The sequence below is a fragment of the Anopheles stephensi genome, chromosome 2 (assembly GCF_013141755.1).
Source record: "Anopheles stephensi strain Indian chromosome 2, UCI_ANSTEP_V1.0, whole genome shotgun sequence".
NCBI lineage: Eukaryota > Metazoa > Arthropoda > Insecta > Diptera > Culicidae > Anopheles > Anopheles stephensi.
The window spans coordinates 93,631,463-93,700,728 of NC_050202.1; the positions used below are offsets into that span (position 1 = coordinate 93,631,463).

Sequence of the window (69,266 nt, forward strand, 5' to 3'; positions counted from 1 at the left end):
GCTCTCGCCGACCACCTTCGTACCCAATGCCTGCGAGGTCGAGCTCACCCCGTCAAGACTATCGGGATGCGGAATCAAAGGATAAAACCGTTTTCAGTGGCGAAACGGTAGATGAGACTCATGTAGACGAGGTCTTTGGTCGCCAACAAGTAGGATCTTGTGGTTTCAAACTCCACACACGACCACAGAAGCTAATCCACATCGAAAAAATACGTCACTGCAGCCACACACCTTCGTTTGAGCCAGAGTTATAAGTTCTAGATGAGTCACATAATTCGTGACATCATGCGTATGAATGCCCGGTCTAGAGAGACCACCAAACCAAGTCCGCAGGGACACTTGCGTAGAGAGTCTGAGTTTGTCCGTCTCCCGCATGCTCTTCTAGGGAGGCAGGAAAAGTTGTTGTGGAAAACGAAGGAACTCTTGGGCTGAGATTGGACGGTCTTAAAATGCGCGTTGTTGGAAACCTGTTTCGGCCAGTGAGTCTGCTTTCTCATTGCCGAGAATTCTACAATGGGAGGGGACCCGAATTAGCGAAATCATGAATGCGTTGTCAAACATTGAGCCAAGTAATTCAATGATTTTGATTGTAAGGATATTCCGATTGCTTACAGCTCTTGGGGATCTTCTAATCCGAAGATCTCGCTGCTGTCATCGATAGTGCATAGATGTATGAAAAATATGAAAAATGCCTCGGAGCACTCGCTAAAACACCGAAGTCGGTGCCTTTCTTAGAGGATGACCCATTAGTGTAACACTAGCTTATTCTAAATGGCCATACTTATCGCTGAAAATGCCCGAAACAACCATCGGGCGAAGATCATTTGGTATGATCTTAATTTCCTTGCACAACGATGAATCTGTTGTTACCTGTAGGTCTCAGGAAGGGTAGCATAGTTTAATTCATGTGGAGCGCCAGGATGCACATTTTTTTTAAGAAGCGCTTTTAAAATTTCTACGATGCTGAAGAATGAACTAGGAGGCGGAACGACAACATTTCATTTCAGCATAGGCATCGCTCCGGTCATCACTTCTAGGGACATAGTGTGTGTTGATTTCATGTTTCCTAGTCTAAGACAACGGTACTGTATTCTCTCTAGTTGGAGGATATGCATGTTGGGTGCCAAATGGAAGCATTTCAAATACGTTATGTACAGTTAATGAAGAAGTATGGTGAAATGGTGCTTACGTTTTATTATAGATAAATCAATCGACTGAAAATAACACAAAACAAAAACAAACAAATGTTTATTTACTATTTTTGCGAAAACGACTTTTCTCGTTTCTTTTCGAGTTAATGAAGGAATGCAAACTTTCCCTTCAGTGAACTTTTATTAAAAATTCTCACATCTTAGCTAGGTGATCGGAATAATAATTTTAATACCATTTCATACTTTTTCTAAAATCGTGAACGTATATTGTACCGCATATATCACATGTTTCGCAAGAACGTGAGCATTGTACGATTATGGTTTGGAAGCACATGCGCATTGTACCAGTAAATACGCACAACGAAATATTGAATCATGCTTGCTGTCACATAAAATCTTTATTCTCCATAGTTAGTGCCTTGCTGACATTAACATTCCGCACTTGACGCGCAGTGATCGAAAAGGTAACTATGGGGATTTTGTGAGCTAATAATCAGACGATTAGAAATCGTTTAGGTACGAATGGCAAATGATTGTAAAACAATTATCTCTATCAAAAACAGTTCAGTGCTAAATACATTGTGTATGAGCAATTGTGAGTGTGTGTGCGTGTATGTGTAAGTAAATGAATGGAAATTGGTACGAAAAGTGGTTCTGCAACAATTCATTCATGTTTTATAACAATACATTTGCTTCCTTCGCTATGGTACGAACCATTGTCTGTGAAGTATAGTTCTTTTTAATTCGCAAATAAACATCGTCAGAAAACCAAAGGAATAAGCAAACAATGAAAAGTCTCAAAGAATCCGTATTGATTAGTGCCATTTCGTGTGTATGTGTGTTGATGTTTATCATGGCGAAAAGGCTTGGAACTTGGCAGTGTTTTCTACAAAGCATAGACAACAAATTAAAAAAGTACCTGTTATACAGTACTTTTTGTGAAAACTTAGCGAAACAATGTGATAAGTAATTTCGACCATTTTTTCTTCTAGTATTGTTATTTTTTTAAACATAAAGGACCGTCCGGCCGTATTGCTTAAAAACTAGATTATAAAAAATACTGCAATTCACGTCGGTTTGGAGACATTTCCTTCTCCAAAACGTGAAAGAGCACTTTATGCCGGATGTGCTCGGCCTTTTATTATTGTATTTAGCAACATAACTTTATTTAGAGAGATATGTACATGTACATTGTGTATCCATGGAAGTGAGTGGTACGGAGAAGAAAGAAGTAAAGGGAATTTAATTTTTTATTTGTTTTAATTCCACTTTGAATAAATTATTGCACTAGTTACGTCAAAGTCTCTCTTTGCTGCAAAACAAGGTTTTTCAAACAAGCCCTCAGTAAGCGCACGCATAAGTTTCATAGTAGTAAGATGAAACTGCAAAAGACTTTGTAAATTGTTCCATTCATGGAATTTTCGATCATGATAATAAAATGTTGACTTAAATAAAATGAAATTTCGTAAATTGTAAAGCTCAGTTGTTAATTTAAAGATTTTTATGATTCAAAACAGACGGCCTAGCCGGATTGCTAAGAAAAACTAATTAATGGTCAAGGAGAATTTTACTATTTACAAGTCGAAGCAACAGAGAGGAACAAATTCTTCCAATTACAAAGGAAAGAAGAAACATGTCGTCAGTTTTATCAAAATAAGTCTATACTTTGTTTAATCAAAAGGAATATTACATTGAGCATTTCACCCATCGCATGATTGACAATGTAAGCAATAATGAACAAACATAATCAATCAATCAACCTCATTTAATTAAATTATCAAAAGAATACACTGAATCACTTGACAAACCATGTAGCGTTGTCGCAACGCTAACGAATCTATTACAGTAATTTATTGTGTCAATAAAAAACAACGAACAAACACTTCCTTCAGTTTACTTCGGTTAGTTATAATCAAAAACAAACATTTTTTTTGGAACGCTTAACACGCTGCTTAACAGCAAACATGCTTCGAAATGATACTGTCTTCTGTACTGGCGTTTCTTATGACTTCAAATTCTTATAGCAGGAAAACCTATCTCATCTATGGAGCTCAAACGAAATAACATCGGGACGGAATGTACCACAGGACTTCCCTGCATAGATGATATAATTTGTTTTGTTACAAAAAAAAAAAACACTTTTTGTTCATGACTTTGTGTTGTTTCAGTGTTGCTTATAGAGCAACCACATTCTTATAATAAGCCACAAGAACGAATGTGATAAAAGTTCATGATTTTACCTTTACGCTTCCTTTTAACAAACCATTTACTATAATGAACGATGCGTAACGTAACTTCCGAACTAGTAATCACAACATCTCATAAGAAGCAATCAATTACTCACAATTAATAATTTTCTTTTTTATACGAAATAACAACAATTATTATAAAAACATACTAAATAATATGCCGAACTAGTTTGTATCGATATACTTTCGACAATCGTCAGTAAAAAAATGTTCGGATATATTTGATCAAATATGATAATACGGCGCAGGCCGTCATACTTAGCTTTTAAATAAATACATTTGATCAAATAGTTTAAAAGAACATTTTCAAAATTATGTTTGTTAAATTGAAAACACATCAAAATATAGAATACAAAATAGCTGAAATAGCAACATAAAAGCAATGCAAACTTTTATTAGTTGAATATGTTCAAAAGCGTTATTACTGTAGGGATTATACAGTTTTTCTTTGATTTTTCTTGTCGTAGAAAATGGAAACCCTGTACACTGGGCACATCCACGGATTTCCACCCTCAGCAAACATATCATATGGATCGTTAAACACTGCATGGGGCTCACAGGGAGGTCTAATTGCTCTGGGAGTAGTTTTGGGAAGCTCTGTAAGCTTAGTCGGGTTGGCATTTGCATTTATCACGTACAGGTAAGTGTTGTTTTATTTACTACTTTTTCGAAATCATCAGATATTATGTATTCAGATATATCTCATGTTAGAAAGTTTGCCAAAAAGAGTTTGCTAGCAAAGAATTATCTTATGCTATCTTTTAGCGATTGTCGAATCTAGTAATTTTCGAGTATGAAAAACAAAACATTTTTTCAATAATGCATGGTTGCTTTACAGCTCCTTGCACTCTTTTGTCAATATTTTCATTGGAGAATTATACAATGAAATTGATGAGAGCTACAGTATCAAACTCTGCTCGATGATTACGCCATCCACATTTGTCATATAAATAACCGCAACTGAGTGATTAATTTTACTTTAACGCATCGTGTATCGATTGAATGTTTCCTCCTTTTCAATATTGTAATTATCATATTATTCTACATCTTCTCTTAAGTTCCCTAGGTACTCTAAAGATTTTAACATTTATATTAAAAAATAATGAGATCGAAAATTGATAACACTATACATATCACGGCAATATTTGTAATTAATATATCATAGTTATGCTCAATATCATTAAAAGTTGACAACCAGGCTAAACGTTTTAAAATTTCAATTTATCTAGCTTATTTTCAGATTTAAAATCATTGGCAGGAACAACACTTTTAAGTCTTCTAGCATCACTCTTCATGAGCCAATTAATCTTTGTTATTGGTGTAGGAGGAGTGCAGGTAGGTTACAGCTCCTCTGCAGTCTGTGAATTTAAAAATATTACAGTAAGAGATTGTGGTTTACGTGTCCTACAAATAATTCGCCACATCAATTCATCTTCAGGACTCTGAGCTCTGTTTATCACTGTCACTGGCCCTACTGTTCATGAAGCTGGCATCTCTCTGTTGGCTGTGTTGCTGCTGTCATCATGCTCTTGTATTATTTCGCTCAAACACGAATCTTTCTTCGCACCGTGAAGCAACCATGGGCAAAACATTAATTAGCTATAGGTAAATACGCGGTTAACATTTTTTTACAAGAATACGAAGTATTGTTTGGATAGCCTTTTAATCGTTTATTGGTGTTATCGCATCATTCACAGTATCATTTCTTGGGGATATCCACTGATCATGCTCGGTGTTGCAGCTGCCTTCAAATATAAGGAGCGAGAGTTGAAAACTAACGGTTACACACACGTACAAGTTATTGCACAAATAGTACAAGAATTGAATGGTGATAATCATTGCTGGTATGTTGCATTCTTTAAATAAAAACAAATATCAGTTCTCTACAATTTATTTTCTCCATCTACTAGGTTAATGGAGGGATCGGCATACATTTGGGGATTTCTGGTGCCGGCGATTGTACTACTCTTTTCCGGATTTTACCTTGCCTGCCAGGGCGAAGAAGTTATCAAAATTGCAGCAGCACTGCAAGTTGACTCGCGTGCAAAAAATAAATTAGTCAAAAAACGTGGTTTACAAATAGGATTATTTTTCAAGGTATCCAGTCGGACTTTCATTTCATTGTTACCATAGTAAACTAATGGGGCCCAATTTAATGTATATGTTTTCTTGTCAACCATGTTCCAGATTTTAATCGTTTTGTCATCCGTGGTAGCTCTTGGTGCTATTGCATCAATTTGGAATGTAATGGAGCTATGGTCGGTGTACAGCATTGCTCAGGGAATACAGGTGAGTTATTGGGCTCACATAATTATCACGAAACAGAAATTATAAGAGGTACATTGCTCACGTTATATGTTATGTAGCAATATGTGTTAGCTTAACAATATTATAATACGACAATGATAAAACTGATCAACAAATTGCAGGGTCTCGTGGTAGCATTACTAGTCTCTTGCAACTGTAAAGTTTTGAAGCTATATTCAGCACCTAAAACTCACAAATCGCGCCGTGGAATTTACCGCAACCTAAAGGACGGTGATGGTGGCAGGTATGGAATCCTTTCCATATCCAACCCTAACTACGAGGAAACAGTACATATCGCTAATGTTCCCGAGGAAAGTCCATCTAGCCTTACCAAGATGTCCTATAAGGAAGGTTATTTTGTAGATCGCATGGACAGTTCTGCTGCACCAGCCGCACTGGATCACGCTTTTAATGGTGAATTATCTACTGCACTCTCGATTGATGAGGTATCGAAAACACCGCTGCCAGTTTCAGTGTAGATGAATGTGCAATACATCTTATTGTTATAAGTTTTATGTTAAAACAATACCATGGAATGCAGATGCAATCTGCTTGCTAGGTTGGACAATAAGTTCTTGGTAGAATAAAGAATACTGCAACTGGAAGGATAAACGCTTCAATAAATCCAATTCGCAATTGGTATAAACCTATCCATATCAAAACCATGGAATTAATGAAATATCAAATAACTCGCCGTCCAAACATAATCAGCAAATTTTCCTAATCAAGCAATGAGGTGGAAATGGGAAAATTAAATATCTTTCTTAACAACTAAGAGTGTGAATTATTATTTAATCCGACACAACACATACATTTATCACTAAACTGACAAACAAAATGTGTATGTTATGTATTCCGGAGGTGGACCAGTAGTATAGGCGGTTTCTTCGTCGATGTTCATAAGAGAGAATCGGTTATCGAATCCCGTCCCAACCGCTTCCCCGTACGATTAACTATGCCAGGACAAGGACTCTCGAGGTTTAGAGTCAAAGAAGAAGCTGAAAACCTACACGTTTGTTTGTTTCAATGCTGTTATGATTTGTTTTTACAAATTGGCGTTACATGTGGTACAACACATTTTTTGTGCTAACGAAATGTACATAATAACAGAAGCTTTAGCAAACTCAAACACTAATTATTTATTTTTAGTTTTATGTTTCTCATAAATGCACGAGATCAAGTTGAACAGCATGTCCTAAGTCAAACAATGCATTTACAAACTGATATAATGTAATAATTATGTCTAATTGTTTCGTAACATGATTTAATATAATTCAAACACTAACCAGATTGTTGTGATACTTGCACAATAAACACAGTACAATAAGATTTTGAAACGTTTTAGAAGATATTTGATAAAACCCGTACAAAGGCATTATTTATGGTGCGAAGTGTTTGGATCTATTAAAACGAACAGTAAACAAAATGATATAAAAAGGAAGAAACAGTAAATAACTACAACGTCCAACATAGTTTACTCAGTCATGATCGTTTGACCATACATGTAATTGAATTACAATGTTCTTGCAACAGAAAATAATATTCAACGTGTTTTGCCCATTTAAGAAAAATAACAAAGTTTTCACAGCAATGGGAGTATGCATTTTTTTATTTACCAAATCAATATTTTTAGTCTACACACTTCTTTGGATATTTTGTATCGTCACTATCATTCCAACAATTCTATAATAACTCTGAAAAAGTATTGTTAGTGTATTGCATTTTTATAGCCTTATGTGAACTGCGTTTCGACAAGGATAAAAAATTAGCATTAGGATCATGTATATGCAGTAATAACATCTATTTAAGACCATATCAAATCCAGCGAAATCATCATATCCTGCAGAATATCTTTAGGCAATAGTAGAGTTGTATCTTTGTAGTCTCTAATATTTTAAACATTATATTGTTAGAAATCTTAAGCGTTTAAAACGGGATAAGAAAACTATTTAAGTTATGTGTATGTGAGTGTGTCTGTTTGTATAACCGATCGATTTAATAAAAATGCAAACAACAACTTATCAAAAACCCATTTTTGTAATCTGTTCCCTTATAAAAATTCTACCCATTTTTGTTTTTTTTTTTGTTTGTAAACGATAAGTGTAAACGATACGTTATTTTATTTTTTTCAATATACTTGTTATTTGTGCAGTACAACATCAAGATATTTGAAACATCATTGTATTTGACATAATGATGAGATTTTCTCTATCAAAGAACTTTGTACATAAATTTAATCAAATTACGAAACATTATCATTACTTACTTACTTATCAGGCGCTACAACCGCTTTGCGGTCTTGGCCTGCTTCAACAATCCTCGATACCGCTCAGGGTTCAGCGCCGTCGTCTGCCAATCCGTTATCCCGGCCGTTCTGGCGGACGCATCAACGCCATCACTCCATCTCAATTTCTCATTCTCAATCTCCTACCACGCCTCCTCTGTCCGTGTGGACGGCCTAAAAGGACTTTACGGGCTGGGTCGTCCGGTGTCATTCTCATGGCGTGACCAGCCCACCGGAGCCTGGCGAGTCTAATGCGCTGTACGATAGTGAGATCATCGTACAGCTCGTAGAGCTCGTCGTTGTAGCGGCTCCTCCATTGTCCTTCCATTATCATACATAAATCTTATTTGAAGATCGTGAAATGATAATTGGTATGAATTGTAAACATTGCTACTAACTTCCTAGCTTAGAAAATGTTAGAATGACGGAAGTATTGTAATAGAAATGAGAATCTTTATTAAACATTTAAACACTGCAAAATGCAGTTGCAAAGTATCCAAACTAATGCATCGATGATTAGTTTTTCGCTGACTTTAGCTTGATTAGGTATGTATAGTTCACGCATCCTTCGCTCTCAAGGGGGGGGGGGGGGGGGTGACGCGCCCTTCTGGGATCACGCGCCACGAGAACGCGTACAACCCAGTGCGTGCAGTGTTTGGTATTCGACCCAGATTTGGTATTTGAGCTCAGTTAGTCTTGCCCTGCCATATCTGGCGTTCTGAATCAAATTTACCATAACTCATGTTCTAACAAATTTTTGTCAATAAGAATATGAGATTGTGAAGGACAATTTTACTTTTTAAACGAACACCGGAATGAATCGCTTATAAGAAAATTGGAAAAATTGAAATTCGTTTAATATTAAATTTCATTTCAATAAGTTTTTTCACTGGATTGAAATATTTCAAGTGTAAGATTCTTGGTGTTCAGTGGCGTTCAAGTGTACCGTGTGTAAAAAAGAAAAGGTTCAAACTCTCTTTCCTCTTGTCTTTCTCTCCCTCTCTTTCTTTCCTTTCGAATCCAACACGCACACTCACTCAAACTCCAATGTTCCCGACACGGAAATACGCACACACTCTTAGTTTTAGTTTTGCTATAGGCGGCGGATTAAAATTGCTTGAGCATCCCATAACGCGACGGCGTCATTTAAAAAAATAGAATAATACGTGTTTACGTAGAATAAAATACTGCTTTGTAATAACTATTATACGTTGTTAAGACGCTTGCCTTTGCGATAGTTCGGTGTCAAGGTTGGTGAGTCTTGTTTAGAAATACATATTTGATCTGATTGCAATAGATAAGCATGAAAATGTAGTTCAGAAATCTTGACGGATCTCTATTCGGCACGATTGCTACGTCAAACGGAATAGTTGTTGATAAAATTCTACCATTTTAATTAACGTGTCTGTCCATAATTGCAACGTTGCAGTAACAAAATGAGCAAAAGACGTCGGACGAGCTCATTCCAAGATGACGAAAACAGCGAAGAGGATGCTTCCCCCGAACAAAGCCCCGTGCCAGCAACAACAAGGAAAAAGAAGAGGCTTGATCCGGTTAGTGATGTACTGCCGTAATGTGGTCATTGCTAGAGTACATTTAAATTACATTTCCTTAGACATTCTAAAAAAAAGGATTTTTGAGAAGCTTACAGAGATGGTTTTTGCTTGTTTTGCAGATGGAATTATGTCAACATATTTACGATTCAATTAGAACATTCAAAAAAGAGGATGGCACTACACTTTGTGACACATTTATTCGAGCACCCAAGCGTCGCCAAGAACCATCGTACTATGAAGTAGTAATGAATCCGATTGATTTATTGAAAGTTCAACAGAAACTGAAGACAGATTCATATGAGGATGTGGAAGATTTAACCGCCGATATTGAACTGATTGTAAACAATGCAAAAGCCTTTTATAAGCCCGATTCTACCGAATATCAAGACGCTTGCAAGCTGTTGGATGTGTTTAATACTAACAAAAAACGTGTTTTAGAAAATCAAATAGAAGAAGGATGCTTGGAAATGAAGCCCAGAAAAATCACACGTCCACGAAAATCGCTCACAATCGAAGAAGATGAATTCGACGAAGGTTCAGATTTCGACCCGTACGAGGAACTATTTGCAATCGTCATGACGGCAGCGGATCCTTTGGATAACCATGACTTGCATCACATGTTTCAGCTGTTACCATCGAAAAAACTCTATCCTGGTTACTATGACATTATCGATCACCCGATAGATTTGAAACTGATTGCTACAAAAATTCAAACCAGTGCCTACTCAAACCTCAATGAAATGGAAAAGGATTTGTTGCAAATGACGAAAAACGCATGCACCTTCAATGAGCCCGGATCGCAAATTTACAAGGATGCAAAAATGCTGAAGAAAATATTTATGGCACGCAAAGCGGAAATAGAATCAGGACGGTATAGAAAACCACTCACCAAACGTCCTAGGCTTGCGTCTAGTGCGATGGTGGCAGCGTTGAAAGAAGAAATAGAAAGCTCCGACGATGATTTTGACGATTCCATGGAAACCGAAGGTGATGGTCCGCTTTGGCAACTGTTTGACCAACTGTACAACACTGCTAATACTAATGGTAAGTCGAAGTACCACTAAACTCCAATTATTGTTGTTGAAATCTCCGGGATGAAAACTATTGTTAAAGCTTCAATTTTTATAAGATTGTAACCCCATTTCTTTTTTTTTTGCTGTACGTGTATTTATTTTATTTCATGTTTTGAATCATTGCATCTTGGATTTGCCCTTTTGTTTGTGTTCGTTCCTTTACATATACCATTTGTCGAATGAATTCACATAGATCCCAATGCCTTAGGTGCGCCTTTGGGTGAATCTCTGTGGAAACTGCCGAATAAACGATTTCATCCAGAATACTACAACCTGATCAAGAAGCCGATTTCCATGGCTCAAATAAGAAACAAGCTGAAAAAAGGAATCTATACTCATATCACCGATATGACCGCCGACTTATATTTGATGCTGGATAATGCGAAAAAAGCAAACGCTCCAAACACAAAAACTCACAAGGTAAGTTGTGCTGCAAAATAAAACTGCATCGTAAAATTTAACTATTAACTGTACTTTGTCTATAATGTTCTGCTCTACGTGTTTCAGGATGCACTGAAAATGCAGAAAATTCTCAACCAAAAGTTGATCGATTCCGGAGATTTAGAAGAAAGCGATGAAGAAGTGGATGAAGAAGATACGGATTCGTCAACCCACACATCATCACGAAAAAAGGCTCGCGCAGCCAGGGACAGCAAAAGTATTGGTTCTCCTTTACACCACAGCTCCATAAGTAATGTAGTCGTTTCAAAATCCAACCGCGTATTGCCGGCAACTTCGTTAAAAAAGAAGCTGTTATCGCTACATGAATTCCTTGTCGGTTTTACGTATGATGATCATCAACCTATGGCCCTGTTCATGGAAAAGCCTTCGAAAAAGTTGTATCCGGATTACTATCAAGTTATTCAGCATCCGATTGACATGGCGACAATAGAAAACAACATAAAAGCCGACCGTTATAACACAATCGATGATATTGTGGGCGATTATCGGTTGATGTTTTCAAACTGTCGTAAGTATAACGAAGAAGGATCGATGATCTACGAAGACGCCAACATCTTGGAAAAGGCATTAAATGAAAAATTAAAGGAATTCTCCGGCATAAGCAAAAAACTCAACCTTACAGGCAAAATGTAAGTAGCTAAAAAACGTTCTTTTGCAACTTAACAGTACTATTCCCGTTTGACAGTGCCAAACCAGTCCGCAAAAGTAACACCACTCCACTTGAAGTAAAACTAAAGCAAATGTACGACACGATAAGGGAATACAGAGAACCAAAACAAAATCGGCAATTATCGTACATATTTATGAAATTACCTTCAAAAAGCGTAAGACTAGCTTTTGCTGCTTGACATATTTGCCCCTTGCACTTGGTTGTCAATAATAATTTTCTTGCCATTTTAGGAATATCCGGACTATTATGATATCATCAAAGATCCGATCGATATTGAAAAAATCGAAAAAAAGTTACGACAGCAGGTTTATGAAAGCGTCGATGATATGGCTGCAGATTTTATGCTAATGTTTGAAAACGCTTGCAAGTACAATGAACCTGATTCTCAAATTTACAAGGATGCTCTATGTCTGCAACAATTGCTCATACAGACAAAACAAGCTTTGCGAAGTGAAGAAACTGTACCGAATGTTCAGCAAGCGGTACAGGAGCTTTTGTTGTCACTCTTTACTACATTTTACAACTATCAAGATGAAGAAGGTCGATGCTATTCGGATTCGTTGGCAGAATTAGTCGAGTACGATGAATGTGACGGCAATAGGTAAGGAAGAGCTAAAAAAACTGTTTCAAATAAGAGTAAACTTATTAAATCATTTCCATCTCAGAGTGAGAGCGATTTCCTTGGATCTCATCAAACGTCGCCTAGACAAGGGTTTGTACAAGCGTTTGGACACATTTCAAGAAGATATTTTTAGCTGCCTTGAACGTGCCCGTCGACTCAGCCGTACCGATTCACAAGTGTTTGAAGACTCAATTGAATTGCAATCATTTTTCATAAAAAAACGTGACGAATTGTGTCAGAATGGTAATGTGCTTGAATCGCCCGCACTGAGCTACAACACAATGCACTTAAGCGCAGCGGTAGAATCTCTACGGCAATCCAAATTGTTGCAGGAAGAGGAAGCTGACACAGACAATGATGCAGTGGTAAGTAGGATCGATACGTTTAATTTCATTATTCACTACGTACATAATTATCCTCTTTTATTGACCTATCAGCAAGCATCTCAAGGCGAAAGTATGACGATTGATCAAAAAGTGTTTTCACCCGGAGACTTTGTATATATCGATTTACCCGAAAACAAAAGTATGTATCTTTTTCCTCTATACAGCAATTGTGCAAACTTTTGTTTACTTGCACTATCTATACATTCTAATTTATGATTATATACTTTCCAGTTCCTGGCATTATGTACATTGAGCGTCTATGGACAACTGCCGATAACATTAAAATGATGAACGGCCTAATACTTCTCCGGCCTCATGAAACGTTCCACGTGCAGACAAGGAAGTTCATGGAACAGGAATTATTTAAAAGCGATCAACATGTCCAAATCCCTTTATCCAAAGCGTTAAACAAATGCTTTGTAATGCACGTTCGAGATTATGTGAAACTAATGCCTGAAAATTTCGCCAGCAAAGATGTGTTTGTGTGCGAATCGCGGTACAGTTCTAAAGCAAGATCATTTAAGAAGCTCAAAACGTGGAATCTAATACGCGCCAATGATCCGGTAAAATTAATTCCTCGAGAAGCTACGCTCGAAGTGAAGCGTGTTATGTCTGTTTTTAAAGAGCGGGTAGAAAAGCACAAGGAAGAACTTTCGGAATTACAGCTGCAGGAGGCAATGCTAGAAAAAGAGAAGCCTAACGTGGTTATTTATATGAACGGAGTAGAAGATGGTAATGTGTACTATGAGCAGTACAACACTGTTTGTGGTGGTGTAGTAAAAACAGGCGATTACGTCTACGTAGCTACAGAATCTGGCAAGCAATCGATTTCACAAATTACATCCATTTGGGAAACGAAAGAGTAAGTACAAATACTTTTTATTTTATCTTTATGTATATTCAATGTTGTAATAATTTCGGTTTTTCCTAACACCATTTTAGTGGAAAAGTTTTGTTCCGAGGTCCGTGGCTTTTAACTCCGCCCGAAGTTCCTGGTACTATTAGTAGGTTATTTTATCGACAAGAAGTACTGCTTTCAACTATTCAAGAAACTACTTCAGCTGTGGCAATTGTTGGCCGGTGTGCTGTGCTCGATCAAAATGAATATATCACTAGTAAGTATTATCGTTTTATTCTGAAAAAAAAATAAATTAAATGCTGTCATCTGGTTTATAGCAAACAGCCTATGATAATGTTTGTATAAAATTTTATAAACCTTACACACAAAGTTCCTGTCCTACGATTACCGGCGGCGCTACCGCTTCGGCCTCCGGACCGCCCGGATGCCTGTCATACCTCGCTCAATAGTTGTTGAAAGCTTTGCATGTTCGTCAGATGATGTAAGCTTGATTTTAGTTGTTCAGCTTACACGGAAATAATTTTCATTGTTGGTAAAACAAAACAAGAAGATGTTCGGTGTAATCACGGACGTGCAAATATGCACTAGAGAGCTGTTGATGTAAAATAAAGGAAAAAGGGAATACGACGACTCGTTTCCAGTTTTCCGAATCTTTTTCCAGTAATGGTTCTTGGAATGAATTTTGAAAAATTGTTTGGTAATAATGGCATTGCCATTTTTTTTATCCAAACACGGAAAACTATGGGAAAATACAAATTTCTGTAACTGCTGTTAAAGATTAAAAGTGGACATCCCAAACATTAAAAGAAACTGACGATATTTTCAAAATGATTTAATGCTTAAAACAATTGATTAACAATTAATTTGCTTTTAAACTACGCCATTTCTAGGGAGGCCAACAGAAATCGCGGAAGCTGATGTATACATGTGCGAATCAATATTTGACGAATTTAAAAAACAAATTCGAAAAATAGTAGCTCCTTCCGGATTGCGTAAATTTACACATAGTCAAATGGTTACAACAGACGAAGTGTATCATTTCCGTCGTCCAATAAATCCACCCAAGGTATGTGCGAGCTATAAGGTAATGAAATGTTACATGTACTGATTTTTACGGATATTTCTAGGTCACCTGTGGCGAAATTGCAGCCGTGCAGGAGAGCAAATCCACATCGAATGATTTTATGGTATGGTATTTGTCTAATCATACAATTTGACGGTCTTAAGTAGTTTGATGCATTTATTTTGTATGAACTGCAACTTACTAACCTTTAAAAAAGTAATTAGTTTAACTAATACGAAGTAGTGTAAAAATATCAAGGCTAATGGGTATTATACTTGAATGTCTGCAATTCATTAACATTATCAATTGAATTATGCTTAAAATCTACAAAAATGGTATATTATTCGTCAATATTGATTGAATTTGACGTAACATTTAACAAAAAAAAATATTGGGCATAAACTATTATAGTAATACATAACACAACCTTAGGGCAAAAGTAGGACAAAACACGCACGAGCACAAAGTGTTACTAATGTCAGTTAAAAAAGAAGCAGAAATTTTGGAGGAGCAAATAACATAACTATAACACAAATGTAAAAATATTTAAATGCTGGTGTTGACAAGATGCTACAAATCATCACATACTGTGCTGTTATGCCTCACCTGAATCTTACAGGATATGAAGGATGACTTTGGCATCATCGATGATTCAATCGATGGGCCTCCGTCGATTGGGTCGGACACAATCTCTACGGCTTCGCCACATCCAACACATTCGACCAACACCAGCACACCGTCGATGAGCAGCAAAAAAACATCCAAACCAGGCAAGAAGCTCGTAACGGGATACATACTGTATTCTAGCGAACACCGGAAGACTATATGTGCCAGCAATCCGGAAGCAACGTTCGGTGACGTATCGCGCATAGTCGGAAACGAATGGCGCAACTTGAGCGAACAGGAAAAGGCTGTTTGGGAGCAGCGCGCGATTAAGATCAATGAGGAAAGTGCGGCCAAACACGCCGCTGAAATGGGAGAATCAAGTTGTCCGAGCCCAGCAAACTTCAAAACCGACGGTCCAATCGTACAGGACATCGTGCCGAATCATGTATGGTGCTTTTGTTTCTCTGCTCTTATTTTCATTTCCATGTTCATAGTCGTGCTCTAGAATCTTCAGATGTGCAAAAATTACTTTGCTAAACATTGAATAAGCAGTTCAAGTTGAGTACACCACCGTGCCCATCGTGAGCGTTCTTTGCGTTGTTTTTTTTTTGTAATGATAAATGTAGCTTTTGGACCATAATGTTGTTTGGATTCTGGCAGTCGCATTTTCTCAACATTTCTTTTCCTTTCTGTTTTTATTTCTTGTTTTCAAACGCTTTACTTCAACAATAGGCCTACGAATGCTGCTGGGATAAATGTGACTTTCAATTTGAAGACCCTGTCGAATGTTTGGAGCACTGTATTGGAGAAGGTTCGGGATGTGTGTACAAGACGTTCATTGCTTCGGCAGATCAAGAATTTATTTGCATCTGGCGTAACTGTGTACGACTCCGTCGAAATATGCCACCGTTTCCAACCGTTGCTCGATTGGTGAAGCACGTTAAAGAGGTGCACCTTACAAAAGGCGTAAGCAAGTTAGTTCAACCTCAGGACCGTAGCAAAAATTACGTTATTTCGAAGCGTCCAGCAACGGGCATACACATCGTAAATAATGCCCCAGTTGCTAATATGGCCAACATAAATTCTAACAACATGGGAACGATTACGTTGCAACCGATGGGAAATGTGGGAAGCCTTTCAACGAACATCGGCAACGCAAACATTACGGGAATGTCCTGTCAAAACACGAGTGTAATGACTGGAAGTAATCCAATACAACCGTTGCATGCACTTCAGCCATCCTCAATATCCGCTGCAAGTGGAATTAATGCTTCTCAGCTTGGTAATTCAATTGCTGCTGCAGCTTACTTCAGCTGTAAGAATTCACAATCACAGTCGCTATATATCGATGATGAATATAATATTTTAAAAATATTCTTTCAGATGTGTCGTCTCAACCTGCGGAACCATTGTTTGTTACTGTGCCTCCCCGTCCGCAGCGTGTATTGCACTCCGAAGCGTACATAAAATATATAGAACGGCTTCAGCAGAAATCATCGTACATTACACCATGGCAAAAAACGTTAACAGCAACTAGGGAAACAATTCCCAATACGGATGTAAACCGGCTACCATCGCAGTGGTTAGGGACACGGGCCCAAGATCGTTCGGATACTGTAGTTGATGCGTTATGGCAGTTGCGAAATCTAATGATGAGGGAGGTTATTCAATTTGACCGTTTTTAACCGAACCGACCGGCAATGCCCTTCCATATCTATGTATTATAGATTTACTAATTCTTCATTTCACAGAAAGTGAATAAATATTACGGTTGCACCTTTTAGCTCTGTAACAGCTATTTGCATGCAAACTCAGTAGAATACAATTAAATATTTTAACTTATATTTCATTACACTTTTAATTGCATCAATTTATGTAATTTATTTATTTATTAATTGATGAGCAACTGATTGCGTTCAATGAAATTTATTTGAGTCAAATGCAGTCCGAATATAACTATATGTGCTCCTGAGTTTTTTTTATTCATAAAGATCGGCCTGACCGTATTGCTTGCTCCTGAGTTTTAGTCTGAGCAAATAACATTCTGGATATTTTTTCTCTTGAAAAATCGTTGGACTACTAATGCACTCCTTTTCTAACCATCATGAAACATTCTATTCCAAAGGTACAGGCGGGGCAGTGTCGTTACGCTTTTCTATAACTTGTGATACATACATTTCGACGTGTCTACACCATATTCTTGTACAAAACGTGTAACCTCGCCAGCACAACCCCACGCGAGTGTAATTCCAGCTCCACCGTGTCCATAGTTGTGGATTATTACATGAATCTCTCCTAAAAAAATATTGCATTAACAAAAAGAAGCTAAATATTATTTAAACTCTTTGACTTACCATTAGCAAACACTGCATGATCTACTTCCAAGCGTACACCAGATGATCTAACTGGACGTAATCCAACAAAGTCCTTCACGTTTACTGCACTTCTTAATGCAGGAAGAACGGTGAGACATTGCGCTCTTATGTCATACCGATCAATTGGGTTAACTTGTAGATTGTGATGTTTTTGCTTAGTTCCGCCTAAAATTACTGTGTCCGTGTTGGGAATTATGTAGCACGATTCGTTAGCGTATGAATGAAATACGAATTCTGCTTTTACTTTCTGTACTTGGCCACGGAGTGGAAATAAATCGGCATCTTTAAAAACGGACTGGGAACCCAGCCCTAGACAATTGATAATAATTGCGTTCGGGTGAATGATCATGTTTTCCAAACTACGGAGACTGGTTAAATGTTCCTGGCGTAACGTAACATTGCGAGTGGACAAGACTTCACGATAGTGTTTCATTATTTTTGATGGTTCGCACGTAAAAGTTATGTATGAAAATGCAGTGTAAAAACTATCCTGATGATTGTTCGTATCATCTGGTTTCAAAAACTTTGTTTTGCTAAATCCAAACACGATATCATGCCACCAAGGAACGGTTGTATCCGTTTCGTAAAGCTCTAGTACTGGCACCAAACAAATACCACACCGATCAGCATACCCTCCGCGCCACAATTGCAGGAAGTAGTCGTGCGTTTGTTGAGCCCATCGTCTGAAAATATTATTCATATTTGTTAAATCTCCCAACAAACATATCGTGAGCAGTTACTCCTAACCGGCATTCAGTGGTGGATGTTCCTCCCAAAGCGTACGGTCCCCATAAACCAGCTGCAACGTCACTAGTTGTGTTTGGACTAAAATTATCACTTATAATTTGTATCGTTGAACAAGGAAATTCGTTCGACAAACGAATTGCACACGATAGCCCATTTATTCCACCACCTAGGATTACGAATTGATAATGTTCGGTACTCATCGTGCTCGTGCCGTGCTCTTTCTCTAGCAGCCTAATATCAAAAGAAAAGGAACCTTTCAAGCCGAACGCGATCAACACAATGTAAGTACTTGAACTCGTCAGCTGATGAATGGCTAAAAATATCGTGTTTACTTGTGATAACAAGAAATGGATGTTCTTGTGATAACTTGTCTCTCTTGTGATAGATATGAACCAAAACGATAATTAATTTACGTTCAATGGTTGCAACAATTGACAATACAGTAATTGACATAATTAAGGTTACCCTTTTTTATTATGATAAACGGAAAACTGGAATTGATTTATTGCAAATAAAAAAATATACAAAATGGGTTAAATGTGGTGTAATAATGCTGGAAAAGCGTTCTGAAAAATACGTACCCGTTATGTTATGTGGTAAATAGACCAAAAACCATTGTCAATTTAATTAAATAATGTTTATTTTAGTGCAATCTTTTTTTTAATTAGGGTAAATATTTCCTGCTTATCACCTTTTCCTCTTCATGCTTTCTTCTGGGCGAGTTCGTTTTTATCCTGGTATTTGTATGTCTTAATGTAAAAGTCTAAAAATAACCCGAGCACAATGATTGCCTGTAAAAATCCGTACCACAGCCAAAACGTTGGAAAGTTGCAATTTCCATCGAACAAAGGGCGTCCAAAATGGAAAGCCAAGTGTAAGAACTGCATCAGCTGCAAACGTGTAAGATATTTTTTCCACCATATGCTATTATTGTGTGCACCCAGTGAGGTAAGAAAATAGTAAAAATACATTATCGCATGCACCAGCGTGTTCCACAACCCGAGCAGTAGCACATGGCCTCCCGGAACGAATACTAAAGCGCAGTATGTCGTTAATACCATGAATGAGTGATGATACACATGCAAAAATGAAACGTGGGACTGTTTCTTTCGTAACACGAAAAATACGGTGTCTGCCAGGTCGGCGAGTTTCAATAAGAAATAAGCGTAACTGAAGTAAACTTCATCCATTCCTACACGGGACTTGGAGTAGTCGATTGGTTGACAACGAAAGGAAAAGTGTTCATATAAAAGAAAAACGTTATAGCACTGTAATTGAAAACATTAAAGGAGATTAGATTCGACTCTTGTATTACAACCCGTTCTTACACACTTACAATACGTAGGAACAGTGTAACGTTTGCCGCCATTTGAAACAAATTGTAAACCTTAATCATTTTTAGGACATTGTACGGCTTACGGTTAACCATATGGCGAGGTCCATATCGGAGTACAAAGTATAAATAAGCAAAAACAATGCCTACGATGAGTACAGGTGAACCGACCAAGGGAAGATGTGCACTTCGTCCATCTAAAGAACAACACGAAAAATTACCCCCGCCTCACAGAGCTTAAAATCGCGTATAACTTTTACCTCTTCGTTCGATAAAGTAATCATTGTAGTAATTGGTAATAGAGTCTAGTAATGTCACCATGGTATACGAGAAGTACGTTTCAACTTTCAATGTGTGTTCACTACTGCCAATATTTACTTACTGTACCAGCACGATAGTTGGACTGCAGTTTTTAAACACATCATTAGTCTCAATGACACATTACTTGCGAGTCAATCATAAATCTAGTTTTGTAATGATATCAAGTGAAAGCCATTGAGTGTGTCAATTTTACGCAAGTGAAGCAATGAACCGCTTTATTAGTAAACTTGTGACAAATTGACAAAAGACGTGAAGCAAACGTGGAATTGTTTGGACTGTTACGTAAAATTAACAGTTAAAAGATGCATTTTGCAATTATTCATTTGCATCAAGTGCAAGGGAAACGAAAGGTACATTAATTAAGTATTTTCATATTTTCTTGGAACTATTGTGCTTGCATTATAACAGTAATGACCGAATAGACAACACGCTTAGTATGGGTTCCATTCCCGACTTGTTCGTACGTAAATTCTCTACTGTAACTGGTACCTAATATAATTTGACCTTATTGTGGATTTGAAAGATATTAAGATGTAGAACGAAAAGTAAAGTTTGTTGTAGCCCTTTTTGCTCTAAAATGAAATCTTTAGCAATACAACAACTTTTTGTGGAATATATGAAAGTTAGGTCGATAATTTTAATGACTATTTATTTATAATTTAAGTATGACGGCTTGCACCATATTATCGTATAATTTTAATAACTACTATGGAGTAAATGATCTCGTCATTATTTCGGATATCTAATAAGTATGTCGTACAATATGCTGTTCAGCGATGAAACAAAAGTTTAATCAACGATAAACGATGAAAATTACGCATTGACTTTTCACTTGTTTTGTTTTTCGTTGCAACATTTGTTAGTTTGTACATTGTTAATGATCAAACATTGTTAATAATGATCTCGTCATTATTTCGGATATCTAATAAGTATGTCGTACAATATGCTGTTCAGCGATGAAACAAAAGTTTAATCAACGATAAACGATGAAAATTACGCATTGACTTTTCACTTGTTTTGTTTTTCGTTGCAACATTTGTTAGTTTGTACATTGTTGTTAATACATACTGAATGTGTTCATTACTCAGTCTGTTAAAGTTCCTTAAGAATGTACAAGAGTTTTAGCCTTGTTGAGACACTTCTATAATTTGATGATTTATAAGTACACAGCAGTAGATTGGAATACTGTTCCAAATATTTTTATTTATTCATTATAAGAAAAGTCCCTTACAGCGCATTTGATAGTAACATAAATGTTTTTAACTTCTACCGATTATTGTTATTAAAAACTAGTATATAATTCTAATAAGTTTAACAAAGACAGAAAAAAAATCTTTTGCAACCTACTTCTAAAAACTTTTTATTTCTTTTTAATATATGTTTTAATGTAAAAATCAGCAAACAGCGTAAACATAAACATATTTTGTGTGAATCCAATAAACAGTAAAACTTTCGGAAAGTCGCAGTATCTACCCACTAAAGGTACTCCGAAATGTAGCATAAGGATAGTGAACTGGATCTGTAATACAAAATAGAGGGGAAAAGATTTTTTATTTAATTTAAATTAATGAAAAGTCTCAAAAATGTCACAAATCATCATACTAGCTGGACTTGAGTTATGTGTCGTTTCCACCATAAAGAATTCTTCAACTCAGGTTTGAATGATGTAAGGAAGTAATAAAAGTACATGATAACGTGTACAAAACTGTTTATCAATCCCAACAATGTTGCATGGCTTCCTGTAAGTTATGTTTCGATATGAATTATTAGCATCGAGTATTGACAACGTCATCTTAGTGTACAACCAAATGCTTACCAGCTAAAAATTTTGTAAATATATACGTAGCTAGAACCATTCCTGCATGATGATAGGTATGAAGAAATGTTATTTGATTGTACTTTTTCCGCAACACGAAGAAAACCTTAATTGAAGAAAAAAAAGATAACATGTGTCAAATTACAAGCTTATTGTTTAAAGCGTCAAAATCTTACCGTGTCTAGCAGATCGATTATTTTAGAAATAAAATAAAGATATGTGATAAATATGAGCTTGCGCCTCGATGGGTTGTCTTTTTGGTTTATCGTTTCGCAACTCCAGCTATAGTCTGCAGTAAAGTAGGAGTTTAAACCACCAACAATTCCGATGTAAAGATTCAAAAAGATCTGTATCAAATTATATATATTCATAACCGTCGTTAGGTCTAGAGGTTTTTGGTGTTTCATCAGCCGACGTCCCCAATCATAAACGAATTTTAGATACAACACAATGATCGCTGCAATCGGCCATGGCGAACCTAGCAAAGGATAATTTTCGATTCGAGGATCTGTGAGTAAACATGAAATTAAAATGTTTAGAGCACGCTAAATATAATAATTAATGTATCAAGTTGCACTACAAACCTTTGTATTCGGTGAAAAAGTAATTAAACGTTTGGTATATATTACGCAACACTAACGCCATGCTGAAAAGCAACTCAACACGTTAAAAAAGCGGTTTTTACTCGTTGCGCTGAAAATTTTCTTCAATGTTCAATATAAACCCGCTAAATGCAACTGATACGTTTAAAACACACTGACACAATTCAAACTTAGCAACACGGCCATGTCGTCTCTACCGGATAAAAACACACACAAATTCGATTCAAATTTGCTCAATTTTTTTACAGTTTATAATATGTATTGCAGAGCATAAACATATTTATTGCTGCCAGAATAATCTGGCTAGTGCATCTATTATTGCACATTTTCTTGAATCATCTGATTCTAAAATGTTGGAATTACAAGCCACAAACCTGAACTATCTTATCACGATCTAACTATGCAACTATGGATTGATCAAACGTTCAATTACGAATGAACCGCCAGTCCACATACAGGCAATCACCAATTTCAACCACCAGCACAAAAATGACCAACAAAATGCTAAAGTTACCACACGGCACCTCTCTTGGTTGATTGTTCAACATGTGCGAGTGGCTAGTCTTTGTTTCTGCCAGCTGCATACGATGCATAAATTACAGAATGTCTGGCCTCACATTTTCTACCAAACGATACAGAAACGTTGCAGTAACCATTTGAATAACAATCGGTACTTACAAATACATACAACTCGCTGTTGATAGTAAGCTGTACGTAATATCATACGAAACTCACTGTTAGTAATCATTCAGGAACAGGCAAATCACCTTATTGGGTTACATAAATACGCAAATTTAGAGAATAGCAGACCCACCTAGTACAAAACTGTTTTAATTACGATTGGGTGGTTTTATTTTAAATAAGAGTCAGTGATCTCTCACGTTCTCATTACTGTTAACTTTGACTGTGTTGTTTTTGTAATCGACTCAGCGATTAAAGTAGTGCTGCATGTGCTTTGCTATTGAGCTTTGATCGGTACCTTATTTCTAACATTTCAATTAAACATAAAATGTAAAGGGGAAGTAAATTACTGCAAAATTTTTAAACTAGGTTACATTGCTAAGTATAGAGTCATGTCCTTAGTATCATTATTTATCAGTTTGTTCATTTCTAGGTATGTATTTTTTTCATTTCATTCGAAATATTTCGAAATTATTTATTTTTAAAGTTACTTACAGGGTTAAACATATCATAGTCATGTAGATACATAAACACAATAAAACAAACAAATTAAAACCTTAAAATTTTCAATATTGTTTTAACTCATAACTACATTGCACACTGTAATGCAAAGAAGAGGAAGAAATTTAACCGTTTTGTATTATTCCGCATAGCATAACTCACAAGTAAACTACAGTCGTCCATTTGAGTAATTGCTAAATGTATAAAAATTTTAGTAAAAAGTTAAAACGTAAAATTTAATTTCCATGGTCCATTAAAATCATTATAAGAGAAATGATTTTATTTGTTACCGGCATGGAGTGATACATTAGATCATTTCAAGTATTAAAACATATCATCGACGCATAATATGTGTATATATCGTTACAACACAGTTTATGTATTTATTTCCAAAAGTAATTCTCACACAAGTTAAGCTTGCCTTCGATATTACAATGTAGTTCACGTTGCGTACAATAGCTACACACTTTGCATAGTGAATACATTCATTTGTAACCACGATTTTAGGTGAGTCCTAGCATTTTACCATTTCCTTTTATAATTTTTTGGTGATTTAAAACTATAACTTCCTTGATCTTCGGAGATTTTCTGACAACATTTTTTTTTAACAAACTGCACAATATTAACATTACACGTTGCAGCACCAAGTGTCCGGCATTAAACAGTCTTGTGTACGAAACAATGACTTCAACAAAAACATTCGCAAATGTGGTATTCGTTCAATGTTATTCACTTATAATATGGTCTAAGCAACCTTCTGTTACCTTTTTTTGCTCTCATCAGATTTATTCATGATCGTTTCAGAAAAAAAAACTTCAATTTTAACAGGCGGGACTTGTATCAGATTCTTGTTGCTAATATCATATTTGTATGCTTGTACATGTATGCATGCTTAATCCTTTTTTCTGATCACAAAAAAAAAACATCGTTTGTTTACTATTGTTTCTCGGCTATTTAATTAAATTTGTTTGATATAATTCTCATAGACTTGTTAACTTTGCTCGCTACAACTTGATTGTTTCAATTGGCAGTTAATATTTTGATAAATCTTCGTGTATTTTTAATAATTTGTATGATATCAGAATTATCACTGTATCATACACTTTATTTAAGATATTATCTGGCGTCTTTAAATTTCTATTTATGTCGCAACAGCCATTAATAATGAGTAATGTTAATCATTCGCAAATAATATTTGATTTGCCGACCCGCCTTGAATTTCTCCAAATAATCTTCTTATAAAACATATTATCAGAAAGGTAATAGGAATGAAGATGGGACACATTTTTTAATTCATCACGAACGGCCTGACCGTATTGCTATGGAACACATAATATGGTAAAAAATAACTCATAAGGTTCGAATGAAGATATCAAACATTAAAAGAATAAAATTATTCTGCTCAAGGTAATTGCTTGCTCTTAAATTGAGAAAAGGAAATGTCGTATTGCTAGAACATAATGAGGTTTACACTGACATGTATCACAAGTATCAAATAACATAATTGAAAACTTTTAGAATTATTATTCCAGAATCCACAACATAACACCTAACTAAATAAAACAATAAGCAATAAAATTATAAAATGCTGTAGTATGTACTTCAACTGAAACGCACACATTTTTCAGTGGTTATGTGTTTAACAGTCTTACAAGAAATGATAGCATGCGATTGACTAGAGTTATATTTACTCAAGCTAGCATGGATTATACGCCGCACTGTTCCTTAATAGCTTAAGCTCTCCTAATTGTTCGGTATGTATCAGTGTGGAATGGATAGTATCAAGAAATGAACAACATTTTCTTATTTTCCCCAGAGGTTGGATCTACTTTAATATATCACTGTCTTACAAATTGGTCATTTTATTCGAATCAGATGTCAATTGCATGGAAACTGTCCTTTCACCGCACTGCAAAACCAACAAGCAACATAAAAAAAACCATTTTAGTTCTATCAAACACATTTCATACTATTTCACAGTAGATTTTTTATTCTTGGATTCTTTATAAACTACTCACCGTTTGAATACATAGGACATTTTGTTATAAAATATCATTTAATTTGTTTACATTAATGCTAAAGCATTTTTCCTTTGTAACCGTTTTGTGTATGTAAGGAGTGTATAAAGTAAGATCCAAGGGAAATTGATTTAGGCATCGGTGGGATCAACGTGAATCCTTTGGCTAGGCTAAGTACTTCATTCGATCAATAAAATGATATTCTTTGCATTTCTTAAAATATTTCTATTCACATTAAGGGAATGGCAATTAAGGGAAATCAATAATATTCGCAGTGTGATTACGTTACCAAAGTTACCAAAGTAGTCCAGCTTATTTCGTGTCATCTTCTCCTTCCGACGAACTCCGAATCGTGTTGTATGATGAATTTCGACTTTTCAGCATTCGTAAAAAGCTTCCTACTGCAAAGATGGTTCGACGGTGTCGATGAAAAATTCCTTGATACAGTGCATCTCTTAGTGCCTTGCGGTCATCGACGACTTCTACTTGCATAGTTGGTGTAGTTTTTTGAGCAATCATTAATGCACAATGAACGATGCCCTCACCTGTAGGGCATGTAAGAATGATAATAAAAAATGAATACGTTAGCTCATTTGTTTATCAATCCATAATCACAAACAAATTTGTTGGCTATGCATTGCTACGTTGTATTGGAATGCAATTTATATTACACCCGATTCAGACCATCTCTCCAGACGAATGATTGACTATCCAACTACAGGCAAATTAATTTAAAGAAACCAGAAATGATAGACCATGATCTTTTTGAAAATGCAATCATTTACTAAATCGTATAAATTTGATAACGTGACAACCGTTAACTACTACATAGGGTGCTTAACAACATTACAAATAGGAGCAGGAAGGACGGCTCTACGGTAGTAATGACAGCAGCAACGATTTTCACACAACAAGACCGGGGAGCGATTCTCATCCATACCTTTTCCCCCTAGTGAGAACTGGCTATCAAATTATGTGGTATCAATAAGTCTAATAAACTAGAAATGGTAGGCATCAATCAAGAGGTCGTTAGCCCTCAAAGGAAAAAAAGGGAGTAGAATGAAAAAAATAAAACCTTTATTGTAGTTCTTTTGGTATTTGATTTTTTAAATAGCGGTTTATTGAAATTTGCATTTGCCTAACGAGTCAAAAAACTTTTATTTATTTATAATTCCAGTATTACGGCATGACGCCGTATTGTCAACACCGCATGTGTTGACGATTACATATTCACAAATATTAACAAGGCATTTCCTCCCTGTTATTCTGCCTTATCCCGGGCATGCTCGGTTGTCAAAAAACTTTTGCTGATATAAAAAATTATACACAAAAAATAGAAAAATAAATTGACATCTCGCATGTTACCGTCATTTTTGATAACATAAATGCCTTCAACTCTCTCACAACGTATTTAATTTGTATAGGTACTTCAGGTATCTTACGAAAGACCTTTTATGCGAGAAGATCTTTTCCATGTAATTTATATGGAAAGTCAAATTGTCCGTCCTAAATTTCTTTGCGATAAGCAAATATATTTTTGTAGGTAGCTTACTAGCTTTATGTATATCACATAACACAATCCTCAGCAGTTGTTGAAGGAGAACCGGCCAGATGATGTTTGTTACCGAGCCTGTCGTGTGAAAGGCTGACGTTGCTATTAGCAAGCCACTTGACCTCACTTCGTAAATACATATATAAAAATATATTTTGTTGGAATATATGTATGTAATTACCATGTAGCAAATTTATTCAGTGAAGTCAGAAATGAGAATAAAAGTTACTTTTAATGGTTTTGGAGAGTGATCAAAGGTTAGTGTTACGCGAATTGACCATAATTCATAAACAACTTTGCGTAGCGCTAATGGAATCTTTTTTATCCAATTGCAACTGGTTAATAAAAATAAATACGTATTGCTGATAAATGGAATACCTGTGGTAGCGGCTGGTGATTTTGGCGAGCCAATTTCGTCACTAAATGTTCGTTCTTTTAGTTTCCGATGTTTCATGATGATCGCAGCCGTAGTTGTTACAACAGTGCTAGAGCTGGCACCTAAACTGCTGCTTGAAGATGCTGCTGTGTTGGTCAAGTCAGCCGGGCTGCTAGTCTCTCGAGCTTTGCTGTTGATGCTGCACGAATCGACCAAATTTAACTTCATGCTTCTCTTCACCAAATCTGTATCCCCAACGTCATGGTTGTAAGGATTAGTTGCGGCTGTAGAATTTGCTGTAGACGAGCAAGGTTGATTTGACTGGTTTTCTAGTGAGCCTGTTGTGATCAGCTCCAAATCAACCGTTTCTCGATCTGATGCTGATGCGATGATTGGCCTGAGCGAGATATCTAGATCAATCGATTTTTGACTAACCGCACTTTGCGATACTATTACACGATTATCACAGACCTGTCTATCCGATTCTACATCCATAATTGAAACCATGCTATACGATCTCCTGAGCAAATGGATAATTTACACGCACATTATTTATCACACACGGATACCACTTTAAACAGCAAACTTCCGGAAAAACCACCCGTCATAAGTACATACGTGTCATAACTGGTCGAGTTTATTAAAGCCGCGAAAAACTTATGCTTTTTCTGTTGCATCACGGAGGTCGAGCTTCACTGCAAAAGCTATTACGGATGGTGGGTTTCAACGCACTACTTTCATTAATAATCAGCTCAGGAATTTTAAGGAAATGATTACTGTCACTGTTGTTATTTGTTAGATTTCTTTCACTACATTCTTTCCAACGATCACTTTTAATAATTGAAATTTCACTCGAACTGCACTCTGTGTTTTGGTCGTTGTTGTTTGTCTCCAGATTAACTTCCGACAATATGAGTTGTGCGTATTGTGCTTCCGTTTTCATATCATTCACGCTGCTACATGAACAGTCTGTAAGAATAATTCTCGGGCCAACCTGTTGTGCTGTCTCGGATGCATCACTGGATTCCAGTTTGAAGTTGTTAAATTGTTCAAGCAGAACGTCGAGCTTGTATTGATTATTTTCCTCTTGTATTTCAAAGGAAGATGTAGTCATAATACAAAATTTATGTTCTTCTCTTGACTTTTCTTTTCTGGATAACAATGTTACAGCCAATAACGGTGTTATTTTCGTCTTTATGAAGTTACTGCTGGGTAAAATTGATCTCACACTTATGTATTCCAACGACAGTGGAATAACTTTTTGCACAACTGGTGTTCCACGCTGTTTACGATCTATTCTGTTCGCACAAAGAATCCTATATGAAATCCTGCGAGCATCGTTCACGAACAACATGCTGATTTTCCCATCTTACAACCTATAGCCATATTTGGTTCACGTTTACCGTATAACAACTGCATTTAGGTATCTGCATTAGCAGGCACGTTGCAACATACATTATCACGAAAACCATTGCTCCCCTGTAACACTCGCCTTACACACGTGGTATGAAGCCGATTAGGAGACACATTTTTTTCATTTGTTTGAGCGTGAAGCAACATTTTCTAATGGCTTAAACGATGGGTAATTGTAGGAACCGATTATAGGGATGTTTAAAACCTTTCTGTTACTCTATTGTTCTATTTACTTCACATGGCGTAGAAGACAGTTGGGAAATTAGTGCAGTTGAAAGGTTTCCAAGCAAACGTGATTGTTGTTTTAGTGACTCAGCTTCTGTTGCATTCCCGGTTTTGCGTTATGGCATTGTTTTCTGATAAATAATAAAAATACAAATTGAAGAGAAGTAGGGTTAAATATTATTAAAATTATCATTTAGAACACGAAGAAATTGAAAAAGATTACAAACACTCCTCCCAGTAGTATTAAAAGGTATGTTATACTATCAAAACTATGAAATTGTCTCTAATTGCATTATGATTAAAAATAACTGTGCTAAAATTAAAGCTGCTACATTGCTCTTTGTCATTTATCTTGGATACCGAATTCTTGCTAAAAACCAAACAATTTAATTAATTTATAGATTTTTAACATAATAGGATGCACAATACATCGACTATCCAGAAACATGTACGTTAAGTAAAAAAAACCCAAATGGAATCCAAAGACCTAGATAGACATGTGTCCTTCGAAAAAACAACAATAAAGCGATAAAAAATCCAAATAATTTACACCATGAGTGGCATTGCTCTTTGCTCTAGTATTAAAATATACTACAAGAAAAAACTCTACGATAATTTTTATCTAAAGCTCTCATAGACAATGATTGCGCGTTTCTATTGTATTGCACTTTCGCTGTTATATTCGAAATTGTATTTCTTCGGTTTGTCGGTAAAGGAAATCAATGTTATTTTTCAATCAACATTATTATATATATATATATTCTTCCATACACAACCGAGCATGCCCTGGATATGGCAAATAACTAGGAGGAAATGCCTAGTTAATTTTGTTAATTGTTTATTTTCGTGAATTTAACTCACAGTCACCACATTCAGTAGTGACAATACGGCATCAGTCCGTAATACTTAATAAATAAATAAATAAAATAAATTATTGTATAAATTTGACCTTTCTTAAGATGTAGTATAAATCTAAGCATGAATCTAAGAATCTAAGCTGGTCAAGCACATGTATACATTACATCAAATTATTCATAATATACAAGGCACTTACTACACCGTTTTTAAAAGTAATCATTGCGCAACAACCATAGATAATAGGGACATTTCCCACCTTGAGACGTAATTGAAAGAAACTACTGAAATGAATGCTAGCAATGATAATATTGTTAAAGTGGTTTGAAAAACAGTAACATATTGCACTTAACTCACCACTTATGCTGATTATCCTGTAATTTATGCTGATATTCCTGTAATTTGTTGCTGTACATATCTTTGAGATTAAGTGCTTCGCAAGACACACGCATAATTCTGTGCAAGTTTAAAGCATCACAATAAACAGACTATTTCTAAGAGACTAAGCCACTCAGAAATACATTCAAGTAATAGCACACGATACAACAAGATGATTTAAGTTTATTTGTCTACTGTACAGCACGTGGATATTGACCGGTTTCTATCCTTTCATGTAATGTATTTGGAAGATGAAAATTAGTGCAAACCCATGTTTTTCACAATAGAAGACTGCTCTATACCAATACATTCAACATGCTTTAAGCATGCGCATTAGCAATCATTTCTTCTTACCAAAAAAAAAAAAAAAAATACAAACTTCATCAAAACACACATACATATTCCTTTAAATGCAGTAAAACTTTCATCGCTTAGTCATAGTGAGCAGCACACACAAAGAACCGGTATAAATACGTATTTCTATCATCTGTGTATGTTTTTATACCTGTTGAAGGACAATCAATAAGGCTATTTAAGTTTCCATTTGTCAAGCACTCTGTACGAATCATAAAATGTCTCTTTGCGTCGATTGTTTCTTTTCGTACAAAACGCTTCTTTTTGTGGGTTATAGTTATATTATTTGTCAAGCTTGTTGAATCAAAATAACTGGGAGCTGGATAATTAAACTTGCATTGTAGCAAAGCTAACAGGGCGTCTACATTGTTAGCGATTTTCCCGCCGCGACAGTATCCCAGTTGGTACAGAAGATTTTTGAAACTGTTATAATATCAACCAGTTCGTTTTATTACATTCTTGTTATATTTCAACCAGGAATAACAATTGTCAAGATGTACTCTAACGATTAAAAACTATGATCTAGAAAAAATAATCAATTTTATATCAATATTTCAATACCTATCAACAAAAAAAATTCATGTTAACAGGAAAAACAATTCGACAAGCTTCAATTAATCATCGGGCAGAGACCAACGATGTTTGGTAGGGCAGAAATTAGCGTAGAAGCATTTTCTTCGCATGTACGACCGTGATATCTGTTATTATTAATTAAATTATTCATAAAATTACACAATATAGATTAAAAACTGGAGAATAAAAAAAGCGTATTTTGCTTAAAGCTACAGCGTCCTTAATTGTTTGATTATGCGTTTTGATTTTCACGGTAAGACGTTTGGCGCCATCTAGGAGTCGCCGGAAGCAAGCAGACTATAGGCAATTCGCAGTACATCAAACAGCGTCTATTTTTTATCTCAATTGACCAGGTTAAGAATTTTTACTATGTTATTGTTGTTGTTTTGGATGAAAGAGACTTCGGTCCCTCAACGATTTTTTTGTCTAACAGTATTTTTTTTCGTATGAAGTTTTGATTTTCACAGCGGAATGTCGCTAACAATGTAGACACACTGTAAGACATTTGGCGCCATCTAGGAGTCGCGGGAAGCAAGCAGACAATGAGCAAAAGGCATTACATCAAACAGCGTTTATTTTTTATGTAGACTGACCAGGTTAAGGATTTTTAAAACGTTGTAATTGTTGCAATGTCTGAAAGAGACTTTGGTCCCTGAAGGATTCATTTGTTTATAAGATTTTTTGTAGATCAGGGTTACGCAGACTGTCTTATGCATCGCTAATGGACCACTGCACCTAGCAGTGAGTGCCGTCCTGGCTGGTGTGGTCACCATCTGCCTTCTGTGGCCAATGCCAGGTGCAGGTATGTAGCGATGAGATGCACAAGCAGGTAAAGAACGAGGAGATGCACATTCAGGTATGTATGATATGCTTTTGAAGGTATCGGTTCTAGACAGCGTCGATGATTTATGAGAAAAAAATCAATAATTTATGAGAAAAAAATCGCATTCATTCATATATTATCTTGTCGTATTGTTGATACCTTTGAATATTTTTGAACATTATATTTTCCGTCAACCGAGCACGCACGGGATAAGGCGAAATATCTGGGAGGAAATGTTTTGGTATTTTTTATGTGAATTTGTGTTTTTTTTTGGTACTTGTATTTCGTCAGCACATGCGGTGCTGACAATACGGCTTCAAGCCATCATAATAAATATATAAATAAATAAATAATTAAATATATTTTCCGTCGTTTCATCAAACCGCATGCATTCTTCTTGCATGCATATTGTCGTATCTTTTTTTGCTTTTAAATTGTCTGTCTTTAATTTATCTATTTTCAGTCGTAATTACTTTCCTTTCATATTGTTCAAGTATGTTCGTTTTCCTTTTTTCGCTTTCATCGTAAGTTTATTTATATCTTGCAATTTTATTTTTCTATACGATTTAGCAGTTTTTAAACATGCTTTTAGAATTCGATATATTTTGAAGTCTCCGATGTGAATTGTATTTTGTAATTTAGCTTCAGGTAATACAGCCATTCCGTCTTTTATGAACAAAACTAATTTTGCTGTCGTTTGGTTTAAATTTCACCTTTTTTCCCTAGTTCTTTTTATATCTTCACTATTTTTTCTGTTTTGAACTTGTAATCATCAACACATGCGGTGTAGACAATACGGCATCAAGCCGTCCTAATAAAATTATATTTATTTATTTATTTATGTTTCTAGTAAGACGGCTTAACGCCGTAATGACAACACCGCGTGTGTTGATGATTATGAATATGAATTAAAAATGCATTCCCCCCCTCTTTTATTTTGCATTATCCCGGGCATGCTCGGTAGTGAGTATGTGGCGATTGCAGTGTAGTTGTCCAAGTCTATTGCAGAGGTTATATCGACGATTTGGTCCGGGTCTATTGCTTTTTATTGATTTGTTCATGGTAGTAAGGTGTGTGAAACGGAACTTCCTTCCGTGTTACGGATCTAGATTGTAACAATACAAAAAGAAAACAGTAATAAGTACAGTTTTGTGTTTGTGCACTGGTACTTATTTTTTTATTTCACTTAAAACACAATTAAAACGAACATTAAAACAAACGTAAAATACGAGGCCGCGCGCGAGCCACGTCTGTCCGGGAACCGTGATGAGCAGAGAGTCCTCCAGGATCCGCATGATCCTTACTCACGAACTTCTACGCTCTTAAAGCGCATCCCCGATCGTTGCTAGAGCGAGACAGCCATATCCGCTACACATCGGATGCTGTCAGTTCCCAGACGGCATAGAGCGCACGGTTAGGGTACGTTCTAATCAGGATGCAACATCTCCCCCGGCTAATTGAACTGATAGGCTCCAAGCCGACGCGGAAGTCTTCTAACTCGAGAAGACCTGCGTGGCAAATCTAACGGCCGCTGAGAGGTCCTACCTTTTTAACGGTTGGAAAGCTCGGGAGGATGTAACGATTGGGATGTCGTCACAGGGACATCCGTCGGGGCGCTCGGTGCTAGTGATGTTAATGCGAACGATGACGGTGGTGGCGCGGACGATTCTCACCTGCTTGTCTCCGATGCCGGCTGGGTCGGTTCATGTCGGGAAAACGAAGGCCATTCCGCTAGCAGCACGTCGAGCGGAATCTGATGCTTCTGGGTTGCACTGTCAGCGACACGTCGCCTTATTTGGTTTATGTGGCGCCGAAGTAAACGTCCGCTGTCCGCAATGACATCATACATAACTCTTCCACAGCTTCGCACGATCTTTCCAGGTATCCACTTCCAAGAGTTTCGGTGGAACGATTTTGTAGACTACTGAAAAGACTACTTTGTAGACTACTAAAAGAAACTACTGAAATGAATGCTAGCAATGATAATATTGTTAAAGTGGTTTGAAAAACAGTAACATATTGCACTTAACTCACCACTTATGCTGATTATCCTGTAATTTATGCTGATATTCCTGTAATTTGTTGCTGTACATATCTTTGAGATTAAGTGCTTCGCAAGACACACGCATAATTCTGTGCAAGTTTAAAGCATCACAATAAACAGACTATTTCTAAGAGACTAAGCCACTCAGAAATACATTCAAGTAATAGCACACGATACAACAAGATGATTTAAGTTTATTTGTCTACTGTACAGCACGTGGATATTGACCGGTTTCTATCCTTTCATGTAATGTATTTGGAAGATGAAAATTAGTGCAAACCCATGTTTTTCACAATAGAAGACTGCTCTATACCAATACATTCAACATGCTTTAAGCATGCGCATTAGCAATCATTTCTTCTTACCAAAAAAAAAAAAAAAATACAAACTTCATCAAAACACACATACATATTCCTTTAAATGCAGTAAAACTTTCATCGCTTAGTCATAGTGAGCAGCACACACAAAGAACCGGTATAAATACGTATTTCTATCATCTGTGTATGTTTTTATACCTGTTGAAGGACAATCAATAAGGCTATTTAAGTTTCCATTTGTCAAGCACTCTGTACGAATCATAAAATGTCTCTTTGCGTCGATTGTTTCTTTTCGTACAAAACGCTTCTTTTTGTGGGTTATAGTTATATTATTTGTCAAGCTTGTTGAATCAAAATAACTGGGAGCTGGATAATTAAACTTGCATTGTAGCAAAGCTAACAGGGCGTCTACATTGTTAGCGATTTTCCCGCCGCGACAGTATCCCAGTTGGTACAGAAGATTTTTGAAACTGTTATAATATCAACCAGTTCGTTTTATTACATTCTTGTTATATTTCAACCAGGAATAACAATTGTCAAGATGTACTCTAACGATTAAAAACTATGATCTAGAAAAAATAATCAATTTTATATCAATATTTCAATACCTATCAACAAAAAAATTCATGTTAACAGGAAAAACAATTCGACAAGCTTCAATTAATCATCGGGCAGAGACCAACGATGTTTGGTAGGGCAGAAATTAGCGTAGAAGCATTTTCTTCGCATGTACGACCGTGATATCTGTTATTATTAATTAAATTATTCATAAAATTACACAATATAGATTAAAAACTGGAGAATAAAAAAAGCGTATTTTGCTTAAAGCTACAGCGTCCTTAATTGTTTGATTATGCGTTTTGATTTTCACGGTAAGACGTTTGGCGCCATCTAGGAGTCGCCGGAAGCAAGCAGACTATAGGCAATTCGCAGTACATCAAACAGCGTCTATTTTTTATCTCAATTGACCAGGTTAAGAATTTTTACTATGTTATTGTTGTTGTTTTGGATGAAAGAGACTTCGGTCCCTCAACGATTTTTTTGTCTAACAGTATTTTTTTTCGTATGAAGTTTTGATTTTCACAGCGGAATGTCGCTAACAATGTAGACACACTGTAAGACATTTGGCGCCATCTAGGAGTCGCGGGAAGCAAGCAGACAATGAGCAAAAGGCATTACATCAAACAGCGTTTATTTTTTATGTAGACTGACCAGGTTAAGGATTTTTAAAACGTTGTAATTGTTGCAATGTCTGAAAGAGACTTTGGTCCCTGAAGGATTCATTTGTTTATAAGATTTTTTGTAGATCAGGGTTACGCAGACTGTCTTATGCATCGCTAATGGACCACTGCACCTAGCAGTGAGTGCCGTCCTGGCTGGTGTGGTCACCATCTGCCTTCTGTGGCCAATGCCAGGTGCAGGTATGTAGCGATGAGATGCACAAGCAGGTAAAGAACGAGGAGATGCACATTCAGGTATGTATGATATGCTTTTGAAGGTATCGGTTCTAGACAGCGTCGATGATTTATGAGAAAAAAATCAATAATTTATGAGAAAAAAATCGCATTCATTCATATATTATCTTGTCGTATTGTTGATACCTTTGAATATTTTTGAACATTATATTTTCCGTCAACCGAGCACGCACGGGATAAGGCGAAATATCTGGGAGGAAATGTTTTGGTATTTTTTATGTGAATTTGTGTTTTTTTTTGGTACTTGTATTTCGTCAGCACATGCGGTGCTGACAATACGGCTTCAAGCCATCATAATAAATATATAAATAAATAAATAATTAAATATATTTTCCGTCGTTTCATCAAACCGCATGCATTCTTCTTGCATGCATATTGTCGTATCTTTTTTTGCTTTTAAATTGTCTGTCTTTAATTTATCTATTTTCAGTCGTAATTACTTTCCTTTCATATTGTTCAAGTATGTTCGTTTTCCTTTTTTCGCTTTCATCGTAAGTTTATTTATATCTTGCAATTTTATTTTTCTATACGATTTAGCAGTTTTTAAACATGCTTTTAGAATTCGATATATTTTGAAGTCTCCGATGTGAATTGTATTTTGTAATTTAGCTTCAGGTAATACAGCCATTCCGTCTTTTATGAACAAAACTAATTTTGCTGTCGTTTGGTTTAAATTTCACCTTTTTTCCCTAGTTCTTTTTATATCTTCACTATTTTTTCTGTTTTGAACTTGTAATCATCAACACATGCGGTGTAGACAATACGGCATCAAGCCGTCCTAATAAAATTATATTTATTTATTTATTTATGTTTCTAGTAAGACGGCTTAACGCCGTAATGACAACACCGCGTGTGTTGATGATTATGAATATGAATTAAAAATGCATTCCCCCCCTCTTTTATTTTGCATTATCCCGGGCATGCTCGGTAGTGAGTATGTGGCGATTGCAGTGTAGTTGTCCAAGTCTATTGCAGAGGTTATATCGACGATTTGGTCCGGGTCTATTGCTTTTTATTGATTTGTTCATGGTAGTAAGGTGTGTGAAACGGAACTTCCTTCCGTGTTACGGATCTAGATTGTAACAATACAAAAAGAAAACAGTAATAAGTACAGTTTTGTGTTTGTGCACTGGTACTTATTTTTTTATTTCACTTAAAACACAATTAAAACGAACATTAAAACAAACGTAAAATACGAGGCCGCGCGCGAGCCACGTCTGTCCGGGAACCGTGATGAGCAGAGAGTCCTCCAGGATCCGCATGATCCTTACTCACGAACTTCTACGCTCTTAAAGCGCATCCCAGATCGTTGCTAGAGCGAGACAGCCATATCCGCTACACATCGGATGCTGTCAGTTCCCAGACGGCATAGAGCGCACGGTTAGGGTACGTTCTAATCAGGATGCAACATCTCCCCCGGCTAATTGAACTGATAGGCTCCAAGCCGACGCGGAAGTCTTCTAACTCGAGAAGACCTGCGTGGCAAATCTAACGGCCGCTGAGAGGTCCTACCTTTTTAACGGTTGGAAAGCTCGGGAGGATGTAACGATTGGGATGTCGTCACAGGGACATCCGTCGGGGCGCTCGGTGCTAGTGATGTTAATGCGAACGATGACGGTGGTGGCGCGGACGATTCTCACCTGCTTGTCTCCGATGCCGGCTGGGTCGGTTCATGTCGGGAAAACGAAGGCCATTCCGCTAGCAGCACGTCGAGCGGAATCTGATGCTTCTGGGTTGCACTGTCAGCGACACGTCGCCTTATTTGGTTTATGTGGCGCCGAAGTAAACGTCCGCTGTCCGCAATGACATCATACATAACTCTTCCACAGCTTCGCACGATCTTTCCAGGTATCCACTTCCAAGAGTTTCGGTGGAACGATTTTGTAGAAACGAGCTCGCCTGGTTGAAATCTCCGCACTGAAATAGAGGAGGGAGCAGATAATGAGTGTGACGAAGGGGGCCGCAACAGCTCCAGTGCTGTTCTGATGGGGCGGCCGAACATTTCCTCAGCAGGAGTTTTCTGTTGGCTCAACTGCGCGTTTGGTGTCGATCTGTATGCCATGAGGAAAAGTTCCAGCGCTTCGTCTAGGGATGTCTCGTCGCTCTGGATCTTCCGCAGCGCTCGTTTGAGTGTATCGACAAAACGCTCCGCCTGACCATTCAATTGTGGGTGGAATGGCGCCGTAGTGACGTGGTGGATCCCGTTGCTGTTGCAAAACTCCTCAAACAGACTGCTTGTAAATTGGGGCCCGTTGTCACTAACCAGCGTTTCCGGCATACCGAAGCGAACGAAAATGTTCCGTAGCATGGAAATAGTGGCGGATGTTGTTGTGCTCGATGTTTTGTAGATCTCAGGCCACTTGGAGAAGGCGTCAACAACGACTAAAAAGTAAAAACCTTCCCATGGCCCAGCGTAGTCCACGTGTACTCTACGCCAGGTGCCCGTTGGTGTTGGCCATGCCGCTGGTGTCGCTCGAGGGGGTGCTTTTGCGGCTGCCGAATAAGATCCGCACGAGGCCACGTAGCTCATAATATCGTCGTCGATCATCGGCCAATACAGAAAACTTCGCGCGATGGCTTTCATTCTCTGCATCCCCGGATGTCCTTTGTGCAGCTGAACTAAACAACGGGAACGCAGCTTCTCCGGGAATGACCACTCTCTCCCCGAAAAGTACACAACCCTCAACGGTTGAGAGGGATTCCTTCCGATTGTGGTACCGTGCCAATTGTGCTCCGAAAGAATCGTCATGTGGCCATCCGTCTTGCACGTACTTGTGCACTTTCCGGAGCAATGGGTCAGCCTGTGTAGCTACCTGCACGTCCCTGAAACATAGGGGAAATGAACTGAGCGCGTTAACGGCAACTGACCTTAAGTCCTCCTCTAATTCCACGCTTGCGATCACGTATTCGGCTTCAGGTTTCGTGTGGTGTTGTATTAGCCGGGATAACACATCAGCGTTTCTAAATGAGCCTGTTGGAATGTACTCGATGTCCATGTCGTACAGCTGAAGCGTAAGTGCAAACCTTTGGAGCCTGTTTGCCGTGTACGTTGGAATCCCCTTTTTGCTGCCAAATATGCGTACTAGTGGTCGGTGGTTGGTCTGAAGCGTGAAATGACGACCGAATATCATGCGATGAAATTTGGTTACAGCGAAAATTATAGCCAGTCCCTCTCGATCGATTTGGCTATAACCAGCTTCCGCTTTGCTGAGCGCTCTGGATGCATGCTGTACCACTTTTAAGGATCCGTCTGGGTACTTGTGAGATAGAGTTGCCCCTAATCCAACCGAAGATGCATCGGCGGAAACAACTATGTCACGCTTCGGGTCGTAGTGAGTTAGCAAGAGTTCCGATGATAAAAGCGCTTTGAATTGGTCGAACACCTTCTGGCAGTCTGATGTCCACTGAAACGAGCTTCCGTCTATTAGCAACCTATCCAAAGGATAGCGTAAGTTGCGCATGTTTGGGATAAATTTGGCATAAAAATTTATCGCACCGATGAATGACCGAACACCTGTGACGTCTTTCGGAGCAGGTAGCTGTTTTATGGCGTCGATCTTGGCTGGGTCGGGTCGCAGGCCTCGGCTGTCGATGATGTGCCCAAGGTAACGGATTTCCGGCTTGTTGAATGCGCACTTTTCTTTTCGAATGGTAAACCCGTAATCCATTATGCGCTTCAGGGTTTCTTCAAGGGCGGAATCGTGCTCTTCCTGCGTTCTTCCTCCGACGATTACATCATCCATATATGCGGACACTCCATTTACACCGGCAAGCATTTTGTCCATTATTTGTTGGAAAGCACCAGGCGCCACTTTGATGCCTGGAGGGAGCCTGTTATAATGATACAGGCCTCGGTGCGTGTTGATGGTAAGCAGGGGTCGGCTCTTCTCTTCTATTTCCACCTGCAAAAATGCGTCGGATAGATCAATTTGTGTAAAGATAATGCATCGGGCTAGCTTTGAAAAAATGTCCTGTGGTAACGGAAGCGGATACTCCTGAGGGTGTAGCGCTGCATTCAATCCAGTCGAATAGTCTCCGCATAATCGTAGTTTACCGTTTGCTTTCCGAACCACAACGACTGGTGCAGCCCAATCCGAAAAGTCACAAGGTGTGATGATCCCCAGATTTTCAAGCCGATCTAGCTCCTTGTTTACGGCATCTTCCATCGCGTATGCGACCGGACGTTCCGGACGAAATACTGGTTGGCTATCCTGTCGCAGCTGTAGATGAATTTGCGCTTTGGTGCACAGGCCTGTTCCGTGAAAAACTGTCGGAAATTTTTCCTCCCATGATCGTGGTTCCGCTGTTCTGATGTGATTACAAAAATTATCCATTGGGATCGTAGCCAAACCGAAAAGATGAATAAGGTCAGCCCCGAGCAACGACAGATCGGCTTTTGACACACGGATTGTTGCTCGCTTGATCATGTTATTTATTTCCACGTTGGCTTCGAACTCACCTTCAAGGCCGAATACATCTCCAGAAGCTGCTTTTGCTCTTACCTTCGGAGGGTTAAGGTGAGGCTTACCCAGTTGCTTCCATAGACGATAGCTGATGACCGAAATGTCCGATCCGGTGTCGAGTTGTAGTCGAGCTGGTTTTTCTCCGATCAGTACGTTGACGTACTTGCGGTTCTGCTGCACGCTGCACACGTTGACTCGTACTACTCGAGATGATACGGCACGACGGTGATCGAACCGCGGCCGTGCTCTGCGTCGGTGGGCAGAGCTGCAAAACCCTTCTCGATGACCCGTACGTCCACAATCACGGCACTTGTTGGCTCTGTAAGTGCATTCGCGGGTCCAATGAAGGGCACCACAAAGCCAACACGGGGTACGGGGTTTAGAAGTTTCGCTTCGCGGGCCTGATTTGGGGTGACGGTCGGTGTTGTTCCGGTAAAAGTGACGGCTGCCTTTAGCTTGCACCGCATGCACTCTCTCACTGGCATCCGTAGCGATCATTGCACTATCCGCTTTCACGCGCATTAATCGCTGGCAATCCGCTGCTAGCTGCTCCAAGGTGGCGTTCTTCCTGTCTTCGATGGCGGCTAACAATTTCATCCTTATGTCCTGTACGCTTTCGTCCTTCAACCCACACACAGGGATGAGGCATTTAAAATCTTCCTCCGTCATTGAAGAAAATTCCGCATCGACGCACGCTTTGTTCACTCGACAGGTAAATGCTAGCAGGTCCTCGGTGCGCATTTTCGTTATATTAAAACACTTGAAGCGCTTGCTTAACACCGACTCCATTTTGCCGAAAAGAACGCTCATCACCATTTCGTTAAAGGTGAAATCTCTGGGTGCACGCGGCAATATGAAGTTACTAAAACGGGCGTGTTCGGCGGTCCCAAGTTTGCGTCCTAGGAGTCGAACCTTGGCGGCGTCATCCAAGCGGGAAGCATCTTCTCTGAACAGGTCTACATACCGTGTGTACCATGATGCAAAAGTTATTCCCGCCTCTGGATCGTACCGGAACTCACTAATATTCCCCGCTAGGGCTTCCAATATCAGCTCCGGGTTGCTCGGCTTTGACACAGGTTGCTGGTCCGGGATGTGTGGCTGCAGTTGCTGTTGTTGCTGTTGCACGAGCTGTGATAATAACTGCTGTTGCTGTGCCATTTGCTGCTGCTGTTGAACCAGTTGCTGTTGCAAAAGTTGCAGCGTTTGTTGCAGCGGCGTTGGATCCGATGACACGTGCTGCGCTGGCTGGAGGTTGATGAACCCGACATTAAGGATTCCATTTTGCGAGAGACGACGCTGTTCCTCCACGAGCCACGTCTGTCCGGGAACCGTGATGAGCAGAGAGTCCTCCAGGATCCGCATGATCCTTACTCACGAACTTCTACGCTCTTAAAGCGCATCCCCGATCGTTGCTAGAGCGAGACAGCCATATCCGCTACACATCGGATGCTGTCAGTTCCCAGACGGCATAGAGCGCACGGTTAGGCTACGTTCTAATCAGGATGCAACATACAGTACAAAAATTTGTCTGCCGACAATGTTTCTCAAACTACCCAGCAATGATAGTCCAAGCTCGACCAGGCCAGCACCAAACTCAGAAACTATCGGTGAATTCCATCCTGCAATAGCTGGGATTCTGCTAATCACGAGATTGAACCCGCCGACCGCCTCCGAACCCAACGCCAGTAAGGCCGAAATCGTTCTATCAAGGCTAGGCAGAGATGAAGTAATAAATTATAAATAAATAAAAAATATTTTTTCTGTTCGAATTTCCGTGTACAGCCTTCTTAATATTTGTTTTGTAACTTGCAATTCGGTTATTCAATTTTGCAATTGAGTATGGTTCGACTCTTGAATTTCATGATGTTTTCAAAGTTGTTCGTTTTTATTTTCACCTTTTTCTTCCTAATTTCTTCGATATCTTTGTTATGTGTTTAGATAATTTTGCCGTTAAATATGCATGTAATTGTCAAGAATTTATTAAAAGGTTTTATATATGTAATTACCATAATTCTCGAATAGAATAGTATTTTTATGTTCATCCTGTGACGGTTCTATTTTGAAAAAATTTCTTTTCTTTTCTTTTTCTTTTCTAAAAAATATAGGTTCCTACATCTGATCTGTGTTATCTATGCGTTGTTCAACTGTATTTTTATCTTTTTTATTTTCTTCATAAATTCACTAGCATTCAATATGGCATGAGTTGCTAAGACAAAAATAGCATTGCTATCATTTATCGTATCTAGTTTCATATTCCTTTCTATATAAGAAGTATCTTTATATCCTCACTCACTTTCATTTCAATTACAAATCGAAATACGAAGCGGATTCCCGACCGCCCTGCTTTTAATCGTCTTCGAATCTGTAACGATCGAGTTCCTGCCCTGGAACGATCGAGCCTCCGAAAAAACGAAAAACTTAGAGTGAAACAGATCCTCGCCGACTAAGATTGGTCCACGCTGGTTAATTTCCCCTCCATCGACGAGGTTGTATCGTTCTACAACTCCACAATTATGTCTGCTCTCCTGTTATATGGAAAAACGGTCGCCATATTAAAGCAAATATGTTCACGGTCGGCATGCTATTAGAACAATATGGCCGGACTTCTACGACGGGGCAAATTGCTCATTCGTAGGCTGTAACGCGCAGTACTTACGTGTTTCTTTCGGGCTGTGACGAGAACGACGAACAAACAAGATACTGAGCGTACCAATTCTTCCTGATGTCGACTGTCCAGGCAGTTATGAAAATTCCGGAAGGTAATTTTTCTTACAGGAACGTTAGAGCCATGTAGGCCTTACTTTTGGAAGGGGAACACTCGAAGCTTATCGGCGTTGAGTCGACCAGGCGACTCTGGACATGCAGAAGAAATAACCCTTACATGCTCGTTGGAGGCTTTGAGGTCTTACCTTTAATAGGGGGACTCTCAAAGCACTTGAAAGAAATTGGACGTCAGGATTTAAGTAGCGTCAAGTCTCAACCCAGAAACAACAACTGTTGTTTTGGTCCGGGTCTGTTCAATTGTTGTGTGAATTTGCTTATGGAGAATTTTCGTACGGAGACAACTGCTTTAGGCTCTTGTTGCATCTAAATGTGTTGCTTGTTTCGGGGTTATCGAAAACAGTGCGATCGATTGCAGCGCTTGCTAAAAATGTGTCGGAAATAACCATGTCTGTTTTGTTCTATCTGTTTGCGATTGTTGGGTGTAGATCAGGTATGTTTGAATGAACATCGTGCGATATTATTTGGTGCGTTTTCTTTCCAGATTTTTATTGAAGTGTAGTGCATAAAATGGAGAACGCTAACGCGGAAGCGCCAAGTGACGTCGACCGGGCAGAGGTTTATAAAGAGCAATGCCATCATACACCATCAACCGCTGGAAGCTGCAGCTCGATGAGGCAAAACATTTTTCCGACGTAGCAGCCGTGTGACAGGTATGTATGAGCGGACATCGCTCGTTCTTTTTTGATGCGTTTTCTATCCAGATTTTTATTTTAGTGCATCATCACTATTAGAGGGGCCATTGCAATTTCGCTGTATTTCGCAGTAGTTATATTTTGCTATTTTACACTCCACGTAAAAAAACTGTAAACAATTACTGCATGCCTGCCTTAAACCAGCATGAATCAATATCCAGAAAACGACCTGAAAAACGAAAGGTTTACACTTATTTTTGACAGCGTGCCACCGTGTTGCAGCATTTTTCTTCAGCTTTTTCGTACGCCACCAGAATTATCAACCGTTTAAAGTGTAATCGTACACCAGAGGACCAGGGCTCCCTTGAGGCACCACCCCTCAAGAAGCAGGAATACGACGCGACATGTGGGGTCCCATTTTTACGCGGTATGATCGGTCTGCGAGATGTGAACGGCTTCAAGTCAGCAATTAAACGGGTGTACCCAACGCCTGGAGCTTAGCGAGCAGCAAGGAATGCGGGACACTATCAAAGGCAGCTTTGATGGTCGTATATACAGCGTCCACCTGGAAGCCGGAGTCGATGGTCCTGTAGCAAAGGCTGACAAATTCAACCAATTTTGTGATTGTGGTTGAGTGCTTGGGGACAAATTCGTGTTGAGTAGTGCTGAGGTGATTCGAGGCAGCAACGAGAATAGCATTATACACAACAAGTTCGAAAACTTTAGCGCAGGCGCATCGCGATGTGATGCAGCGGTGATTGCAGGCATTGGATTTGTCTTCTTTTTTAAGCACTGGAACCAACCACGAGGCTTTCCAGCTAGCAGGATAGGTACCCAGGCGAAACGAATCACGAAAAATCAAGACTAGGATTGCAACAGGGAAATTGCGTCGAAGCCATCGCACCCGCAACACGAGCCGACACCGCGTAGAGCAACGCCATCGCAGATTAGTCGCCATCGTTGCCGTACGCCATCGCTGATTCTTCGCCATCGTTGCCGTACGCCATTGCTGATTCTTCACCATCTTTGCCGTACCATCGCAGCAAGCAGAAAACGTTACATGTTACATTATTATTATTCTTTTCCGAATCCTTTCCATTCCCCCTCTCATCAGGCCCGGATAGTAACCATGCATTCGTGCTCTCCCGCTGCAAACCTTCCCTAGCCTCTCCCCTCACTAAGCTTTTTTAAATGTCGCTCTCCTCCCGCGTTTTCTCTTCTCTGTGGAAATCAGCCTGGCTGTTTCCTGTGGCTGTTTAAAAAGGGTTCTCGCTCCCTGATCTCGAGTTACCGAGGCATTGCGCAGCTTTGTGCGTGTAGCAAAGTGTTTGAATCCTTTATATTATAATTATTCTTTTACGTTTTCCCTAGCCTAGCCTCTCCCCTCACTAAGCTTTTTTAAATGTCGCTCTCCTCCCGCGTTTTCTCTTCTCTGTGGAAATCAGCCTGGCTGTTTCCTGTGGCTGTTTAAAAAGGGTTCTCGCTCCCTGATCTCGAGTTACCGAGGCATTGCGCAGCTTTTTGCGTCGAGTTACCGAGGCATTGCGCAGCTTTGTGCGTGTAGCAAAGTGTTTGAATCCTTTATATTATAATTATTCTTTTACGTTTTCCCTAGCCTAGCCTCTCCCCTCACTAAGCTTTTTTAAATGTCGCTCTCCTCCCGCGTTTTCTCTTCTCTGTGGAAATCAGCCTGGCTGTTTCCTGTGGCTGTTTAAAAAGGGTTCTCGCTCCCTGATCTCGAGTTACCGAGGCATTGCGCAGCTTTTTGCGTCGAGTTACCGAGGCATTGCGCAGCTTTGTGCGTGTAGCAAAGTGTTTGAATCCTTTATATTATAATTATTCTTTTACGTTTTCCCTAGCCTAGCCTCTCCCCTCACTAAGCTTTTTTAAATGTCGCTCTCCTCCCGCGTTTTCTCTTCTCTGTGGAAATCAGCCTGGCTGTTTCCTGTGGCTGTTTAAAAAGGGTTCTCGCTCCCTGATCTCGAGTTACCGAGGCATTGCGCAGCTTTTTGCGTCGAGTTACCGAGGCATTGCGCAGCTTTGTGCGTGTAGCAAAGTGTTTGAATCCTTTATATTATAATTATTCTTTTACGTTTTCCCTAGCCTAGCCTCTCCCCTCACTAAGCTTTTTTAAATGTCGCTCTCCTCCCGCGTTTTCTCTTCTCTGTGGAAATCAGCCTGGCTGTTTCCTGTGGCTGTTTAAAAAGGGTTCTCGCTCCCTGATCTCGAGTTACCGAGGCATTGCGCAGCTTTTTGCGTCGAGTTACCGAGGCATTGCGCAGCTTTGTGCGTGTAGCAAAGTGTTTGAATCCTTTATATTATAATTATTCTTTTACGGTTTCCCTAGCCTAGCCTCTCCCCTCACTAAGCTTTTTTAAATGTCGCTCTCCTCCCGCGTTTTCTCTTCTCTGTGGAAATCAACCTGGCTGTTTCCTGTGGCTGTTTAAAAAGGGTTCTCGCTCCCTGATCTCGAGTTACCGAGGCATTGCGCAGCTTTTTGCGTCGAGTTACCGAGGCATTGCGCAGCTTTGTGCGTGTAGCAAAGTGTTTGAATCCTTTATATTATAATTATTCTTTTACGTTTTCCCTAGCCTAGCCTCTCCCCTCACTAAGCTTTTTTAAATGTCGCTCTCCTCCCGCGTTTTCTCTTCTCTGTGGAAATCAGCCTGGCTGTTTCCTGTGGCTGTTTAAAAAGGGTTCTCGCTCCCTGATCTCGAGTTACCGAGGCATTGCGCAGCTTTTTGCGTCGAGTTACCGAGGCATTGCGCAGCTTTGTGCGTGTAGCAAAGTGTTTGAATCCTTTATATTATAATTATTCTTTTACGTTTTCCCTAGCCTAGCCTCTCCCCTCACTAAGCTTTTTTAAATGTCGCTCTCCTCCCGCGTTTTCTCTTCTCTGTGGAAATCAGCCTGGCTGTTTCCTGTGGCTGTTTAAAAAGGGTTCTCGCTCCCTGATCTCGAGTTACCGAGGCATTGCGCAGCTTTTTGCGTCGAGTTACCGAGGCATTGCGCAGCTTTGTGCGTGTAGCAAAGTGTTTGAATCCTTTATATTATAATTATTCTTTTACGGTTTCCCTAGCCTAGCCTCTCCCCTCACTAAGCTCTTTTAAATGTCGCTCTCCTCCCGCGTTTTCTCTTCTCTGTGGAAATCAGCCTGGCTGTTTCCTGTGGCTGTTTAAAAAGGGTTCTCGCTCCCTGATCTCGAGTTACCGAGGCATTGCGCAGCTTTTTGCGTCGAGTTACCGAGGCATTGCGCAGCTTTGTGCGTGTAGCAAAGTGTTTGAATCCTTTATATTATAATTATTCTTTTACGGTTTCCCTAGCCTAGCCTCTCCCCTCACTAAGCTTTTTTAAATGTCGCTCTCCTCCCGCGTTTTCTCTTCTCTGTGGAAATCAGCCTGGCTGTTTCCTGTGGTTGTTTAAAAAGGGTTCTCGCTCCCTGATCTCGAGTTACCGAGGCATTGCGCAGCTTTTTGCGTCGAGTTACCGAGGCATTGCGCAGCTTTGTGCGTGTAGCAAAGTGTTTGAATCCTTTATATTATAATTATTCTTTTACGTTTTCCCTAGCCTAGCCTCTCCCCTCACTAAGCTTTTTTAAATGTCGCTCTCCTCCCGCGTTTTCTCTTCTCTGTGGAAATCAGCCTGGCTGTTTCCTGTGGCTGTTTAAAAAGGGTTCTCGCTCCCTGATCTCGAGTTACCGAGGCATTGCGCAGCTTTTTGCGTCGAGTTACCGAGGCATTGCGCAGCTTTGTGCGTGTAGCAAAGTGTTTGAATCCTTTATATTATAATTATTCTTTTACGTTTTCCCTAGCCTAGCCTCTCCCCTCACTAAGCTTTTTTAAATGTCGCTCTCCTCCCGCGTTTTCTCTTCTCTGTGGAAATCAGCCTGGCTGTTTCCTGTGGCTGTTTAAAAAGGGTTCTCGCTCCCTGATCTCGAGTTACCGAGGCATTGCGCAGCTTTTTGCGTCGAGTTACCGAGGCATTGCGCAGCTTTGTGCGTGTAGCAAAGTGTTTGAATCCTTTATATTATAATTATTCTTTTACGGTTTCCCTAGCCTAGCCTCTCCCCTCACTAAGCTTTTTTAAATGTCGCTCTCCTCCCGCGTTTTCTCTTCTCTGTGGAAATCAGCCTGGCTGTTTCCTGTGGCTGTTTAAAAAGGGTTCTCGCTCCCTGATCTCGAGTTACCGAGGCATTGCGCAGCTTTGTGCGTGTAGCAAAGTGTTTGAATCCTTTATATTATAATTATTCTTTTACGTTTTCCCTAGCCTAGCCTCTCCCCTCACTAAGCTTTTTTAAATATCGCTCTCCTCCCGCGTTTTCTCTTCTCTGTGGAAATCAGCCTGGCTGTTTCCTGTGGCTGTTTAAAAAGGGTTCTCGCTCCCTGATCTCGAGTTACCGAGGCATTGCGCAGCTTTTTGCGTCGAGTTACCGAGGCATTGCGCAGCTTTGTGCGTGTAGCAAAGTGTTTGAATCCTTTATATTATAATTATTCTTTTACGGTTTCCCTAGCCTAGCCTCTCCCCTCACTAAGCTTTTTTAAATGTCGCTCTCCTCCCGCGTTTTCTCTTCTCTGTGGAAATCAGCCTGGCTGTTTCCTGTGGCTGTTTAAAAAGGGTTCTCGCTCCCTGATCTCGAGTTACCAAGGCATTGCGCAGCTTTGTGCGTGTAGCAAAGTGTTTGAATCCTTTATATTATAATTATTCTTTTACGTTTTCCCTAGCCTAGCCTCTCCCCTCACTAAGCTTTTTTAAATGTCGCTCTCCTCCCGCGTTTTCTCTTCTCTGTGGAAATCAGCCTGGCTGTTTCCTGTGGCTGTTTAAAAAGGGTTCTCGCTCCCTGATCTCGAGTTACCGAGGCATTGCGCAGCTTTTTGCGTCGAGTTACCGAGGCATTGCGCAGCTTTGTGCGTGTAGCAAAGTGTTTGAATCCTTTATATTATAATTATTCTTTTACGGTTTCCCTAGCCTAGCCTCTCCCCTCACTAAGCTTTTTTAAATGTCGCTCTCCTCCCGCGTTTTCTCTTCTCTGTGGAAATCAGCCTGGCTGTTTCCTGTGGCTGTTTAAAAAGGGTTCTCGCTCCCTGATCTCGAGTTACCGAGGCATTGCGCAGCTTTTTGCGTCGAGTTACCGAGGCATTGCGCAGCTTTGTGCGTGTAGCAAAGTGTTTGAATCCTTTATATTATAATTATTCTTTTACGGTTTCCCTAGCCTAGCCTCTCCCCTCACTAAGCTTTTTTAAATGTCGCTCTCCTCCCGCGTTTTCTCTTCTCTGTGGAAATCAGCCTGGCTGTTTCCTGTGGCTGTTTAAAAAGGGTTCTCGCTCCCTGATCTCGAGTTACCAAGGCATTGCGCAGCTTTGTGCGTGTAGCAAAGTGTTTGAATCCTTTATATTATAATTATTCTTTTACGTTTTCCCTAGCCTAGCCTCTCCCCTCACTAAGCTTTTTTAAATGTCGCTCTCCTCCCGCGTTTTCTCTTCTCTGTGGAAATCAGCCTGGCTGTTTCCTGTGGCTGTTTAAAAAGGGTTCTCGCTCCCTGATCTCGAGTTACCGAGGCATTGCGCAGCTTTTTGCGTCGAGTTACCGAGGCATTGCGCAGCTTTGTGCGTGTAGCAAAGTGTTTGAATCCTTTATATTATAATTATTATTTTACGGTTTCCCTAACCTAGCCTCTCCCCTCACTAAGCTTTTTTAAATGTCGCTCTCCTCCCGCGTTTTCTCTTCTCTGTGGAAATCAGCCTGGCTGTTTCCTGTGGTTGTTTAAAAAGGGTTCTCGCTCCCTGATCTCGAGTTACCGAGGCATTGCGCAGCTTTTTGCGTCGAGTTACCGAGGCATTGCGCAGCTTTGTGCGTGTAGCAAAGTGTTTGAATCCTTTATCCTCACTAAGCTTTTTTAAATGTCGCTCTCCTCCCGCGTTTTCTCTTCTCTGTGGAAATCAGCCTGGCTGTTTCCTGTGGCTGTTTAAAAAGGGTTCTCGCTCCCTGATCTCGAGTTACCGAGGCATTGCGCAGCTTTGTGCGTGTAGCAAAGTGTTTGAATCCTTTATATTATAATTATTCTTTTACGTTTTCCCTAGCCTAGCCTCTCCCCTCACTAAGCTTTTTTAAATGTCGCTCTCCTCCCGCGTTTTCTCTTCTCTGTGGAAATCAGCCTGGCTGTTTCCTGTGGCTGTTTAAAAATGGTTCTCGCTCCCTGATCTCGAGTTACCGAGGCATTGCGCAGCTTTTTGCGTCGAGTTACCGAGGCATTGCGCAGCTTTGTGCGTGTAGCAAAGTGTTTGAATCCTTTATATTATAATTATTCTTTTACGGTTTCCCTAGCCTAGCCTCTCCCCTCACTAAGCTTTTTTAAATGTCGCTCTCCTCCCGCGTTTTCTCTTCTCTGTGGAAATCAGCCTGGCTGTTTCCTGTGGCTGTTTAAAAAGGGTTCTCGCTCCCTGATCTCGAGTTACCGAGGCATTGCGCAGCTTTTTGCGTCGAGTTGCCGAGGCATTGCGCAGCTTTGTGCGTGTAGCAAAGTGTTTGAATCCTTTATATTATAATTATTCTTTTACGTTTTCCCTAGCCTAGCCTCTCCCCTCACTAAGCTTTTTTAAATGTCGCTCTCCTCCCGCGTTTTCTCTTCTCTGTGGAAATCAGCCTGGCTGTTTCCTGTGGCTGTTTAAAAAGGGTTCTCGCTCCCTGATCTCGAGTTACCGAGGCATTGCGCAGCTTTGTGCGTGTAGCAAAGTGTTTGAATCCTTTATATTATAATTATTCTTTTACGTTTTCCCTAGCCTAGCCTCTCCCCTCACTAAGCTTTTTTAAATGTCGCTCTCCTCCCGCGTTTTCTCTTCTCTGTGGAAATCAGCCTGGCTGTTTCCTGTGGCTGTTTAAAAAGGGTTCTCGCTCCCTGATCTCGAGTTACCGAGGCATTGCGCAGCTTTTTGCGTCGAGTTACCGAGGCATTGCGCAGCTTTGTGCGTGTAGCAAAGTGTTTGAATCCTTTATATTATAATTATTCTTTTACGTTTTCCCTAGCCTAGCCTCTCCCCTCACTAAGCTTTTTTAAATGTCGCTCTCCTCCCGCGTTTTCTCTTCTCTGTGGAAATCAGCCTGGCTGTTTCCTGTGGCTGTTTAAAAAGGGTTCTCGCTCCCTGATCTCGAGTTACCGAGGCATTGCGCAGCTTTTTGCGTCGAGTTACCGAGGCATTGCGCAGCTTTGTGCGTGTAGCAAAGTGTTTGAATCCTTTATATTATAATTATTCTTTTACGTTTTCCCTAGCCTAGCCTCTCCCCTCACTAAGCTTTTTTAAATGTCGCTCTCCTCCCGCGTTTTCTCTTCTCTGTGGAAATCAGCCTGGTTGTTTCCTGTGGCTGTTTAAAAAGGGTTCTCGCTCCCTGATCTCGAGTTACCGAGGCATTGCGCAGCTTTTTGCGTCGAGTTACCGAGGCATTGCGCAGCTTTGTGCGTGTAGCAAAGTGTTTGAATCCTTTATATTATAATTATTCTTTTACGGTTTCCCTAGCCTAGCCTCTCCCCTCACTAAGCTCTTTTAAATGTCGCTCTCCTCCCGCGTTTTCTCTTCTCTGTGGAAATCAGCCTGGCTGTTTCCTGTGGCTGTTTAAAAAGGGTTCTCGCTCCCTGATCTCGAGTTACCGAGGCATTGCGCAGCTTTTTGCGTCGAGTTACCGAGGCATTGCGCAGCTTTGTGCGTGTAGCAAAGTGTTTGAATCCTTTATATTATAATTATTCTTTTACGGTTTCCCTAGCCTAGCCTCTCCCCTCACTAAGCTTTTTTAAATGTCGCTCTCCTCCCGCGTTTTCTCTTCTCTGTGGAAATCAGCCTGGCTGTTTCCTGTGGCTGTTTAAAAAGGGTTCTCGCTCCCTGATCTCGAGTTACCGAGGCATTGCGCAGCTTTTTGCGTCGAGTTACCGAGGCATTGCGCAGCTTTGTGCGTGTAGCAAAGTGTTTGAATCCTTTATATTATAATTATTCTTTTACGTTTTCCCTAGCCTAGCCTCTCCCCTCACTAAGCTTTTTTAAATGTCGCTCTCCTCCCGCGTTTTCTCTTCTCTGTGGAAATCAGCCTGGCTGTTTCCTGTGGCTGTTTAAAAAGGGTTCTCGCTCCCTGATCTCGAGTTACCGAGGCATTGCGCAGCTTTTTGCGTCGAGTTACCGAGGCATTGCGCAGCTTTGTGCGTGTAGCAAAGTGTTTGAATCCTTTATATTATAATTATTCTTTTACGGTTTCCCTAGCCTAGCCTCTCCCCTCACTAAGCTTTTTTAAATGTCGCTCTCCTCCCGCGTTTTCTCTTCTCTGTGGAAATCAGCCTGGCTGTTTCCTGTGGCTGTTTAAAAAGGGTTCTCGCTCCCTGATCTCGAGTTACCGAGGCATTGCGCAGCTTTTTGCGTCGAGTTACCGAGGCATTGCGCAGCTTTGTGCGTGTAGCAAAGTGTTTGAATCCTTTATATTATAATTATTCTTTTACGGTTTCCCTAGCCTAGCCTCTCCCCTCACTAAGCTTTTTTAAATGTCGCTCTCCTCCCGCGTTTTCTCTTCTCTGTGGAAATCAGCCTGGCTGTTTCCTGTGGCTGTTTAAAAAGGGTTCTCGCTCCCTGATCTCGAGTTACCGAGGCATTGCGCAGCTTTGTGCGTGTAGCAAAGTGTTTGAATCCTTTATCCTCACTAAGCTTTTTTAAATGTCGCTCTCCTCCCGCGTTTTCTCTTCTCTGTGGAAATCAGCCTGGCTGTTTCCTGTGGCTGTTTAAAAAGGGTTCTCGCTCCCTGATCTCGAGTTACCAAGGCATTGCGCAGCTTTGTGCGTGTAGCAAAGTGTTTGAATCCTTTATATTATAATTATTCTTTTACGTTTTCCCTAGCCTAGCCTCTCCCCTCACTAAGCTTTTTTAAATGTCGCTCTCCTCCCGCGTTTTCTCTTCTCTGTGGAAATCAGCCTGGCTGTTTCCTGTGGCTGTTTAAAAAGGGTTCTCGCTCCCTGATCTCGAGTTACCGAGGCATTGCGCAGCTTTTTGCGTCGAGTTACCGAGGCATTGCGCAGCTTTGTGCGTGTAGCAAAGTGTTTGAATCCTTTATATTATAATTATTCTTTTACGGTTTCCCTAGCCTAGCCTCTCCCCTCACTAAGCTTTTTTAAATGTCGCTCTCCTCCCGCGTTTTCTCTTCTCTGTGGAAATCAGCCTGGCTGTTTCCTGTGGCTGTTTAAAAAGGGTTCTCGCTCCCTGATCTCGAGTTACCGAGGCATTGCGCAGCTTTTTGCGTCGAGTTACCGAGGCATTGCGCAGCTTTGTGCGTGTAGCAAAGTGTTTGAATCCTTTATATTATAATTATTCTTTTACGGTTTCCCTAGCCTAGCCTCTCCTCTCACTAAGCTTTTTTAAATGTCGCTCTCCTCCCGCGTTTTCTCTTCTCTGTGGAAATCAGCCTGGCTGTTTCCTGTGGCTGTTTAAAAAGGGTTCTCGCTCCCTGATCTCGAGTTACCAAGGCATTGCGCAGCTTTGTGCGTGTAGCAAAGTGTTTGAATCCTTTATATTATAATTATTCTTTTACGTTTTCCCTAGCCTAGCCTCTCCCCTCACTAAGCTTTTTTAAATGTCGCTCTCCTCCCGCGTTTTCTCTTCTCTGTGGAAATCAGCCTGGCTGTTTCCTGTGGCTGTTTAAAAAGGGTTCTCGCTCCCTGATCTCGAGTTACCGAGGCATTGCGCAGCTTTTTGCGTCGAGTTACCGAGGCATTGCGCAGCTTTGTGCGTGTAGCAAAGTGTTTGAATCCTTTATATTATAATTATTCTTTTACGGTTTCCCTAGCCTAGCCTCTCCCCTCACTAAGCTTTTTTAAATGTCGCTCTCCTCCCGCGTTTTCTCTTCTCTGTGGAAATCAGCCTGGCTGTTTCCTGTGGTTGTTTAAAAAGGGTTCTCGCTCCCTGATCTCGAGTTACCGAGGCATTGCGCAGCTTTTTGCGTCGAGTTACCGAGGCATTGCGCAGCTTTGTGCGTGTAGCAAAGTGTTTGAATCCTTTATCCTCACTAAGCTTTTTTAAATGTCGCTCTCCTCCCGCGTTTTCTCTTCTCTGTGGAAATCAGCCTGGCTGTTTCCTGTGGCTGTTTAAAAAGGGTTCTCGCTCCCTGATCTCGAGTTACCGAGGCATTGCGCAGCTTTGTGCGTGTAGCAAAGTGTTTGAATCCTTTATATTATAATTATTCTTTTACGTTTTCCCTAGCCTAGCCTCTCCCCTCACTAAGCTTTTTTAAATGTCGCTCTCCTCCCGCGTTTTCTCTTCTCTGTGGAAATCAGCCTGGCTGTTTCCTGTGGCTGTTTAAAAAGGGTTCTCGCTCCCTGATCTCGAGTTACCGAGGCATTGCGCAGCTTTTTGCGTCGAGTTACCGAGGCATTGCGCAGCTTTGTGCGTGTAGCAAAGTGTTTGAATCCTTTATATTATAATTATTCTTTTACGGTTTCCCTAGCCTAGCCTCTCCCCTCACTAAGCTTTTTTAAATGTCGCTCTCCTCCCGCGTTTTCTCTTCTCTGTGGAAATCAGCCTGGCTGTTTCCTGTGGCTGTTTAAAAAGGGTTCTCGCTCCCTGATCTCGAGTTACCGAGGCATTGCGCAGCTTTTTGCGTCGAGTTGCCGAGGCATTGCGCAGCTTTGTGCGTGTAGCAAAGTGTTTGAATCCTTTATATTATAATTATTCTTTTACGTTTTCCCTAGCCTAGCCTCTCCCCTCACTAAGCTTTTTTAAATGTCGCTCTCCTCCCGCGTTTTCTCTTCTCTGTGGAAATCAGCCTGGCTGTTTCCTGTGGCTGTTTAAAAAGGGTTCTCGCTCCCTGATCTCGAGTTACCGAGGCATTGCGCAGCTTTGTGCGTGTAGCAAAGTGTTTGAATCCTTTATATTATAATTATTCTTTTACGTTTTCCCTAGCCTAGCCTCTCCCCTCACTAAGCTTTTTTAAATGTCGCTCTCCTCCCGCGTTTTCTCTTCTCTGTGGAAATCAGCCTGGCTGTTTCCTGTGGCTGTTTAAAAAGGGTTCTCGCTCCCTGATCTCGAGTTACCGAGGCATTGCGCAGCTTTTTGCGTCGAGTTACCGAGGCATTGCGCAGCTTTGTGCGTGTAGCAAAGTGTTTGAATCCTTTATATTATAATTATTCTTTTACGTTTTCCCTAGCCTAGCCTCTCCCCTCACTAAGCTTTTTTAAATGTCGCTCTCCTCCCGCGTTTTCTCTTCTCTGTGGAAATCAGCCTGGCTGTTTCCTGTGGCTGTTTAAAAAGGGTTCTCGCTCCCTGATCTCGAGTTACCGAGGCATTGCGCAGCTTTTTGCGTCGAGTTACCGAGGCATTGCGCAGCTTTGTGCGTGTAGCAAAGTGTTTGAATCCTTTATATTATAATTATTCTTTTACGTTTTCCCTAGCCTAGCCTCTCCCCTCACTAAGCTTTTTTAAATGTCGCTCTCCTCCCGCGTTTTCTCTTCTCTGTGGAAATCAGCCTGGCTGTTTCCTGTGGCTGTTTAAAAAGGGTTCTCGCTCCCTGATCTCGAGTTACCGAGGCATTGCGCAGCTTTTTGCGTCGAGTTACCGAGGCATTGCGCAGCTTTGTGCGTGTAGCAAAGTGTTTGAATCCTTTATATTATAATTATTCTTTTACGTTTTCCCTAGCCTAGCCTCTCCCCTCACTAAGCTTTTTTAAATGTCGCTCTCCTCCCGCGTTTTCTCTTCTCTGTGGAAATCAGCCTGGCTGTTTCCTGTGGCTGTTTAAAAAGGGTTCTCGCTCCCTGATCTCGAGTTACCGAGGCATTGCGCAGCTTTTTGCGTCGAGTTACCGAGGCATTGCGCAGCTTTGTGCGTGTAGCAAAGTGTTTGAATCCTTTATATTATAATTATTCTTTTACGGTTTCCCTAGCCTAGCCTCTCCCCTCACTAAGCTTTTTTAAATGTCGCTCTCCTCCCGCGTTTTCTCTTCTCTGTGGAAATCAGCCCGGCTGTTTCCTGTGGCTGTTTAAAAAGGGTTCTCGCTCCCTGATCTCGAGTTACCGAGGCATTGCGCAGCTTTGTGCGTGTAGCAAAGTGTTTGAATCCTTTATATTATAATTATTCTTTTACGTTTTCCCTAGCCTAGCCTCTCCCCTCACTAAGCTTTTTTAAATGTCCCGAGTTAATGTTAAATGTTAAATGTTGTCAATGTTAAATGTTACCGAGGCATTGCGCAGCTTTTTGCGTCGAGTTACCGAGGCATTGCGCAGCTTTGTGCGTGTAGCAAAGTGTTTGAATCCTTTATATTATAATTATTCTTTTACGTTTTCCCTAGCCTAGCCTCTCCCCTCACTAAGCTTTTTTAAATGTCGCTCTCCTCCCGCGTTTTCTCTTCTCTGTGGAAATCAGCCTGGCTGTTTCCTGTGGCTGTTTAAAAAGGGTTCTCGCTCCCTGATCTCGAGTTACCGAGGCATTGCGCAGCTTTGTGCGTGTAGCAAAGTGTTTGAATCCTTTATATTATAATTATTCTTTTACGGTTTCCCTAGCCTAGCCTCTCCCCTCACTAAGCTTTTTTAAATGTCGCTCTCCTCCCGCGTTTTCTCTTCTCTGTGGAAATCAGCCTGGCTGTTTCCTGTGGCTGTTTAAAAAGGGTTCTCGCTCCCTGATCTCGAGTTACCGAGGCATTGCGCAGCTTTTTGCGTCGAGTTACCGAGGCATTGCGCAGCTTTGTGCGTGTAGCAAAGTGTTTGAATCCTTTATATTATAATTATTCTTTTACGTTTTCCCTAGCCTAGCCTCTCCCCTCACTAAGCTTTTTTAAATGTCGCTCTCCTCCCGCGTTTTCTCTTCTCTGTGGAAATCAGCCTGGCTGTTTCCTGTGGCTGTTTAAAAAGGGTTCTCGCTCCCTGATCTCGAGTTACCGAGGCATTGCGCAGCTTTTTGCGTCGAGTTACCGAGGCATTGCGCAGCTTTGTGCGTGTAGCAAAGTGTTTGAATCCTTTATATTATAATTATTCTTTTACGGTTTCCCTAGCCTAGCCTCTCCCCTCACTAAGCTTTTTTAAATGTCGCTCTCCTCCCGCGTTTTCTCTTCTCTGTGGAAATCAGCCTGGCTGTTTCCCGCAACACGAGCCGACACCGCGTAGAGCAACGCCATCGCAGATTAGTCGCCATCGTTGCCGTACGCCATCGCTGATTCTTCGCCATCGTTGCCGTACGCCATTGCTGATTCTTCACCATCTTTGCCGTACCATCGCAGCAAGCAGAAAACGTTACATGTTACATTATTATTATTCTTTTCCGAATCCTTTCCATTCCCCCTCTCATCAGGCCCGGATAGTAACCATGCATTCATGCTCTCCCGCTGCAAACCTTCCCTAGCCTCTCCCCTCACTAAGCTTTTTTAAATGTCGCTCTCCTCCCGCGTTTTCTCTTCTCTGTGGAAATCAGCCTGGCTGTTTCCTGTGGCTGTTTAAAAAGGGTTCTCGCTCCCTGATCTCGAGTTACCGAGGCATTGCGCAGCTTTTTGCGTCGAGTTACCGAGGCATTGCGCAGCTTTGTGCGTGTAGCAAAGTGTTTGAATCCTTTATATTATAATTATTCTTTTACGGTTTCCCTAGCCTAGCCTCTCCCCTCACTAAGCTTTTTTAAATGTCGCTCTCCTCCCGCGTTTTCTCTTCTCTGTGGAAATCAGCCTGGCTGTTTCCTGTGGCTGTTTAAAAAGGGTTCTCGCTCCCTGATCTCGAGTTACCGAGGCATTGCGCAGCTTTTTGCGTCGAGTTACCGAGGCATTGCGCAGCTTTGTGCGTGTAGCAAAGTGTTTGAATCCTTTATATTATAATTATTCTTTTACGGTTTCCCTAGCCTAGCCTCTCCCCTCACTAAGCTTTTTTAAATGTCGCTCTCCTCCCGCGTTTTCTCTTCTCTGTGGAAATCAGCCTGGCTGTTTCCTGTGGCTGTTTAAAAAGGGTTCTCGCTCCCTGATCTCGAGTTACCGAGGCATTGCGCAGCTTTTTGCGTCGAGTTACCGAGGCATTGCGCAGCTTTGTGCGTGTAGCAAAGTGTTTGAATCCTTTATATTATAATTATTCTTTTACGGTTTCCCTAGCCTAGCCTCTCCCCTCACTAAGCTTTTTTAAATGTCGCTCTCCTCCCCCGTTTTCTCTTCTCTGTGGAAATCAGCCTGGCTGTTTCCTGTGGCTGTTTAAAAAGGGTTCTCGCTCCCTGATCTCGAGTTACCGAGGCATTGCGCAGCTTTTTGCGTCGAGTTACCGAGGCATTGCGCAGCTTTGTGCGTGTAGCAAAGTGTTTGAATCCTTTATATTATAATTATTCTTTTACGGTTTCCCTAGCCTAGCCTCTCCCCTCACTAAGCTTTTTTAAATGTCGCTCTCCTCCCGCGTTTTCTCTTCTCTGTGGAAATCAGCCTGGCTGTTTCCTGTGGCTGTTTAAAAAGGGTTCTCGCTCCCTGATCTCGAGTTACCGAGGCATTGCGCAGCTTTTTGCGTCGAGTTACCGAGGCATTGCGCAGCTTTGTGCGTGTAGCAAAGTGTTTGAATCCTTTATATTATAATTATTCTTTTACGGTTTCCCTAGCCTAGCCTCTCCCCTCACTAAGCTTTTTTAAATGTCGCTCTCCTCCCGCGTTTTCTCTTCTCTGTGGAAATCAGCCTGGCTGTTTCCTGTGGCTGTTTAAAAAGGGTTCTCGCTCCCTGATCTCGAGTTACCGAGGCATTGCGCAGCTTTGTGCGTGTAGCAAAGTGTTTGAATCCTTTATATTATAATTATTCTTTTACGGTTTCCCTAGCCTAGCCTCTCCCCTCACTAAGCTTTTTTAAATGTCGCTCTCCTCCCGCGTTTTCTCTTCTCTGTGGAAATCAGCCTGGCTGTTTCCTGTGGCTGTTTAAAAAGGGTTCTCGCTCCCTGATCTCGAGTTACCGAGGCATTGCGCAGCTTTGTGCGTGTAGCAAAGTGTTTGAATCCTTTATATTATAATTATTCTTTTACGTTTTCCCTAGCCTAGCCTCTCCCCTCACTAAGCTTTTTTAAATGACGCTCTCCTCCCGCGTTTTCTCTTCTCTGTGGAAATCAGCCTGGCTGTTTCCTGTGGCTGTTTAAAAAGGGTTCTCGCTCCCTGATCTCGAGTTACCGAGGCATTGCGCAGCTTTTTGTGTCGAGTTACCGAGGCATTGCGCAGCTTTGTGCGTGTAGCAAAGTGTTTGAATCCTTTATATTATAATTATTCTTTTACGTTTTCCCTAGCCTAGCCTCTCCCATCACTAAGCTTTTTTAAATGTCGCTCTCCTCCCGCGTTTTCTCTTCTCTGTGGAAATCAGCCTGGCTGTTTCCTGTGGCTGTTTAAAAAGGGTTCTCGCTCCCTGATCTCGAGTTACCGAGGCATTGCGCAGCTTTTTGCGTCGAGTTACCGAGGCATTGCGCAGCTTTGTGCGTGTAGCAAAGTGTTTGAATCCTTTATATTATAATTATTCTTTTACGGTTTCCCTAGCCTAGCCTCTCCCCTCACTAAGCTTTTTTAAATGTCGCTCTCCTCCCGCGTTTTCTCTTCTCTGTGGAAATCAGCCTGGCTGTTTCCTGTGGCTGTTTAAAAAGGGTTCTCGCTCCCTGATCTCGAGTTACCGAGGCATTGCGCAGCTTTGTGCGTGTAGCAAAGTGTTTGAATCCTTTATATTATAATTATTCTTTTACGGTTTCCCTAGCCTAGCCTCTCCCCTCACTAAGCTTTTTTAAATGTCGCTCTCCTCCCGCGTTTTCTCTTCTCTGTGGAAATCAGCCTGGCTGTTTCCTGTGGCTGTTTAAAAAGGGTTCTCGCTCCCTGATCTCGAGTTACCGAAGCATTGCGCAGCTTTTTGCGTCGAGTTACCGAGGCATTGCGCAGCTTTGTGCGTGTAGCAAAGTGTTTGAATCCTTTATATTATAATTATTCTTTTACGGTTTCCCTAGCCTAGCCTCTCCCCTCACTAAGCTTTTTTAAATGTCGCTCTCCTCCCGCGTTTTCTCTTCTCTCTGGAAATCAGCCTGGCTGTTTCCTGTGGCTGTTTAAAAAGGGTTCTCGCTCCCTGATCTCGAGTTACCGAGGCATTGCGCAGCTTTTTGCGTCGAGTTACCGAGGCATTGCGCAGCTTTGTGCGTGTAGCAAAGTGTTTGAATCCTTTATATTATAATTATTCTTTTACGTTTTCCCTAGCCTAGCCTCTCCCCTCACTAAGCTTTTTTAAATGTCGCTCTCCTCCCGCGTTTTCTCTTCTCTGTGGAAATCAGCCTGGCTGTTTCCTGTGGCTGTTTAAAAAGGGTTCTCGCTCCCTGATCTCGAGTTACCGAGGCATTGCGCAGCTTTTTGCGTCGAGTTACCGAGGCATTGCGCAGCTTTGTGCGTGTAGCAAAGTGTTTGAATCCTTTATATTATAATTATTCTTTTACGGTTTCCCTAGCCTAGCCTCTCCCCTCACTAAGCTTTTTTAAATGTCGCTCTCCTCCCGCGTTTTCTCTTCTCTGTGGAAATCAGCCTGGCTGTTTCCTGTGGCTGTTTAAAAAGGGTTCTCGCTCCCTGATCTCGAGTTACCGAGGCATTGCGCAGCTTTTTGCGTCGAGTTACCGAGGCATTGCGCAGCTTTGTGCGTGTAGCAAAGTGTTTGAATCCTTTATATTATAATTATTCTTTTACGGTTTCCCTAGCCTAGCCTCTCCCCTCACTAAGCTTTTTTAAATGTCGCTCTCCTCCCGCGTTTTCTCTTCTCTGTGGAAATCAGCCTGGCTGTTTCCCGCAACACGAGCCGACACCGCGTAGAGCAACGCCATCGCAGATTAGTCGCCATCGTTGCCGTACGCCATCGCTGATTCTTCGCCATCGTTGCCGTACGCCATTGCTGATTCTTCACCATCTTTGCCGTACCATCGCAGCAAGCAGAAAACGTTACATGTTACATTATTATTATTCTTTTCCGAATCCTTTCCATTCCCCCTCTCATCAGGCCCGGATAGTAACCATGCATTCATGCTCTCCCGCTGCAAACCTTCCCTAGCCTCTCCCCTCACTAAGCTTTTTTAAATGTCGCTCTCCTCCCGCGTTTTCTCTTCTCTGTGGAAATCAGCCTGGCTGTTTCCTGTGGCTGTTTAAAAAGGGTTCTCGCTCCCTGATCTCGAGTTACCGAGGCATTGCGCAGCTTTTTGCGTCGAGTTACCGAGGCATTGCGCAGCTTTGTGCGTGTAGCAAAGTGTTTGAATCCTTTATATTATAATTATTCTTTTACGGTTTCCCTAGCCTAGCCTCTCCCCTCACTAAGCTTTTTTAAATGTCGCTCTCCTCCCGCGTTTTCTCTTCTCTGTGGAAATCAGCCTGGCTGTTTCCTGTGGCTGTTTAAAAAGGGTTCTCGCTCCCTGATCTCGAGTTACCGAGGCATTGCGCAGCTTTTTGCGTCGAGTTACCGAGGCATTGCGCAGCTTTGTGCGTGTAGCAAAGTGTTTGAATCCTTTATATTATAATTATTCTTTTACGGTTTCCCTAGCCTAGCCTCTCCCCTCACTAAGCTTTTTTAAATGTCGCTCTCCTCCCGCGTTTTCTCTTCTCTGTGGAAATCAGCCTGGCTGTTTCCTGTGGCTGTTTAAAAAGGGTTCTCGCTCCCTGATCTCGAGTTACCGAGGCATTGCGCAGCTTTTTGCATCGAGTTACCGAGGCATTGCGCAGCTTTGTGCGTGTAGCAAAGTGTTTGAATCCTTTATATTATAATTATTCTTTTACGTTTTCCCTAGCCTAGCCTCTCCCCTCACTAAGCTTTTTTAAATGTCGCTCTCCTCCCGCGTTTTCTCTTCTCTGTGGAAATCAGCCTGGCTGTTTCCTGTGGCTGTTTAAAAAGGGTTCTCGCTCCCTGATCTCGAGTTACCGAGGCATTGCGCAGCTTTTTGCGTCGAGTTACCGAGGCATTGCGCAGCTTTGTGCGTGTAGCAAAGTGTTTGAATCCTTTATATTATAATTATTCTTTTACGTTTTCCCTAGCCTAGCCTCTCCCCTCACTAAGCTTTTTTAAATGTCGCTCTCCTCCCGCGTTTTCTCTTCTCTGTGGAAATCAGCCTGGCTGTTTCCTGTGGCTGTTTAAAAAGGGTTCTCGCTCCCTTATCTCGAGTTACCGAGGCATTGCGCAGCTTTGTGCGTGTAGCAAAGTGTTTGAATCCTTTATATTATAATTATTCTTTTACGGTTTCCCTAGCCTAGCCTCTCCCCTCACTAAGCTTTTTTAAATGTCGCTCTCCTCCCGCGTTTTCTCTTCTCTGTGGAAATCAGCCTGGCTGTTTCCTGTGGCTGTTTAAAAAGGGTTCTCGCTCCCTGATCTCGAGTTACCGAGGCATTGCGCAGCTTTTTGCGTCGAGTTACCGAGGCATTGCGCAGCTTTGTGCGTGTAGCAAAGTGTTTGAATCCTTTATATTATAATTATTCTTTTACGGTTTCCCTAGCCTAGCCTCTCCCCTCACTAAGCTTTTTTAAATGTCGCTCTCCTCCCGCGTTTTATCTTCTCTGTGGAAATCAGCCTGGCTGTTTCCTGTGGCTGTTTAAAAAGGGTTCTCGCTCCCTGATCTCGAGTTACCGAGGCATTGCGCAGCTTTTTGCGTCGAGTTACCGAGGCATTGCGCAGCTTTGTGCGTGTAGCAAAGTGTTTGAATCCTTTATATTATAATTATTCTTTTACGTTTTCCCTAGCCTAGCCTCTCCCCTCACTAAGCTTTTTTAAATGTCGCTCTCCTCCCGCGTTTTCTCTTCTCTGTGGAAATCAGCCTGGCTGTTTCCTGTGGCTGTTTAAAAATGGTTCTCGCTCCCTGATCTCGAGTTACCGAGGCATTGCGCAGCTTTTTGCGTCGAGTTACCGAGGCATTGCGCAGCTTTGTGCGTGTAGCAAAGTGTTTGAATCCTTTATATTATAATTATTCTTTTACGTTTTCCCTAGCCTAGCCTCTCCCCTCACTAAGCTTTTTTAAATGTCGCTCTCCTCCCGCGTTTTCTCTTCTCTGTGGAAATCAGCCTGGCTGTTTCCTGTGGCTGTTTAAAAAGGGTTCTCGCTCCCTGATCTCGAGTTACCGAGGCATTGCGCAGCTTTTTGCGTCGAGTTACCGAGGCATTGCGCAGCTTTGTGCGTGTAGCAAAGTGTTTGAATCCTTTATATTATAATTATTCTTTTACGGTTTCCCTAGCCTAGCCTCTCCCCTCACTAAGCTTTTTTAAATGTCGCTCTCCTCCCGCGTTTTCTCTTCTCTGTGGAAATCAGCCTGGCTGTTTCCCGCAACACGAGCCGACACCGCGTAGAGCAACGCCATCGCAGATTAGTCGCCATCGTTGCCGTACGCCATCGCTGATTCTTCGCCATCGTTGCCGTACGCCATTGCTGATTCTTCACCATCTTTGCCGTACCATCGCAGCAAGCAGAAAACGTTACATGTTACATTATTATTATTCTTTTCCGAATCCTTTCCATTCCCCCTCTCATCAGGCCCGGATAGTAACCATGCATTCATGCTCTCCCGCTGCAAACCTTCCCTAGCCTCTCCCCTCACTAAGCTTTTTTAAATGTCGCTCTCCTCCCGCGTTTTCTCTTCTCTGTGGAAATCAGCCTGGCTGTTTCCTGTGGCTGTTTAAAAAGGGTTCTCGCTCCCTGATCTCGAGTTACCGAGGCATTGCGCAGCTTTTTGCGTCGAGTTACCGAGGCATTGCGCAGCTTTGTGCGTGTAGCAAAGTGTTTGAATCCTTTATATTATAATTATTCTTTTACGTTTTCCCTAGCCTAGCCTCTCCCCTCACTAAGCTTTTTTAAATGTCGCTCTCCTCCCGCGTTTTCTCTTCTCTGTGGAAATCAGCCTGGCTGTTTCCTGTGGCTGTTTAAAAAGGGTTCTCGCTCCCTGATCTCGAGTTACCGAGGCATTGCGCAGCTTTTTGCGTCGAGTTACCGAGGCATTGCGCAGCTTTGTGCGTGTAGCAAAGTGTTTGAATCCTTTATATTATAATTATTCTTTTACGTTTTCCCTAGCCTAGCCTCTCCCCTCACTAAGCTTTTTTAAATGTCGCTCTCCTCCCGCGTTTTCTCTTCTCTGTGGAAATCAGCCTGGCTGTTTCCTGTGGCTGTTTAAAAAGGGTTCTCGCTCCCTGATCTCGAGTTACCGAGGCATTGCGCAGCTTTGTGCGTGTAGCAAAGTGTTTGAATCCTTTATATTATAATTATTCTTTTACGGTTTCCCTAGCCTAGCCTCTCCCCTCACTAAGCTTTTTTAAATGTCGCTCTCCTCCCGCGTTTTCTCTTCTCTGTGGAAATCAGCCTGGCTGTTTCCTGTGGCTGTTTAAAAAGGGTTCTCGCTCCCTGATCTCGAGTTACCGAGGCATTGCGCAGCTTTTTGCGTCGAGTTACCGAGGCATTGCGCAGCTTTGTGCGTGTAGCAAAGTGTTTGAATCCTTTATATTATAATTATTCTTTTACGGTTTCCCTAGCCTAGCCTCTCCCCTCACTAAGCTTTTTTAAATGTCGCTCTCCTCCCGCGTTTTCTCTTCTCTGTGGAAATCAGCCTGGCTGTTTCCTGTGGCTGTTTAAAAAGGGTTCTCGCTCCCTGATCTCGAGTTACCGAGGCATTGCGCAGCTTTTTGCGTCGAGTTACCGAGGCATTGCGCAGCTTTGTGCGTGTAGCAAAGTGTTTGAATCCTTTATATTATAATTATTCTTTTACGTTTTCCCTAGCCTAGCCTCTCCCCTCACTAAGCTTTTTTAAATGTCGCTCTCCTCCCGCGTTTTCTCTTCTCTGTGGAAATCAGCCTGGCTGTTTCCTGTGGCTGTTTAAAAAGGGTTCTCGCTCCCTGATCTCGAGTTACCGAGGCATTGCGCAGCTTTTTGCGTCGAGTTACCGAGGCATTGCGCAGCTTTGTGCGTGTAGCAAAGTGTTTGAATCCTTTATATTATAATTATTCTTTTACGGTTTCCCTAGCCTAGCCTCTCCCCTCACTAAGCTTTTTTAAATGTCGCTCTCCTCCCGCGTTTTCTCTTCTCTGTGGAAATCAGCCTGGCTGTTTCCTGTGGCTGTTTAAAAAGGGTTCTCGCTCCCTGATCTCGAGTTACCGAGGCATTGCGCAGCTTTTTGCGTCGAGTTACCGAGGCATTGCGCAGCTTTGTGCGTGTAGCAAAGTGTTTGAATCCTTTATATTATAATTATTCTTTTACGGTTTCCCTAGCCTAGCCTCTCCCCTCACTAAGCTTTTTTAAATGTCGCTCTCCTCCCGCGTTTTCTCTTCTCTGTGGAAATCAGCCTGGCTGTTTCCCGCAACACGAGCCGACACCGCGTAGAGCAACGCCATCGCAGATTAGTCGCCATCGTTGCCGTACGCCATCGCTGATTCTTCGCCATCGTTGCCGTACGCCATTGCTGATTCTTCACCATCTTTGCCGTACCATCGCAGCAAGCAGAAAACGTTACATGTTACATTATTATTATTCTTTTCCGAATCCTTTCCATTCCCCCTCTCATCAGGCCCGGATAGTAACCATGCATTCATGCTCTCCCGCTGCAAACCTTCCCTAGCCTCTCCCCTCACTAAGCTTTTTTAAATGTCGCTCTCCTCCCGCGTTTTCTCTTCTCTGTGGAAATCAGCCTGGCTGTTTCCTGTGGCTGTTTAAAAAGGGTTCTCGCTCCCTGATCTCGAGTTACCGAGGCATTGCGCAGCTTTTTGCGTCGAGTTACCGAGGCATTGCGCAGCTTTGTGCGTGTAGCAAAGTGTTTGAATCCTTTATATTATAATTATTCTTTTACGTTTTCCCTAGCCTAGCCTCTCCCCTCACTAAGCTTTTTTAAATGTCGCTCTCCTCCCGCGTTTTCTCTTCTCTGTGGAAATCAGCCTGGCTGTTTCCTGTGGCTGTTTAAAAAGGGTTCTCGCTCCCTGATCTCGAATTACCGAGGCATTGCGCAGCTTTTTGCGTCGAGTTACCGAGGCATTGCGCAGCTTTGTGCGTGTAGCAAAGTGTTTGAATCCTTTATATTATAATTATTCTTTTACGGTTTCCCTAGCCTAGCCTCTCCCCTCACTAAGCTTTTTTAAATGTCGCTCTCCTCCCGCGTTTTCTCTTCTCTATGGAAATCAGCCTGGCTGTTTCCTGTGGCTGTTTAAAAAGGGTTCTCGCTCCCTGATCTCGAGTTACCGAGGCATTGCGCAGCTTTTTGCATCGAGTTACCGAGGCATTGCGCAGCTTTGTGCGTGTAGCAAAGTGTTTGAATCCTTTATATTATAATTATTCTTTTACGTTTTCCCTAGCCTAGCCTCTCCCCTCACTAAGCTTTTTTAAATGTCGCTCTCCTCCCGCGTTTTCTCTTCTCTGTGGAAATCAGCCTGGCTGTTTCCTGTGGCTGTTTAAAAAGGGTTCTCGCTCCCTGATCTCGAGTTACCGAGGCATTGCGCAGCTTTTTGCGTCGAGTTACCGAGGCATTGCGCAGCTTTGTGCGTGTAGCAAAGTGTTTGAATCCTTTATATTATAATTATTCTTTTACGTTTTCCCTAGCCTAGCCTCTCCCCTCACTAAGCTTTTTTAAATGTCGCTCTTCTCCCGCGTTTTCTCTTCTCTGTGGAAATCAGCCTGGCTGTTTCCTGTGGCTGTTTAAAAAGGGTTCTCGCTCCCTTATCTCGAGTTACCGAGGCATTGCGCAGCTTTGTGCGTGTAGCAAAGTGTTTGAATCCTTTATATTATAATTATTCTTTTACGGTTTCCCTAGCCTAGCCTCTCCCCTCACTAAGCTTTTTTAAATGTCGCTCTCCTCCCTCGTTTTCTCTTCTCTGTGGAAATCAGCCTGGCTGTTTCCTGTGGCTGTTTAAAAAGGGTTCTCGCTCCCTGATCTCGAGTTACCGAGGCATTGCGCAGCTTTTTGCGTCGAGTTACCGAGGCATTGCGCAGCTTTGTGCGTGTAGCAAAGTGTTTGAATCCTTTATATTATAATTATTCTTTTACGGTTTCCCTAGCCTAGCCTCTCCCCTCACTAAGCTTTTTTAAATGTCGCTCTCCTCCCGCGTTTTCTCTTCTCTGTGGAAATCAGCCTGGCTGTTTCCTGTGGCTGTTTAAAAAGGGTTCTCGCTCCCTGATCTCGAGTTACCGAGGCATTGCGCAGCTTTTTGCGTCGAGTTACCGAGGCATTGCGCAGCTTTGTGCGTGTAGCAAAGTGTTTGAATCCTTTATATTATAATTATTCTTTTACGTTTTCCCTAGCCTAGCCTCTCCCCTCACTAAGCTTTTTTAAATGTCGCTCTCCTCCCGCGTTTTCTCTTCTCTGTGGAAATCAGCCTGGCTGTTTCCTGTGGCTGTTTAAAAAGGGTTCTCGCTCCCTGATCTCGAGTTACCGAGGCATTGCGCAGCTTTTTGCGTCGAGTTACCGAGGCATTGCGCAGCTTTGTGCGTGTAGCAAAGTGTTTGAATCCTTTATATTATAATTATTCTTTTACGTTTTCCCTAGCCTAGCCTCTCCCCTCACTAAGCTTTTTTAAATGTCGCTCTCCTCCCGCGTTTTCTCTTCTCTGTGGAAATCAGCCTGGCTGTTTCCTGTGGCTGTTTAAAAAGGGTTCTCGCTCCCTGATCTCGAGTTACCGAGGCATTGCGCAGCTTTTTGCGTCGAGTTACCGAGGCATTGCGCAGCTTTGTGCGTGTAGCAAAGTGTTTGAATCCTTTATATTATAATTATTCTTTTACGGTTTCCCTAGCCTAGCCTCTCCCCTCACTAAGCTTTTTTAAATGTCGCTCTCCTCCCGCGTTTTCTCTTCTCTGTGGAAATCAGCCTGGCTGTTTCCCGCAACACGAGCCGACACCGCGTAGAGCAACGCCATCGCAGATTAGTCGCCATCGTTGCCGTACGCCATCGCTGATTCTTCGCCATCGTTGCCGTACGCCATTGCTGATTCTTCACCATCTTTGCCGTACCATCGCAGCAAGCAGAAAACGTTACATGTTACATTATTATTATTCTTTTCCGAATCCTTTCCATTCCCCCTCTCATCAGGCCCGGATAGTAACCATGCATTCATGCTCTCCCGCTGCAAACCTTCCCTAGCCTCTCCCCTCACTAAGCTTTTTTAAATGTCGCTCTCCTCCCGCGTTTTCTCTTCTCTGTGGAAATCAGCCTGGCTGTTTCCTGTGGCTGTTTAAAAAGGGTTCTCGCTCCCTGATCTCGAGTTACCGAGGCATTGCGCAGCTTTTTGCGTCGAGTTACCGAGGCATTGCGCAGCTTTGTGCGTGTAGCAAAGTGTTTGAATCCTTTATATTATAATTATTCTTTTACGTTTTCCCTAGCCTAGCCTCTCCCCTCACTAAGCTTTTTTAAATGTCGCTCTCCTCCCGCGTTTTCTCTTCTCTGTGGAAATCAGCCTGGCTGTTTCCTGTGGCTGTTTAAAAAGGGTTCTCGCTCCCTGATCTCGAGTTACCGAGGCATTGCGCAGCTTTTTGCGTCGAGTTACCGAGGCATTGCGCAGCTTTGTGCGTGTAGCAAAGTGTTTGAATCCTTTATATTATAATTATTCTTTTACGTTTTCCCTAGCCTAGCCTCTCCCCTCACTAAGCTTTTTTAAATGTCGCTCTCCTCCCGCGTTTTCTCTTCTCTGTGGAAATCAGCCTGGCTGTTTCCTGTGGCTGTTTAAAAAGGGTTCTCGCTCCCTGATCTCGAGTTACCGAGGCATTGCGCAGCTTTTTGCGTCGAGTTACCGAGGCATTGCGCAGCTTTGTGCGTGTAGCAAAGTGTTTGAATCCTTTATATTATAATTATTCTTTTACGGTTTCCCTAGCCTAGCCTCTCCCCTCACTAAGCTTTTTTAAATGTCGCTCTCCTCCCGCGTTTTCTCTTCTCTGTGGAAATCAGCCTGGCTGTTTCCTGTGGCTGTTTAAAAAGGGTTCTCGCTCCCTGATCTCGAGTTACCGAGGCATTGCGCAGCTTTTTGCGTCGAGTTACCGAGGCATTGCGCAGCTTTGTGCGTGTAGCAAAGTGTTTGAATCCTTTATATTATAATTATTCTTTTACGGTTTCCCTAGCCTAGCCTCTCCCCTCACTAAGCTTTTTTAAATGTCGCTCTCCTCCCGCGTTTTCTCTTCTCTGTGGAAATCAGCCTGGCTGTTTCCTGTGGCTGTTTAAAAAGGGTTCTCGCTCCCTGATCTCGAGTTACCGAGGCATTGCGCAGCTTTTTGCGTCGAGTTACCGAGGCATTGCGCAGCTTTGTGCGTGTAGCAAAGTGTTTGAATCCTTTATATTATAATTATTCTTTTACGTTTTCCCTAGCCTAGCCTCTCCCCTCACTAAGCTTTTTTAAATGTCGCTCTCCTCCCGCGTTTTCTCTTCTCTGTGGAAATCA

The 69,266-nt window shown here is 41.1% G+C and overlaps 4 protein-coding genes across 23 annotated transcripts; 2 read left to right on the forward strand and 2 right to left on the reverse strand.

Annotated features, from left to right (window-relative positions):
• Window positions 1-1,524: 1,524 nt before the first annotated feature.
• LOC118505290 (adhesion G protein-coupled receptor L1-like) lies at window positions 1,525-7,797 on the forward strand. 5 transcript variants are annotated; one of them, XM_036040875.1, is made up of 8 exons: window positions 1,525-1,615; window positions 3,868-4,040; window positions 4,630-4,735; window positions 4,839-5,005; window positions 5,098-5,244; window positions 5,311-5,497; window positions 5,588-5,689; window positions 5,830-7,795. In XM_036040875.1, exons 2-8 carry the CDS (start codon window positions 3,871-3,873, stop codon window positions 6,184-6,186), a joined length of 1,236 nt encoding a protein of 411 aa, XP_035896768.1. In that variant the 5' UTR covers window positions 1,525-1,615; window positions 3,868-3,870; the 3' UTR covers window positions 6,187-7,795. The 5 variants fall into 5 exon arrangements, with proteins under 5 accessions (XP_035896768.1, XP_035896770.1, XP_035896769.1 ...); XM_036040877.1 differs by lacking the exon at window positions 1,525-1,615 and adding an exon at window positions 1,622-1,790 and having other exon boundaries at window positions 5,830-7,796; XM_036040876.1 differs by lacking the exon at window positions 1,525-1,615 and adding an exon at window positions 1,622-1,768 and having other exon boundaries at window positions 5,830-7,796.
• A 1,228-nt stretch (window positions 7,798-9,025) lies between these two features.
• Window positions 9,026-17,113, forward strand: LOC118505291 (protein polybromo-1-like). Of its 7 annotated transcripts, none has more exons than XM_036040885.1 (16): window positions 9,026-9,245; window positions 9,421-9,544; window positions 9,667-10,591; window positions 10,829-11,040; window positions 11,128-11,711; window positions 11,768-11,906; window positions 11,983-12,353; window positions 12,418-12,739; window positions 12,812-12,899; window positions 12,992-13,622; window positions 13,703-13,875; window positions 14,510-14,685; window positions 14,747-14,806; window positions 15,302-15,733; window positions 16,021-16,603; window positions 16,672-17,113. In XM_036040885.1, exons 2-16 carry the CDS (start codon window positions 9,428-9,430, stop codon window positions 16,971-16,973), a joined length of 5,115 nt encoding a protein of 1,704 aa, XP_035896778.1. In that variant the 5' UTR covers window positions 9,026-9,245; window positions 9,421-9,427; the 3' UTR covers window positions 16,974-17,113. The 7 variants fall into 7 exon arrangements, 6 of the variants coding, with proteins under 6 accessions (XP_035896778.1, XP_035896779.1, XP_035896773.1 ...); XM_036040884.1 differs by having other exon boundaries at window positions 9,084-9,245; window positions 10,814-11,040; window positions 16,672-16,973; XM_036040880.1 differs by having other exon boundaries at window positions 9,058-9,245; window positions 10,814-11,040; window positions 12,418-12,899.
• Window positions 17,114-17,149: 36 nt separating this feature from the next.
• Window positions 17,150-20,180, reverse strand: LOC118505292 (elongation of very long chain fatty acids protein AAEL008004-like). Of its 2 annotated transcripts, XM_036040888.1 has the most exons (5): window positions 20,004-20,180; window positions 19,747-19,940; window positions 18,411-19,678; window positions 17,643-18,346; window positions 17,199-17,583 (listed from the first exon to the last, which is right to left on the reverse strand). In XM_036040888.1, the coding sequence occupies exons 1-3, from the start codon at window positions 20,062-20,064 to the stop codon at window positions 19,112-19,114; spliced, it is 822 nt and encodes a 273-aa protein (XP_035896781.1). In that variant the 5' UTR covers window positions 20,065-20,180; the 3' UTR covers window positions 17,199-17,583; window positions 17,643-18,346; window positions 18,411-19,111. The 2 variants fall into 2 exon arrangements, with proteins under 2 accessions (XP_035896780.1, XP_035896781.1); XM_036040887.1 differs by lacking the exons at window positions 19,747-19,940; window positions 20,004-20,180 and having other exon boundaries at window positions 17,150-17,583; window positions 18,411-18,981.
• A 1,067-nt stretch (window positions 20,181-21,247) lies between these two features.
• LOC118505294 (elongation of very long chain fatty acids protein AAEL008004-like) lies at window positions 21,248-34,755 on the reverse strand. 9 transcript variants are annotated; one of them, XM_036040890.1, is made up of 9 exons: window positions 30,461-30,948; window positions 30,303-30,399; window positions 27,613-29,379; window positions 22,939-26,164; window positions 22,465-22,526; window positions 22,057-22,388; window positions 21,881-21,986; window positions 21,667-21,803; window positions 21,248-21,583 (listed from the first exon to the last, which is right to left on the reverse strand). In XM_036040890.1, exons 4-9 carry the CDS (start codon window positions 23,073-23,075, stop codon window positions 21,425-21,427), a joined length of 933 nt encoding a protein of 310 aa, XP_035896783.1. In that variant the 5' UTR covers window positions 23,076-26,164; window positions 27,613-29,379; window positions 30,303-30,399; window positions 30,461-30,948; the 3' UTR covers window positions 21,248-21,424. The 9 variants fall into 9 exon arrangements, with proteins under 9 accessions (XP_035896783.1, XP_035896784.1, XP_035896782.1 ...); XM_036040891.1 differs by lacking the exons at window positions 30,303-30,399; window positions 30,461-30,948 and adding an exon at window positions 34,266-34,755; XM_036040889.1 differs by lacking the exon at window positions 30,303-30,399.
• Window positions 34,756-69,266: the final 34,511 nt, after the last annotated feature.

Bases quoted from the DNA above. Each gene is read 5' to 3' on its own strand.
- LOC118505290 (XM_036040875.1), top strand. From the start codon at position 3,871: ATGGAAACCCTGTACACTGGGCACATCCACGGATTTCCACCCTCAGCA. The intron at 4,041-4,629 runs GTAAGTGTTGTT...CAATTTATCTAG, and splicing joins TTTGCATTTATCACGTACAG to CTTATTTTCAGATTTAAAAT. The intron at 5,245-5,310 runs GTATGTTGCATT...TCCATCTACTAG, and splicing joins AATGGTGATAATCATTGCTG to GTTAATGGAGGGATCGGCAT.
- LOC118505291 (XM_036040880.1), top strand. From the start codon at position 9,428: ATGAGCAAAAGACGTCGGACGAGCTCATTCCAAGATGACGAAAACAGC. The intron at 15,734-16,020 runs GTATGGTGCTTT...CTTCAACAATAG, and splicing joins AGGACATCGTGCCGAATCAT to GCCTACGAATGCTGCTGGGA. The intron at 16,604-16,671 runs GTAAGAATTCAC...ATATTCTTTCAG, and splicing joins TGCTGCAGCTTACTTCAGCT to ATGTGTCGTCTCAACCTGCG.
- LOC118505292 (XM_036040887.1), bottom strand. From the start codon at position 18,610: ATGAGTACCGAACATTATCAATTCGTAATCCTAGGTGGTGGAATAAAT. The intron at 18,347-18,410 runs GTTAGGAGTAAC...TAATATTTTCAG, and splicing joins ACATCCACCACTGAATGCCG to ACGATGGGCTCAACAAACGC. The intron at 17,584-17,642 runs GTAAGTCAAAGA...ATATTTTTTTAG, and splicing joins TCATGCAGTGTTTGCTAATG to GAGAGATTCATGTAATAATC.
- LOC118505294 (XM_036040891.1), bottom strand. From the start codon at position 23,075: ATGCATCGTATGCAGCTGGCAGAAACAAAGACTAGCCACTCGCACATG. The intron at 22,527-22,938 runs GTATGTGGACTG...GTTGCTTTTCAG, and splicing joins GTTGAAATTGGTGATTGCCT to CATGGCGTTAGTGTTGCGTA. The intron at 21,987-22,056 runs GTAAGATTTTGA...TCTTCAATTAAG, and splicing joins TAATCGATCTGCTAGACACG to GTTTTCTTCGTGTTGCGGAA.